At 42.7% G+C, this 53,980-nt stretch overlaps 1 long non-coding RNA gene and 20 other non-coding genes across 21 annotated transcripts; 20 read left to right on the top strand and 1 right to left on the bottom strand.

The window, feature by feature from the left end:
- Positions 1 to 15,463: 15,463 nt before the first annotated feature.
- trnae-uuc lies at positions 15,464 to 15,535 on the top strand. The gene has a single exon. It is a non-coding gene; the product is annotated as a tRNA-Glu (tRNA).
- Positions 15,536 to 16,287: 752 nt separating this feature from the next.
- trnal-aag lies at positions 16,288 to 16,369 on the top strand. The gene has a single exon. It is a non-coding gene; the product is annotated as a tRNA-Leu (tRNA).
- A 527-nt stretch (positions 16,370 to 16,896) lies between these two features.
- On the top strand, positions 16,897 to 16,978 carry trnal-aag. Its single transcript has one exon. It is a non-coding gene; the product is annotated as a tRNA-Leu (tRNA).
- Positions 16,979 to 17,965: 987 nt separating this feature from the next.
- Positions 17,966 to 18,047, top strand: trnal-aag. Its single transcript has one exon. It is a non-coding gene; the product is annotated as a tRNA-Leu (tRNA).
- Positions 18,048 to 18,605: 558 nt separating this feature from the next.
- On the top strand, positions 18,606 to 18,677 carry trnae-uuc. Its single transcript has one exon. It is a non-coding gene; the product is annotated as a tRNA-Glu (tRNA).
- A 4,111-nt stretch (positions 18,678 to 22,788) lies between these two features.
- On the top strand, positions 22,789 to 22,870 carry trnal-aag. Its single transcript has one exon. It is a non-coding gene; the product is annotated as a tRNA-Leu (tRNA).
- A 558-nt stretch (positions 22,871 to 23,428) lies between these two features.
- Positions 23,429 to 23,500, top strand: trnae-uuc. Its single transcript has one exon. It is a non-coding gene; the product is annotated as a tRNA-Glu (tRNA).
- Positions 23,501 to 24,230: 730 nt separating this feature from the next.
- On the top strand, positions 24,231 to 24,312 carry trnal-uag. Its single transcript has one exon. It is a non-coding gene; the product is annotated as a tRNA-Leu (tRNA).
- Positions 24,313 to 28,076: 3,764 nt separating this feature from the next.
- On the top strand, positions 28,077 to 28,148 carry trnae-uuc. Its single transcript has one exon. It is a non-coding gene; the product is annotated as a tRNA-Glu (tRNA).
- Positions 28,149 to 30,637: 2,489 nt separating this feature from the next.
- On the top strand, positions 30,638 to 31,265 carry LOC120439258. The gene is made up of 4 exons (XR_005612500.1): positions 30,638 to 30,674; positions 30,940 to 31,001; positions 31,077 to 31,139; positions 31,224 to 31,265. It is a non-coding gene; the product is annotated as an uncharacterized LOC120439258 (long non-coding RNA).
- Positions 31,266 to 33,790: 2,525 nt separating this feature from the next.
- trnal-uag lies at positions 33,791 to 33,872 on the top strand. The gene has a single exon. It is a non-coding gene; the product is annotated as a tRNA-Leu (tRNA).
- A 975-nt stretch (positions 33,873 to 34,847) lies between these two features.
- On the top strand, positions 34,848 to 34,929 carry trnal-aag. Its single transcript has one exon. It is a non-coding gene; the product is annotated as a tRNA-Leu (tRNA).
- A 480-nt stretch (positions 34,930 to 35,409) lies between these two features.
- trnae-uuc lies at positions 35,410 to 35,481 on the top strand. The gene has a single exon. It is a non-coding gene; the product is annotated as a tRNA-Glu (tRNA).
- A 2,288-nt stretch (positions 35,482 to 37,769) lies between these two features.
- Positions 37,770 to 37,851, top strand: trnal-uag. Its single transcript has one exon. It is a non-coding gene; the product is annotated as a tRNA-Leu (tRNA).
- A 991-nt stretch (positions 37,852 to 38,842) lies between these two features.
- Positions 38,843 to 38,924, top strand: trnal-aag. Its single transcript has one exon. It is a non-coding gene; the product is annotated as a tRNA-Leu (tRNA).
- A 986-nt stretch (positions 38,925 to 39,910) lies between these two features.
- trnal-aag lies at positions 39,911 to 39,992 on the top strand. The gene has a single exon. It is a non-coding gene; the product is annotated as a tRNA-Leu (tRNA).
- A 5,582-nt stretch (positions 39,993 to 45,574) lies between these two features.
- Positions 45,575 to 45,646, bottom strand: trnae-uuc. Its single transcript has one exon. It is a non-coding gene; the product is annotated as a tRNA-Glu (tRNA).
- Positions 45,647 to 45,939: 293 nt separating this feature from the next.
- Positions 45,940 to 46,021, top strand: trnal-aag. The gene has a single exon. It is a non-coding gene; the product is annotated as a tRNA-Leu (tRNA).
- A 2,755-nt stretch (positions 46,022 to 48,776) lies between these two features.
- On the top strand, positions 48,777 to 48,848 carry trnae-uuc. Its single transcript has one exon. It is a non-coding gene; the product is annotated as a tRNA-Glu (tRNA).
- A 758-nt stretch (positions 48,849 to 49,606) lies between these two features.
- On the top strand, positions 49,607 to 49,688 carry trnal-aag. The gene has a single exon. It is a non-coding gene; the product is annotated as a tRNA-Leu (tRNA).
- Positions 49,689 to 50,662: 974 nt separating this feature from the next.
- On the top strand, positions 50,663 to 50,744 carry trnal-aag. The gene has a single exon. It is a non-coding gene; the product is annotated as a tRNA-Leu (tRNA).
- Positions 50,745 to 53,980: the final 3,236 nt, after the last annotated feature.

Genomic DNA, 53,980 nt, shown 5'->3' with positions numbered 1-53,980 from the left:
TTACCGTGTCTTCTCTTGCATTAATTGTTCCAGACACACGCTCTAGTGTTCAGTCTTCTCTCTTAATTGGCACTAACACTCTCGACCTTGTCTTTGAAAGCCTCTCCTTGGCTGATACAAACCTCAGTATCCTGCCCTATGGTTATAGAGTAGTGCTGAGCGTGTTACAACAAAGACACAAGCAAAAGGAGGACGACAGCCTTGGTCTTGTCACTCTGTCAGGGAAAGAGCCTGAAGTCATTCCTGCAGGCCAAAGTCGAGTCTTAGAGGGTTTAGTGCACGCAAAAACTGAACACTCAGGCAGGTGGGTAGTGGTCGAGACCCCCTCTACATCCTCCTTGCCAGGTGGTGTCTTGGTCACCAACTGTCTACTTACCCTTGCTGAGAAACCCTCACAAAAGCTTCCAGTGGTCCTGCGAAATGAAAGTAAGCATGACATAGTTATCCCTGCGAAAAGTGTCATTGCTGAAATGCATGCTATTCAAGAGATCATGCCAAACAGTCAGATCACAGAGCAGTCTAAACAGAATCCCAGCTCAAACCCTGCTGAGCTTAATCTTAACTTTGCTGATTCTCCAGTCCCTGCTGAATGGAAAGAACGAATCACACAAAAGTTAAGTGCTATGTCGGAGGTTTTCGCACTACACGATACAGACTTTGGTTGCACTAACAAAGTAAAGCACCAAATCAAACTGAGCGATGAAACCCCCTTTAAACACAGACCTCGCCCCGTACGACCACAAGATCTTGACGCTGTACGGAGGCATTTGCTGGAGCTAAGCGATGCAGGTGTCATTCGCGAATCCGAGTCGCCATTTTCCTCACCGATAGTGGTGGTAAGGAAGAAAAACGGAGACGTAAGACTTTGTGTAGATTACCGCGAGTTGAATCTGAACACCATCAAAGACGCCTACGCGCTTCCTAATTTGGAAGAAGCGTTCTCCGCCTTGACAGGATCGAAGTGGTTCTCGGTCCTTGACCTCAAAAGCGGGTACTACCAGATCGAAGTGGATGAGGCAGATAAGCACAAAACAGCCTTCATTATGTCCGATGGGGTTCTTCGAGTTCAACAGGATGCCCCAAGGCATAACAAACGCTCCCAGCACATTTCAAAGGCTGATGGAGAAATGTATGGGCGACATCAACCTTAAGGAAGTCCTGGTCTATCTAGACGACCTTATAGTTTACTCCGAAACCCTCGAACAACATGAGACCCGCCTTCTCCACGTGCTTAATCGTCTCAAAGAATACGGTCTGAAGCTATCGCCTGAAAAATGTATGTTTTTTCAGACGTCAGTTCGGTACTTGGGGCACATTGTCTCCCAAAACGGTGTCGAAACAGACCCCGAAAAAGTAGCAGCGTTAAAAACATGGCCAAGTCCCAAGAACTTGAAAGAACTCCGCTCCTTCTTAGGGTTTGCGGGGTATTACAGGCGGTTTATTAAGGACTTTTCTAAGATCGTAAAACCCCTTACCAACCTAACTGCCGGATACCCCCCACTGCGGAAAAGCAATGGCTCTAAGTCCAACTACATCCAATACTTTCAGCCAAAAGCTCCTTTCGGGGAGAGATGGACAGAGAGTTGTCAGAAAGCGTTTGAGACGATTATAGACAAACTGACTTCTGCCCCAATTTTAGGCTTTGCCAACCCCAAGTTGCCTTACGTATTACACACAGATGCAAGCACAACTGGGTTGGGGGCAGCTCTTTATCAAGAGCAGGAGGGAGAGTTGCGAGTAATTGCATACGCAAGTAGAGGACTATCGAAAAGCGAAAGCCGTTATCCTGCTCATAAGCTTGAGTTTCTTGCCCTCAAATGGGCTGTAACGGAAAAGTTCTGCGATTACTTATATGGCAGTCCTTTCACAGTAATAACTGACAGTAACCCTCTAACTTACATTTTGACCACCGCTAAGTTAGACGCGACGAGCTATCGCTGGTTGTCCGCCCTGTCCTCTTTCGAGTTCCAGCTTAGGTACAGAGCAGGCAAACAAAACATGGACGCAGATGGCCTATCTCGTCGTCCGCATCTCGAGCCATTGAATGACCTTGTCTCGCTGAAGGAACAGGAGCGGATCCGTCAGTTTGTGCAACACCACTTGCCTGGCACCGATCCTTTCACTCACGTTCCCACTCAAGCTGTCAGTGCAATCTGTGAGAAACATCTAGTCCTCCAGTCTCTTGACACAGACCATGCTCTCGCCTGCCCACTCGTGACATCTCTGTCTATGTCCGTTGATGCTGTTCCCGACAGTTTCGACCAGTGTGATGCTTTTCCTGTCATTCCAAGCTTGTCAGAAGAAGAGTTAAGACAAAGTCAAAGAAACGATCCTGCTATCAGTGAAATCATACACCAGCTTGAAACAGGTGAAACATCTCCTCCTACTACTGCATAGCGAGATCCCACAACTTAGCATCCTTCTGCGTGAGCTAAACAAACTTGAGTTGCAGAATGGGATTTTGTACAGAAAAAGGCAAGTAGATGAAGAGGCCCAGTACCAGCTGGTTCTTCCTGAAAGTCTAAGACCTATGGTGTTCAAAAGCCTTCACGATGACATGGGTCATTTTGGTCTTGACCGGACCCTTGATTTAGCCAGAACCAGATTTTTCTGGCCAAAAATGGCCTCAGACATAGAGCAAAAGATCAAAAGCTGCAGCAGGTGTGTTTGCAGAAAGACCCTGCCAGAGAGGGCGGCGCCCTAGTAAACATTCAAGTCACCAGACCTCTAGAGTTGGTGTGTATTGATTTCTTGACAATTGAACCAGATCGCAGCAACACTAAAGATGTCTTAGTTATTACAGATTTCTTTACGAAGTATGCTGTAGCAATGACAACTCCCAACCAAAAGGCTAAAACTGTAGCCAAGGCCCTGTGGGAAAACTTTATAATCCACTACGGTTTTCCCGAGAAGTTGCATAGCGATCAGGGAGCAGACTTTGAGTCAAAAACTATCAAAGAGTTATGCGACCTAGCCGGGATTCAAAAAGTCAGAACTTCACCCTACCATCCCAGGGGAAACCCTGTGGAGAGGTTTAATAGAACCCTGCTAAACATGCTGGGTACACTCAAAGACGAAGACAAGAAACATTGGCGTGACTTTGTTAAGCCACTTGTTCACGCGTATAACTGCACCAAACATGAAAGTACAGGGTTTACGCCGTACGAGTTAATGTTTGGCAGGCAGCCTAGGTTACCCATTGATCTTGCCTTCAATGTCCCCCTGAACCATCGCCAGCAGCAATCTCACTCACAGTATGTTAAAGCCCTCAAATCTCACCTTCAGGAGAGCTACCAACTGGCTACCAAAAATGTTAGCAAAGTTGCTGAACGTAACAAAGCTAGATATGACAAACATGTAACCGAATCTGTCTTAGGTGTTGGAGATCGCGTGCTTGTAAGGAATGTTCGGATTAGGGGAAAACACAAATTGGCTGATAAGTGGGAGTCCATCGTCCACGTGGTTGTAAGTCAAAAAGACAACCTCCCAGTATACACAGTCAAACCTGAGTATCACCATGGTCCCACTAGAACTCTCCACAGAGACCTTTTGTTACCTTGTGGGTTCTTGCCAACTGCCCCTGAAAATCCTCCAGCAGTCCAAGTAAAGCCTCATCGGCCAAGCACACGTCAACACCCAACAACTGATCCTGATGAACCTGAACTTGAATACCACTCTGAGGATAACTACCCTCTGTATTACCCTCCACCTCCTCCCAAGGAGATCTCAAGGTCGATTGAGGAATACAAAGTAGTCTTTCCTCCCAAGGCTAAGTCAAACCATGCTAATGAGCAACCCAAATCAGACAATTCTCAAGTTTCAGAACATGTGACAGTGCCTGATATTGCTCAAGAGCACATGGACATGACGGAAACTGTAAACTTACCTGATTGTGGAAACCTACCGGATATGGAAAACTTACCTGAAAATGACAAAATACCTGACATGGAGAAACCACCTGAAATGGAAAACTTGCCTGAACCTGCAAAGGAAAGAGCTCAAATAACTCAACAAAATGAAATGGACAATGCATCGGACTCAACGAAAAATAATGATGAGGAAGCAACTCAAACTCAGGTGAATGGAACTGAACCTGTAAACAATGAAACTGAAAGAAATGACCCTGAAGCAGAGCAATCGCTCAGAAGATCATCCCGAGAGAGAACAAAGCCCAAGCACTTAACATACCCTCAATTAGGAAACCCTCTTGTCGGCATAGTTCAATCTTTGTTCCAAAGCTTAAGTGAAGCTGTGACAGGCTCCATTGAAATCCATGATATCCAGGTAGTGTGATCTATGCATTATGCAAAGGGGCTTGCATACATTTAAGAGGGGAGGGTGTAACCCTGGTTAACATAGTTGTCAATAAACAAAAGCCTGTTAGTAAAAACAGTCATAAGAAATATATTACAGGTGATAAATAGTCAATAAATAGAACATAATGGTTAAGGAAATTCATTAAAAACATCAGCAATGATATAATTCATGGTATAAGATTTCATTTGTTTAAAAACATGTTAAAAGGTTAAAAAACTTGCTAATGTATGGTGTTTTTATGTTAATTAAGGTAAAATGGCTAAGATATGTGTTCAGACTCTTATTGTGAAAGTGCGCTGCAGCGTGACTCCTGTGATAGCCACACCCAATCGGGTTGTTCCTTCTTTTGATGCTGGAGAGGAGAAATGCAGACAGTCCTTGCGGAGCTGCTGCCTAAACTTGAGTGAAAAATATTAAAAACAAGCCAGAAGTCTACATAAAGCCATTTTTGTACTCTGGAGAATATATTTTTGTTTTCCGACCTGTCTTTGCCTTGGTGACGTTGTGAACGTACCCGAACGGGACTTGGTGAGTTCAGAAATTGTATTTTATTTCATGCAAGAAATGTTTTGTTGTATTATATTGCTCATTTCATGCAACTGGAAAGTCAAGGTAGCAGATTTATGCTGTTTTATGTTAAAAACGGTGGATTGGTGCTTAACCGACACACAGGCTGCAGTTCAAAGGCCTTTGACGGTGTTTCAGCGCCATATTGGCGTCACCTCATTCTGGCTAAATAAGCTGGAAAAAACGGACTTTACTGTTATTTAAGGGCTACCCGTGTGTTATTTTCAAATGTTTATGTATATTGCTTTGTTGTTATGGTAGGCCATTAAGGTTTGGATCGGGAAATGCCGAGCTAGAATCGGAGTTTGATCCGCTGAGCGAGAAACAAGATGGCGAGCCACCCAGGGACTACGGTGGCCCTGAAGTGCAAACCACAAAAACAAATCACAAAACGCACAACAAATTGAAAAGCGCAAAAACAAATTGAAAAGCGCAAAAACAAATTGAAAAGCGCAAAAACAAATTGAAAAGCGCAAAAACAAATTCACTAACGCAAAAAACAAATTGAAAAGCGCAAAAACAAATTGAAAAGCGCAAAAACAAATTCACTTAACGCAAAAACAAATTGAAAAGCGCAAAAACAAATCACAAAACGCACAACAAATTGAAAAGCGCAACAACAAATCACTTAACGCAAAAACAAATTGAAAAGCGCAAAAACAAATTGAAAAGCGCAACAACAAAAACCAAACCGGAAGAGGTAGGTACCAATGCTGCAACAACAGGCATCACTGATTGGATGATGGATCCGGTAGCCTTTTGAACCGGAAGTTGTTCTGCCGAGCGTGGTTATGAGAAAGAGCAGTCAACGGCTGTATCCCAATTCAGGGTCTGCAGCCTTTAAGTACGCAGCCTCAACGATCCTCAAGGGCGCGTGCTCAAAGACCGCTAAGGCCGGAAGTGCGAGGCTTGTGAAATGGGACGGTCTAGCCTCCGTCGCGCTGCCCAGGTTGCCTAGCAACCATAACACCAACCGCTGGAAACGTTTCATACAGCTTTGACGGAAATGAAGGAGAACATATTTTGTTCGTGTGTTTGTTTCTACGAGCTTTGTGTGATTTAATAAGTATCTGAGGCTGAGACCACAGGACTGTAAAATATGATTGCTGGCCTTCATATCTGTACTGAACAGTCATTTAAGATTAGCTAGTAAATAACAATTAGCTAATGTTGTTCATGAGACTAAAGTCAGTGTAAATATGATATGGCCAATATTATAGTTATTATATTAATCATAAGTTATTACAGCAGTGAGTTTGAACTCTCAAATCAAATCACTTCTATTGTCACATCACATGTGCAGGTACACTGGTACAGCACATGTGAGTGAAATTCATGTGAGTGAACTCTGTGTCTAATACTGAGCTTCAGTAAAGATTCAAGTTGCAGTTATTTATATGTCCTATCACCTTAAATCTTCACTCAAAGACACTCAAGTATCTTTGACAGTGTATATGTAGATGTATTATATATAAGAGACAAATATTGTCCGTGTAATATGTTGGCATTACTAAATTTGGCTCAATGCTTACATATATGTGTAAAAAGAAAATGTACGAGCTGTGATAACTGTGTCTGATAGAATGAAGAGTAGACTGATACATTAAATATCCCTTTATTGGGTGAGAAAATCAGACCATGTCATAACTGCTTTAAGTCATACAGAATAGATATCAGAGCCTTAAACAGGCTGACTTCTGCTAAATGGGTCAAACTGGGCAGAAAGTATACAAACACATAACATCCTTATAGAATATGATGTAACACTATAGATCAACTTACCTCAGAATATATAAAGCATATAAACAATTACAGCAATATGATGCAACAAACACAGCAGTACTACTAATCCAAAATACTCAAAGCTTCATAGAACTGAAACAAACATTTATTTTTAGCTCCATTCTGCTGCTGATACATACTTTATGTTTCTGAATATTAAACTTGTTGCTGCCTTTCATAGTGTGTAACTTGAAGGCCCTGAGTACTTTCTCCCACACTGAAAACACTGGAATGATCAAATTATCTGAACATTACCTAATAATGATTCAGGACAGATAATTAGTTATTTTAAATGTTTCTAGCAGTCCTTCACAAACAGGGAACAGTCTGTCTATTCTCCCCATCTGTCAGCTGCTGCTGGCTCTTCCTCCTCCTCTTCCTCACACACTGCTGAGTTTGTCCTGGTGGATCATCAGGGGTGCAAAGCCTCACAGATGATGTGCAGCAGTGGGTCCCTCAGTCTGTGCTCACTCTGGACACTTGCAGTTGTCACACATGGAAATCAAATGTGTGATAAGCTGCAGGATTCAAACACAAGTGTAACTTATAAATACATGTTCATACTTTTATTCCACAATCAGAGAGAAAGAAACAGAGAGAGAGTGCAGGACAGACAGACAGGTGACAGTCTCAGGTATACACACTGCTACAAAACAGCACAAGAGAAGGAGGATTTAGTGTTTGTGTTATTACAAGTGCTAAACAAGAAGAGTTCCAGATGGTACAGTGGACACGTGTGTGACTCCTGTGATTAAAGCATCTTTCTTTCAGCTTAACGAGTGAACCGTCAGCTCGTTCAAACACACGTTAAAGTCCGTTTGGCTCGACACCACCGAACAGAGGCAGCAATATAACATAGCTAACATTAACAGTGCAGTGAATCCTGCTTGTGCCGTGATATTCAGGACTGCAAACCGAGCAGCATCACTGACTTTCAGCTTGTTGTGTTTGTAGATATATGACTGACTTTAATTATCCATAAAATCATCACATTCTCTGTAAGATTAAGGTCAACTATTGTATTATTATATTTTAAATGCTTTAAACAAAGTAAACGCTGAAAGTACAAACATCGCTAATGGCAAATAACTTTGCCGACATGTGGCCAACAGTAATGTTTTAATGTTCCTCATTATTAAACATTTGCACATAAAAAGTGACATCATATTCAGTACTTACGTTTAACAGTTTACTCTTGACGCTACGCTTCTGCCGTCTGCAGCAAAATTATCCACAGTGACTGCCGCGCTATAAATTGTGGGATATGTTGGGCCACGAAGTCTACACCGCCACAGCCTTAAAATTCAGGGAAATGAAGGCCGAATTTGAGGGCCGCATTTGAGCAGCCTTTGAATTGGGACAGCCTTGGCGCGCCCGCTGTGACGTGTCGGCCTTAAAATGCAGCCTTTAAGGCTGCAGACCCTGAATTGGGATACAGCCAACATGTTTTGTCCAAGTTGTGGAAAAAAGTTGGTAGAGCAGTCACCAAACTTCCGAACAGAACAACTTCCGGTTCAAAAGGCTACCGGATCCATCATCCAATCAGTGATGCCTGTTGTTGCAGCATTGGTACCTACCTCTTCCGGTTTGGTTTTTGTTTTTGCGCTTTTCAATTTGTTTTTGCGCTTTTCAATTTGTTTTTGCGTTAAGTGATTTGTGTTTGCGCTTTTCAATTTGTTTTTGCGCTTTTCAATTTGTTTTTGCGTTAAGTGAATTTGTTTTTGCGCTTTTCAATTTGTTTTTGCGCTTTTCAATTTGTTTTTGCGCTTTTCAATTTGTTGTGCGTTTTGTGATTTGTTTTTGCGCTTTTCAATTTGTTTTGCGTTAAGTGAATTTGTTTTTGCGCTTTTCAATTTGTTTTTAAGCTTTTCAATTTGTTTTTGCGTTTTGTGATTTGTTTTGCGCTTTTCAATTTGTTTTTGCGTTAAGTGAATTTGTTTTTGCGCTTTTCAATTTGTTTTTGCGCTTTTCAATTTGTTTTTGCGTTAAGTGAATTTGTGTTTGCGCTTTTCAATTTGTTTTTGCGTTAAGTGAATTTGTTTTTGCGCTTTTCAATTTGTTTTTGCGTTAAGTGATTTGTGTTTGCGCTTTTCAATTTGTTTTTGCGCTTTTCAATTTGTTTTTGCGTTAAGTGAATTTGTTTTTGCGCTTTTCAATTTGTTTTTGCGCTTTTCAATTTGTTTTTGCGCTTTTCAATTTGTTGTGCGTTTTGTGATTTGTTTTTGCGCTTTTCAATTTGTTTTGCGTTAAGTGAATTTGTTTTTGCGCTTTTCAATTTGTTTTTGCGCTTTTCAATTTGTTTTTGCGTTTTGTGATTTGTTTTTGCGCTTTTCAATTTGTTTTTGCGTTAAGTGAATTTGTTTTTGCGCTTTTCAATTTGTTTTTGCGCTTTTCAATTTGTTGTGCGTTTTGTGATTTGTTTTTGTGGTTTGCACTTCAGGGCCACCGTAAGGGACCCATTGAACTGTACCGAGCAGGAAAAAGGAAAACCGCCCCCTGCTGGACGTTGAATTCTTTCACTAAAAAACTGGTAGGATTAATCCATACACCTCTGCAAAAGAACAGTGGACTTTCAAAGCACTGGATAATCGTTCAGAGCAATTCCAGGATTTATAGTTAAAGGACACAGAGACAATTTTCTTTTGTTTATTTGTTTGTTTAAGGGATTTGTTCAGCCTTTTGCTGAATTGTTTTCAGTTTTTACATGTTTTTTGTAATTTATTTTGGTCAACCTCACATTTTAATGCTGTAATGGTGTTATTGGAAATGTAAATAATTTTGTTGGGTTAAAACAAAATAAGGAATGGTTGAAATTTAAAGGTGAACCTAGACCAAGGTTAAATTAAATCTTGGGCCTAGAAGAACTAAACTTGATTTAAAATAACACAGTGTTAATGCAAATAGATCAAAAGGTAAACTTGAACTTAGAACTTGAAATGAATAAGACAATAACCTAGGTTGAAAATAACATCCTTTTAAAGCCAAATAAAAGGTTTTGAAATAAATAGGATAAATTAACAGAAATTACTGAACAAAAAGGGGAAAGAAAATATCTTGTTTTCCTTGAATGTGTGATGTTTAATGTTTTATGTAATCTGTCTATTCTCTGTCTTCTCAAAATAATAAGCCGGCACTTTAAACTTATTTTCTGGTCTGTGGTCTTTATTACGTCATACATTCATTACTACTCTAGTAGTCGAACCTAACTGGTCCTAGTGTACTGTAACGACTCCAGAAGTGTTACACACACACCATAAAATACCTCATCGGGATTACACCCCATGGAGCTATTTCTTTCATTTCCAGGGGATGGGGCGGTCGTGCATCAGATAAACACATCACAGAGAGATGTGGCATTCTTCAAAAGCTGTTACCAGGGGACGTAGTATTGGCTGACAGAGGCTTTGACATCAGAGATGCTGTAGGAATGATGTGTGCGGAGGTCAAGATCCCAGCTTTCACAAAAAGCTACTGTCAACTTGATGCAAGGGACGTTGAACAAACGAGAGCAATTGCCCACCTGAGAATTCATGTTGAGCGAGTAATAGGTAGTTTGCGCAACAAATTCAAAATGTTACACACTACAATGCCAATCCCATTACTCTTATCATGTGAGGGTGAAGACACAACACTTCTTGATAAGATCGTAAAGGTTTGCTGTGTTTTTGTTAATATGTGCCCCAGTGTTGTTGTCAAACCAGGGCCAAATGACACTTGCTCCTGTTGAGTATTGTTAAAGCTGTTGTTTTGAATGTACAGTACATTGTAAATAGTTGTATTTTGTGTGAAGTTGTTTTAATAAAACAAAATAGAATAGTATATTTCTTTGCTTTTTTATTATTGATCTATTCACAAGTACTTAGCAATAACATAAAAATGAAATGCAAACTATTTACATCACAGCTGTCATCTATCTTGAACCACAACATGAAACATTACAGGCTACTTAGAGCAGCACGTTGTTTCGAGAAGTATTTCCCAACAAGTTCAGGAAGGCACACTTTAAGGAAGAAGTCCTGTGCTTGCTTTAAGCGCGGTTTCCAGAAATCCACAGCAGGGAAGATGCGAATCAAACAAAAGAGCAGCTACATGGGTGCAGGTCTCTGCAACTCCGGCCATACATGTGCAGTGAGCAGCTTCGACCCTCCCATTGGTGCTCACAATGACCCATGGCTGTAATGCAGTTTCATTCATTCGTTGTGAGTGCAGTACCTGAAACACACAAAAAACACTTTTAATAAAAGGTCTGTAATGAACCAAGGCTAATATAGATGGTTGACTGTACGTGCAAATCAAAAACTATAACAAGGAAGTTGTTTAGAAAGTTATCAAGTTCAAACCAACTTACCTTTGTCTTAACGACAACGTACTCGCTGCGTGGAGGCTTATAAACGGACAAATCGTGCACCCAGCCGTTCGTGAATTGGATGTGGGCCTCCAGGGATTTATAATTCTTAAATTGGTTCGCTGTGTATGCGCTGACTCCACAGACAAGGTATGCGAAGATATCCGGATAGGACAAAGGCGGTAGGTCGTCTGGATTTCCACTCCACTTCCTTATTTCATATGGGTCCACATTGCCGATGCACGCAATTTTTTTCTAAGTACCGTCTCTTGGCGTCTGGGCACAATCGGTCGCGATACAGCCCTTTCTCTTTTGCGCTGATTTTGAGCATGTTTCTATCAGTCCCGATTCCAATAATCCAACACTGTGCGCTTGTTTTGCTTTCTAGCCTACTGACATGGCGCCGCGATCCCACAATGCACTGCGGCATGACGTCAACTCCAAAGCCCTATTCTCGCAGTCAAACTCGTCCAGCTTCATCTCTCACTGGTCCTTTTTCATGTGCCTGTCCTCTCCGGGCTTCAAAGCTCCAGCAAACACAGTCTGTTTCTTCTCTGTTTTGATCTTTCAGTATTCTTCTTCCTTCAGTCTTATTTTCATTTGCTCTGTTTTCTTCTCCATTCATCTTTTCAGTCTTCTCTTCCAAGATTGCTCCAAGCATAGCAAATATGAGAGTCAGTGCCTTCCAGCAGACACATCACACTGTTCTTCACCAGCATGCATGTTGCATCTTTCATACTGCTGGACTCATCAGTCATCGTCAGTGTTACTGCTTTCGCTTGCACTGCTTTTAGCTTCAGTTAATTCTTCAAGTCCACGATGTTCTGTCGGTCTTCATCAGGAAATTGACTGTCCTTGACTGTCCTTTGAGTTTCTTCTCAGTTTCAGGGACAAAGTGAGAGATCAAGCCGCACAATTTCGAGCCAAAGACTGGCTTATTTTCTCCCAATTCTATTAATCTATTGTTATGCCGCTGCACTCAAGGTTCCAATGTTGAGAGAAGTCCACCTGTATTGGCACACTAAAGCATAGATTTAGTATTCTTTTCATTTCTTATTCTTAAAACCTCTGTTTTGCTTCATCTCCCTCGAGTTTAACTCATCTGTCTCTCTGTGTTCTCTCTTTACACACTCAGTTACCTTTTATGGGCATGCGTTTCCTGTCCCACACACACACACACACTTCCTGTTTGTGCAGACTTTGCAGGCAACAGGCAGACTCTATCTCCCCTTAAATTTCACAGTCTACAAACAATCAGTAATTCTCCTAAATCTTGATTTAAAAACAATACACCTGATTTAAAAACAATACACCTTCATTTCACTCACGCACTTTTAAATAGAGCTCTTTCCAACATCAGGACAACTAACACTTCTCCACACACATCACCCTTCTTTAGGTCAGTTTGTAGCGTATACACTTATGTGTTTTCAATCAGAAAAATAAACTCAACCTCTCATAACATCACTCATGCATTTCTTGAATTAAAACCACTTTCAAACTTTAAAACATCCTATTTTACATCACAAAAGAAATATATTTCACACTCCTTTATTTCATACACACTTTTTAAATGTTCTAACCTCTTTCAGACGCCATGAATCGTCTCACACATACTGCCTTTTCTCTCAAACAGAGTCACTCAAATCAAATACTGACAGCATTCACACAGTTAAAATCACTCATAACCACTTTCATACGAGTATTTTGGACATGCCTTCCATAATCAGAAAGAGCAAGTCAAAGAGAAAAGAAACTTAAACCTCTCATCATTCTCACAGCTTCTCACCACACACACATAACTGAAAAAATAAAACACACCACCATTTATTACTCAAGAGAGGTTACTACAGGAAAACATATAGCGGTCTTAGGTACTGTACAATACACTCAATCTATATATATGTCAAAACTCAGTCAATGACTATACATCCACAGTAATAAATTCAAACTCTATTTATACTCTCGTAATACGCAAAACCAGCCTCTTAATTACCGGCATTTAGCAACATTTTCAAACAATAGTTACAAAGCTCAATACTCTCGAAACCGAAACCACCCTCTCTGCGTGTCACCGCTGCTCATTTACATTTTCACACACACACCATCAGTGCACATCCGGCTGTGCATTGCTGACACAGAGACTGATCTTACTCATAGATCTCATATTTTATATTACAGACGTCTTTAATTACAACTGCACAGGTTTTTTAGGCCTCTTAGCTCCTACCAATTTCGATAAATATAACATAACGGTCCAACCGATCAGTCCCAGACTTTTTGTGCTCAATTCACCAGGGCAGTCCCAGACTGTCCTGTCCAGATTTCTAAACCTAACTTAATTTGCCAGCATGCCCAATCAAGCGCAAAAATAGGAGACTCTAACTCCTAGCAATTTTGGAGGTTCCCCAGTTCTCCCCGGTTTGTCGTACCGTACTATCCCATTTAGTCGCCGCTAGGTCAATGATAAACGTCTTTATCCAGGAGGGAGCGTTACCTCCGAGAAAATGCGCTTCTTAAGGGTCCCAGACTCCTCGTCCTAAAGTAATTTAGAGTAATTTGAAACAACAATCTACACCCAAAACAGGATTAAGATTGAGGCAGATCTCCCGTTGTGGACATAGGGGACTCTAACCCACAAAAATGACCATCACACGTAGACCAGATGACCAACGGGACTTTAACCCACACAATGACCAAATTCCCTATCATTCTAAGTTCACTTAGCAGTCTAACTGCTTGGCAGTCCAACTGCCTTAACTCTCTTCATTCCTTTATTCTCATTACTCAGTACTGTCACTTATACTTCATTATCATTACTTCAACCGGTAAACCTCATAAAAACTTCAGCAAAATCAAAACAGACATTCACCAGTAATTTTCAGTGAGTAGACTTTAATTTTTTGTCATATCCAATTCTGGCACACTTTGGAAAATTCAACAGCTATGTGCCTTACCTTTGAATAAGCCGGCTTGTCTCTCACTTCAGACCACTGACTCGTATCTGCCCGTCTAATCACCACGGACCCCGGATCTCTTCGTCTACACCAAAACCATCCCTCTCTCTCACCGGACGATGCCCACAAATGTTAAGGTCCAAATATTGAGGAGGAATCCAAAATAACCACAGATCCGGGCGTGTGCAATTTAGACGGCATTTTAATGAATACACATATGTGGAGCCCGAACGCTGTGCAGATTTCAGCGTCGAACTAAACTTACAATAATTAGACAAAGGCTTTATAGAGGTGAGAATTGTACCACCCCTTCTTCTGTTGTTAGGCAGATTTATACAGCATACGTCACTTCAAAACCACAATGACTTTTAACATAGTTTAAAAGAACATCATCTTCGCGTCGAAGGCAGATGCTTCCTCTCTCCATCCTCGCTGTCGCTCATCTCTGGGACATCTGGTGTACTTCCTGGAACAGACTACCACGTACGCACCCAAACTTTGCAGTTATAAACTCTTACCTAAATGAGTCTACCTAATATGTGTGTGTGCACGTGCGGGGGCGCGTGCGTGCTGTGTACTGCGTACGTGTCATGACTTCTCTCACTATATGTGTCTGTATGTGTGTCTTGCCCTTAAATGCCCTCTCTCTCTCATCTCACCCTCTGCACTTCTGACCCTTCACCAGAACAGAGGCTCATCCTTACATGTAATAACCTAACTGGAACTATATATGTAATCTGTTGAGTAAATGTTTTAATCAAGAGCCTCTACTAAAAGCTTAATATAGTTTCATAATCTACTCACAGTACGTGCCCTCAGAGTCTGCTTTCAGTTTCACTTCTGCAAAAGCATGCCTTGCAGACGTGTTTCCTGTCCCTGCTCTTTGAGTGCTTCACCCACTGAAGACTCCAGTATAAGAATATAAAACATTCAAAAGCCTTTAAAATTATAGATTAAATTCAACAATTTAAAGTGGTTCTTCTGGACTTGTAATAAAGACTAATATAATACCAATATATTTGAACATCTGAATGCAATATCACTATTAATGATGAAATGGTAATGATGATCATACTAACAGCAGCAAATAATAGCAGTAAAATATTTCTATTCTTCACAATGTATTTCGTGTGTTTTTTTATTCACGGTGTCATCACTGACTAGTTAGTGGACTTCCCCGCATGCCACTCAAGTGTGCTTCAAGTCCAGTCCACTCCCTTGTAAAGTGCTTTTGACCAGAACCTGCAACCGCTGGAGAATTGATTAAGGTGCTGCTATGTTGGTCTCACCAAGGCTGCAGAGTGACAAGACTGTCCTTGATTTCACGACAGTGGAGCACTCCCATATAGTCTAGCGATTAGAATTCCTGGTTCTCACCCAGGAGCACGGCAGTGACAGTGGCGCACTACTTAACCAGTCCCATATGGTCTAGCGGTTAGGATTCCTGGTTCTCACCCAGGAGCACGGCAGTGACAGTGGCGCACTACTTATCCAGTCCCATATGGTCTAGCGGTTAGGATTCCTGGTTTTCACCCAGGCGGCCCGGGTTCAACTCCCGGTATGGGAACATGTCTTTAATGTGGCCCCAAGCCAATGTGTTCTTTGCGTTAATCCTGGCTGAAGTCAACCATCAGGCAAAGCAACAAACCTCTGGCTAAGCACATGGTATAAAACAGCTAACTGTTCAGATCAGGACTCTACAGTCCAGTAACTTTCAATGATGAAGATGTACACATCCTGGACAAGCAGGGGAGTCAAGGTGGCTGTCTATGTGGAAAGCAAATGACCATCTTTAAACCAAGGGAGGGGGAATTAAGGGTACATCTTACAATGCTGTCATTGCAGCCATTCCTTGACTCTCTGTGAATGGTAATCCTGCCTGTTGATCAGTGGTTATGACAAGTTGCATATCGACAATGATGAAACTGAGCCAAGAGCCCATTGTTAATCAGGGTTGATGAACTGTTTGGGGTATTATGTACATGTACTGTTTATGAATTTGGGGAGACTTGTTCCACTTTGTATTGCACATTTTCAAGCTCTAATATTTCGCTGCTGTATCGGTAGTGTGGTTGTGTGGTCTACGGATCTGGGTTAAGACTCCAGGCTCCTCATACATGTGGGTTGAAACCCTATTGCTGCAATAAGATTTTAACCAGGGCAGGCAGATGCTATTGTATCCAAAAACATTCAGGCAAGTATTAAACATGTTCTTCTACAACAGTAAGAGCATTACTGAATGTTCTGGGCATCGAGTTTGTGTTGCACTTTTTCAATTTTTACTGTCTAGCTTTTTGCGTTGAGGTTCTTACTCACGATGGTAGCATGACCGAGCGGTCTAAGGTGCTGGATTAAGGCTCCAGTCTCTTCGGAGGCGTGGGTTCGAATCCCACTGCTGCCATAGTGTTCTAACGGCAATGTTCTTTTCGTTTTGGCTCCATCCCCTACCAATAAATTGTAAGGGCTGCAGTGGAAATCAAATCTGTTATAGAATGTCTGTCAAGTCCAAACATGCAGGAATCTCATCAAGAGCAATTCTTCCAAACCATATTAGTCAGGATGCTGTAAAGTCGTTTACGACTTGCATGTATTTCGTGTCTTTTAATTCACGGTGTCATCACTGACTAGTTAGTGGACTTCCCCGCATGCCACTCAAGTGTGCTTCAAGTCCACCGCATTGTAAGGTGTTAGGTTGTGTCGTCTACGGATCTGGGTTAAGACTCCAGGCTCCTCATACATGTGGGTTGAAATCCCATTGCTGCAATAAGATTTTAACCAGAATAGGCAGATAATTTTGTATCCAAAAAGTATTAAACATGTTTTTCTACAACAGTAAGAGCATTACTGAATGTTCTGGGGTTCTATTTTGTGTTGCACTTTTTCAGTTTTTACTGTCTAGATTTTTGCAATGAGCTTCTTACTCGCAATGGTAGCATGACCGAGCGGTCTAAGGTGCTGGATTAAGGCTCCAGTCTCTTCGGGGGCGTGGGTTCGAATCCCACTGTTGTCATAGTCTTCAGGTTCTTTTTGTGTTTGTCCCATGCCTTACCAATAAATTCTACGGGCTGCAGTGGAAATCAAATCTGTTACAGAATGTCTGTCAAGTGCAAACATGCAGCAATGTCATCAAGAGCAATTCTTCCAAACCATATTAGTCAGGGTGCTGTTAAGTGTTGTGGAAGTTGTCCATTCAATAAAGCCTGCAGACAAGCGGTGATCGGTAGCTAGCATTCTTTAATAAAAACAAGAACAGACACCAAGCTTGGTGAGGGAATGCATCATTGCGGGGCAAACAATGGGCAGAGTCCCTAACTGAGCCTAGCATGGCCTTCAGTTAAATACCTCTTACAGGAACAAAAGGCAGTACACAGCTGTTTTCACACCTTTGGTCCCCCCCACACCCAAAGAAAGTTTCACACTCCCTTGCTACCTCTTACAGTGGAGAAAGAGACAAAAGACTCCCCCCCCACTCTGGGTCCTTTGTGTGTGAATGCTTCCCTCCAACTTCCTGACATACCATCTGTTACCAGTATGAGTGTGAGAGACATGCTAAACTCCAGCGGCACCAAGGTATTATACAATAAAATAATGTGATTATACATAAATAAAAGAAATTCTTCTGCAAAAGTCATTTATAACGTGCAGATGTTTCATGTCTTTTTATTAACAGTCTCATCACTGACTGGTTAGTGGACTTCCCCGCATGCCACTCAAGTGTGCTTCAAGTCCACCGCATTGTAAGGTGTTAGGTTGTGTGGTCTACGGATCTGGGTTAAGACTCCAGGCTCCTCATACATGTGGGTTGAAACCCTATTGCTGCAATAAGATTTTAACCAGGGCAGGCAGATGCTATTGTATCCAAAAACATTCAGGCAAGTATTAAACATGTTCTTCTACAACAGTAAGAGCATTACTGAATGTTCTGGGCATCGAGTTTGTGTTGCACTTTTTCAATTTTTACTGTCTAGATTTTTGCGTTGAGGTTCTTACTCGCAATGGTAGCATGACCGAGCGGTCTAAGGTGCTGGATTAAGGCTCCAGTCTCTTCGGAGGCGTGGGTTCGAATCCCACTGCTGCCATAGTGTTCTGACGGCAACGTTCTTTTCGTTTTGGCTCCATCCCCTACCAATAAATTGTAAGGGCTGCAGTGGAAATCAAATCTGTTATAGAATGTCTGTCAAGTCCAAACATGCAGGAATCTCATCCAGAGCAATTCTTCCAAACCATATTAGTCAGGGTGCTGTAAAGTCGTTTACGACTTGCATGTATTTCGTGTCTTTTTATTCACGGTGTCATCACTGACTAGTTAGTGGACTTCCCCGCATGCCACTCAAGTGTGCTTCAAGTCCAGTCCACTCCCTTGTAAAGTGCTTTTGACCAGAACCTGCAACCGCTGGAGAATTGATTAAGGTGCTGCTATGTTGGTCTCACCAAGGCTGCAGAGTGACAAGACTGTCCTTGATTTCACGACAGTGGAGCACTCCCATATAGTCTAGCGATTAGAATTCCTGGTTCTCACCCAGGAGCACGGCAGTGACAGTGGCGCACTACTTAACCAGTCCCATATGGTCTCGCGGTTAGGATTCCTGGTTCTCACCCAGGAGCACGGCAGTGACAGTGGCGCACTACTTATCCAGTCCCATATGGTCTAGCGGTTAGGATTCCTGGTTTTCACCCAGGCGGCCTGGGTTCAACTCCCGGTATGGGAACATGTCTTTAATGTGGCCCCAAGCCAATGTGTTCTTTGTGTTAATCCTGGCTGAAGTCAACCATCAGGCAAAGCAACAAACCTCTGGCTAAGCACATGGTATAAAACAGTTAACTGTTCAGATCAGGACTCTACAGTCCAGTAACTTTCAATGATGAAGATGTACACATCCTGGACAAGCAGGGGAGTCAAGGTGGCTGTCTATGTGGAAAGCAAATGACCATCTTTAAACCAAGGGAGGGGGAATTAAGGGTACATCTTTCACCATCTTACAATGCTGTCATTGCAGCCATTCCTTGACTCTCTGTGAATGGTAATCCTGCCTGTTGATCAGTGGTTATGACAAGTTGCATATCGACAATGATGAAACTGAGCCAAGAGCCCATTGTTAATCAGGGTTGATGAACAGTTTGGGGTATTATGTACATGTACTGTTTATAAAGTTGGGGAGACTTGTTCCACTTTGTATTGCACATTTTCAAGCTCTAATATTTCGCTGCTGTATCGGTAGTGTGGTTGTGTGGTCTACGGATCTGGGTTAAGACTCCAGGCTCCTCATACATGTGGGTTGAAACCCTATTGCTGCAATAAGATTTTAACCAGGGCAGGCAGATGCTATTGTATCCAAAAACATTCAGGCAAGTATTAAACATGTTCTTCTACAACAGTAAGAGCATTACTGAATGTTCTGGGCATCTAGTTTGTGTTGCACCATAAGATGGCGCCGAGTATGGCAGCCTCGTCGCGAGCTCCCCCAAGCAACAGCTCTTTTTTGTGTTTAATTTTACTTTTTCTTTATTTTTTCACGAGTAGCACATGTCTCCTTGTGTACGACCGACAAACCTTACTGGACATAAAAGACGGACTTTCTCATCACTTTCCGGAGTTCAAGTTTTGCAACACGGACCCTCCGTTTGCAGACCCCCATTCATCTCACCTGAGGCGCCTTTGTTCTGGGCCCGTGGAGGCCGCAAACGCCGGCGCAGAGGGAGAAGATCTGGCGTTCTGGTTCGACTGAGACGGCGCACTAACAGACCACCGTTACCCAGCTTATTACTGGCTAATGTGCAGTCTCTGGAGAACAAGCTGTGCGAGCTTCGGGCACGGATCTCATTCCAGCGAGAGATGCGGGACTGCTGCGTGATCTTCCTCACAGAAACCTGGCTATCGGACAAGGTACCGGACTCGGTACAACTACCGGGGTTCTCTGTGCACCGCGCGGACAGGTCACAGGAGCTTACTGGGAAAAGCAGAGGCGGTGGTGTGTGTTTCATGATCAACAACAGCTGGTGTGATTATGCGAACGTGCACCGGTCAAATCCTTCTGCTCACCGGACCTGGAGTACCTGATGGTTAAGTGCCGGCCATTCTGGCTACCGAGGAATTTACAGCAGTGATTATTACGGCTGTTTACATTCCCCACAAGCCGACACTGACCGAGCACTCAGGGGAACTGTACAGCGCGATCAGCAGTGAGGAAACCGCACACCCAGAGGCGGCGTTTATCACGACCGGGGACTTTAATAAGGGTAACCTGAAGAAAGTCTCACCAAAACTCCACCAACACATCCATTTCAACACTCGTGGAGACCGGCTTCTTGACCACTGCTACACCTCTTTCCGGGATGCGTACAAAGCCCTCCCCGCGCCCCATTCGGCCAATCAGATCACCGCTCCATCCTGCTTCTACCCGCCTACAGGCAGAAGCTGAAACAGGAAGCTCCAACCCTGAGGGCGGTGCATCGTTGGTCGGACCAATCGAGTCTACGCTGCGGGACTGTTTTGATCACGCGGACTGGGAAATGTTTCACGTGGCTGCTAATGACATCGATGAATACACAGACTCAGTCTGTGGATTTATCAGAAAATGCGTGGAAGATGTCGTCCCATCCAGAACAGTTAAATCCTTCCCAAATCAAAAACCCTGGATTAGCGGAGATGTTCGCGCGGCGCTAGCGGCACGGAGCACCGCTTTTGCCTCCGCGAACACATCGGACTACAAACACGCACATTACCAACTCCGGAAGACGATCAAAGCAGCCAAACGTGAGTACAGGGACAGGGTGGAGCAACAGTTTGACAACCCTCGGAGTATGTGGCAGGGACTAAACACAATCACAGACTTTAGAGGAAAACCAGCACACCGCAGACCACGGCCTCTCTGTGTGAGGATCTAAACGTATTCTCACGCTAGATTCGACACAGCGAACACCATGAGACCGGACAGTGTGCGCACCGCGGATGACGTCAGTGCGCACACTGTGTCTGAGGAGGATGTGCGGAAGTACTTCAGGAGAGTGAACCCACGCAAAGCTACTGGTCCGGACGGGATTCCGGCCGCGTCCTCAAAGTCATCTTGTGCTCAGCTGGCTGGAGTGTTTACACACATCTTCAACCTTTCCCTCTCTCTGTCTGTAGTCCCAGCCTGCTTCAAAATGGCCACCATCGTCCCTGTACCCAAATCCTCCACCATCTCCTCATTGAGCGACTGGCGACCTGTAGCCCTGACCCCTATCGTGAGCAAATGCTTGAGAAGCTGGTCAGGGACTTCATCTGCTCCGCACTACCACCGACTCACTGGACCCTCTACAGTTCGCATACCGCCACAACAGGTCCACTGATGATGCCATAGCCCTGACACTCCATGCTGCCCTGTCACACCTGGAGAAGAGAGACACGTATGTGAGAATGCTGTTTGTAGATTACAGCTCAGCATTCAATACCATCGTTCCCTCAAAGCTGGACAGGAAACTGCAGGATCTAGGACTGAGCAGCTCCTCTGCAGCTGGATCCTTAACTTCCTGTCTGACAGACGCCAAGTGGTCAGACTGGGCAGCATCACCTCATCCCCATCACACTGAACACTGGTGCTCCACAGGGGTGTGTACTGAGCCCTATCCTGTACTCACTCTACACCTATGACTGCACGGCCACTAACAACTCCAACATCATTGTGAAGTTTGCGGACGACACTACAGTGGTGGGTCTTATCACCAACGGTGATGAGACGGCCCTACAGGGAGGAGGTCAGCGCCTGACCCACTGGTGTCAAGACAACCATCTCACCCTCAACGTCGCAAAGACAAAGGAGTTGATAGTGGACTTCCGGAGGTGCAGAGGAGTACATACCCCATCACCATCAACGGCGCCGCTGTGGAGAGAGTGAGCAGCTTCTGCTTCCTTGGTGTACATCTGGCTGAGGATCTTACGTGGTCAGTACACATAAACAAGACAGTGAAGAAGGCGCAGCAGCGCCTCTTCTTTCTCAGGAGACTGAAAAGATTCGGCATGAGCCCCGCATCCTCAGGACCTTCTATCGCTGTGCCATTGAGAGCATCCTCACCGGATGCATCACCACCTGGTATGGCAACAGCACCGCTTACAACCGCAAAGCTCTCCAGAGAGTAGTGCGGTGTGCTGAACGGATAATTGGAGGTGAGCTTCCTCCCTCCAAGACATCTACAGGAAGCGGTGCCTGAGGAAAGCGGGAGGATCATCAAGGACTCCAGTCACCCCAGCCATAAACTCTTCAGACTACTTCCATCAGGAAGGAGGTTCTGCAGCATCCGGTCCCGAACCAGCAGACTGAGAGACAGCTTTTTCCACCAGGCCATCAGACTGCTGAACACGTCATAGACACCTCACCCTCACTACTGGAACTTCAACATTATGCACTCCATACTGAACATTAATGCCACTGTTTTGCACATACCTACCTCTGTATATTTTATATTTTATATATCTTATTTTATTGTTTACTCTATTTCATTTGTAAAACATGTATATACACACTCACACACACACACACACACACACGTAGAAAAACATATTTAGTACACACATTCAGTAATGTATATACCTTCATATATGGTACATATATTTATTACTTTTTAGATTAACCATTTTTATATTTTGCTTCTTGCACGTTATTGTATTTTGCACAATTCTGTTGCTTGTGAAGCTTGCACACAAGAATTTCACTCGCATGTACTGTACCAGTGTACCTGCACATATGACGTGACAATAAAGGTGATTTGATTTGATGTTGAGTTTGATTTGACTTTTTCAATTTTTACTGTCTAGATTTTTGCGATGAGGTTCTTGGTCGCAATGGTAGCATGACCGAGCGGTCTAAGGTGCTGGATTAAGGCTCCAGTCTTTTCGGAGGCGTGGATTCGAATCCCACTGCTGCCATAGTGTTCTAACGGCAATGTTCTTTTCGTTTTGGCTCCATCCCCTGCCAATAAATTGTAAGGGCTGCAGTGGAAATCAAATCTTTTATAGAATGTCTGTCAAGTCCAAACATGCAGGAATCTCATCCAGAGCAATTCTTCCAAACCATATTAGTCATGGTGCTGTAAAGTCGTTTACAACTTGCATGTATTTCGTGTCTTTTTATTCATGGTGTCATCACTGACTAGTTAGTGGACTTCCCCGCATGCCACTCAAGTGTGCTTCAAGTCCAGTCCACTCCCTTGTAAAGTGCTTTTGATCAGAACCTGCAACCGCTGGAGAACTGATTAAGGTGCTGCTATGTTGGTCTCACCAAGGCTGCAGAGTGACAAGACTGTCCTTGACTTCATGACAGTGGAGTACTCCCATATAGTCTAGCGATGAGAATTCCTGGTTCTCACCCAGGAACACGGCAGTGACAGTGGCGCACTACTTATCCAGTCCCATATAGTCTAGCGATGAGAATTCCTGGTTCTCACCCAGGAACACGGCAGTGACAGTGGCGCACTACTTAACCAGTCCCATATGGTCTAGCGGTTAGGATTCCTGGTTTTCACCCAGGCGGTCCGGGTTCGACTCCCGGTATGGGAACATGTCTTTAATGTGGCCCAAAGCCAATGTGTTCTTTGTGCTAATCCTGGCTGAAGTCAACCATCAGGCAAAGCAACAAACCTCTGGCTAAGCACATGGTATAAAACAGCCAACTGTTCAGATCAGGACTCTACAGTCCAGTACCTTTCAATGATGAAGATGTACACATCCTGGACAAGCAGGGGAGTCTAGGTGGCTGTCTATGTGGAAAGCAAACGGTTTAAAAACCAAGGGAGGGGGAATTAAGGGTTCATCTTTCACCATCTTACAATGCTTGACTCTCTGTGAATGGTAATCCTGCCTGTTGATCAGTGGTTATGACAAGTTGCATATCGACAATGATGAAACTGAGCCAAGAGCCCATTGTTAATCAGGGTTGATGAACAGTTTGGGGTATTATGTACATGTACTGTTTATAAAGTTGGGGAGACTTGTTCCACTTTGTATTGCACATTTTCAAGCTCTAATATTTCGCTGCTGTATCGGTAGTGTGGTTGTGTCGTCTACGGATCTGGGTGAAGAGTCCAGTCTCCTCACACATGTGGGTTGAAATCCCATTGCTGCAATAAGATTTTAACCAGAATAGGCAGATATTTTTGTATCCAAAAAGTATTAAACATGTTTTTCTACAACAGTAAGAGCATTACTGAATGTTCTGGGGTTCTATTTTGTGTTGCACTTTTTCAATTTTTACTGTCTAGATTTTTGCAATGAGCTTCTTACTGCAAATGGTAGCATGACCGAGCGGTCTAAGGTGCTGGATTTAGGCTCCAGTCTCTTCGGGGGCGTGGGTCCGAATCCCACTGCTGCCATAGTCTTCAGGTTCTTTTTGTGTTTGTCCCATGCCTTACCAATAAATTCTACGGGCTGCAGTGGAAATCAAATCTGTTACAGAATGTCTGTCAAGTGCAAACATGCAGGAATGTCATCAAGGGCAATTCTTCCAAACCACATTAGTCAGGGTGCTGTTAAGTGTTGTGGAAGTTGTCCATTCAATAAAGCCTGCAGACAAGCGGTGATCGGTAGCTAGCATTCTTTAATAAAAACAAGAACAGACACCAAGCTTGGTGAGGGAATGCATCATTGCGGGGCAAACAATGGGCAGAGTCCCTAACTGAGCCTAGCATGGCCTTCAGTTAAATACCTCTTACAGGAACAAAAGGCAGTACACAGCTGTTTTCACACCTTTGGTCCCCCCCACCCCCAAAGAAAGTTTCACACTCCTTTGCTACCTCTTACAGTGGAGAAAGAGACAAAGACTCCCCCCACTCTGGGTCCTTTGTGTGTGAATGCTTCCTCCAACTTCCTGACATACCATCTGTTACCAGTATGAGTGTGAGAGACATGCTAAACTCCAGCGGCACCAAGGTATTATACAATAAAATAATGTGATTATACATAAATAAAAGAAATTCTTCTGCAAAAGTCATTTATAACGTGCAGATGTTTCATGTCTTTTTATTAACAGTCTCATCACTGACTGGTTAGTGGACTTCCCCGCATGCCACTCAAGTGTGCTTCAAGCCCACTGCATTGTAAGGTGTTAGGTTGTGTGGTCTACGGATCTGGGTTCAGACTCCAGGCTCCTCATACATGTGGGTTGAAACCCTATTGCTGCAATAAGATTTGACTTACAATTGTGGGACGGAAGTGACGGACAAGGTAAGCGACACAAGGTAAGCGACACATGCTGTAACTGACGTCAGACGCCGGAGATTTTGGCGAAAAATTTAAGCGAATGGTAGTTTAGAACTGAACAAAGTTTCTTTAAGCTTTAGCATTACCAAATATAATAATCAATTGTCACATAACTAACAACATCTGTCCTATCATCCCTAACACCCTGGAGGACAACGGGGAGAGTTTAGACGCTCTCCAAGATTACATCGACCGCTGTTTCCAAGATTTAGTCATGAAGAAGGCCCAGAGTGCATCTTCCCCGGCCAAAATTGAGACACCGTCATCGAAGAGATGTCGCCCGGCAGACTCCCCGGCACAACATCGCCTGCCGGCAAAGACATTGCAGACATCCTGGAGTCAATCGACCAACGATTGTCCAGTTTCGATCGCGAGGCTGTCCCTGGTGGAGATTTTACACCGGAATTTAAATCTCTGCGAGAATCCCTGAGTTCAGCCAGCAGCAAGTGGAAACACTTGCCGCTGAAAATGCCACGCTACGGGAGTCGGTCAAATCTCTCACCGATAACGTGACCCAGCTAAACACTGAAAATAAAAAAATAAAAGAGTCAGTTATCGATCTACAAGCCCGTAGCATGCGTGACAACCTTGTATTTTCCGGTATTCCAGAATCTGCCGGAGAGGATGCAGAGGCAACGGTGAAAAGCTTCATTAAAATCCACCTGAAGCTGCCGGAGGACACCGTAAAGAACATTGCCTTCGATAGAGTGCATCGCTTGGGGGCGTGAGGACGCCGGCCGGGAGACCACGTCCTATTGTGGCCAAATTTGGCCACTTCAAACAAAAAGGAACAGGTGAAAAGCGGAGGGAGGGAATTAAAAGGAACGGACTTCAGCGTGAGCGACCAGTTCCCCAAAGAGATCCTGGAACGACGCGGGGTCCTGTTCCCAATCCGACGCAGCTTCATCCAGAAGGGCTCCCGCGCTGTCATCGCTGTGGACCGGCTGTATGTGGACGGACAGCTCCACCGCGACCCCGACATCACTCCGTGGCTGTATTAACTTCACACCAGATAAGAATCCGCTACACCCTTTCCCTATCCACTCACACTAACTTGCATTAACTTAACATTAACATCTGTTTAACTTACCAGTATCAAATCGGCTCATCTTAATTTCATAGCAGAATTAACACCGTCACTCTCCGTCAACGGTATGATTGGAATGTTTCCGGGTTTGTTTGGGGTTTTTTTGTTTGTTTTTTTTTTGCTATTGTTTTTCTCTCCTTCTCGTTTTTTTTTCTCTCTTTTTTCCCCCTCCTGTTTTTATGCTGCTCACCCTTGTACTTGGTTTCTTTCTTTATTTCTTTCACTGCTTCGATCACCTGCTTCCAGACTCATCCACAAACTTTATTTCGACACATATGCACAGCACGATCACGCACAATCATGCGCTCAACGGCAGCACATTTACATCAGACAGACAGCGCACACAGTATAGGATACACACACTTAAGTCAAGCGTACTACTCATATTAGTAAATATGCACACACATAATCAGACTCAGGGAGCATCTCGCCACACATTTTTTCTCTCTCTCCTCTTTATTTATGAACTGGTGATGTATTCTCTCCACCTGTCTAAGCGACACACACAGAATACACCCCTAGTTATACACAGATATCTATGGGTGCACTAAGATTCGTTACATGGAATGTAAATGGAGCTGGCTCCAGAGAAAAGAGGTTAAAAATATCTAACCAACTCAAAAAACTACAGGCAGATGTTGTCCTTTTACAAGAGACCCACAGACCTCTTAAAGGTTTGAATAAACTTAAAACACCTGAGTTTCCTAATGTGTTCTCAGCTTGTTATAATTCTAGACAAAGGGGAGTAGCAATTTTAATACATAAAAATATTAATTTCACAGTACTCGATACAGTTATAGATCCAGAGGGCAGATTCTTAATCATTAAACTATCTATATGTGATAAAAAGCTATGTATTGTAAGTGTATATGGTCCAAATGTTGATGATCCCTCATTTTTCACAGTTTTTCAGTGCACTCTCTGAACACTTAGATGGCACACTTGTTCTTGGGGAGACCTCAACCTTGGACTAAATGAAGAAATGGATAGGCTCAATACAGCAGGAACTCAGCGTAATTGGCAGTCCACAAATATAATCAAACAGTATATGAGCGACTTTGGTCTTTGCGATGCATGGCGCTCCCTTCACCCCACCAGTAAGGAATATTCTTTCTTTTCACATGTTCATCACTCCTACTCTCGTCTGGATTATTTTTTGGTCAGCAGCTCACTGCTGAGTGACATTTCAGACACTGAGATTCATCCTATAGCTGTCAGTGATCATGCTCCTGTATCTTTAACACTAATGCACAAGAATAATACTACGCCAAGTAAAAACTGGAGATTTAATACTTCACTGCTTAAAGATGAAGACTTTATTAAATATTTTAAAAAAGAGTGGACTTCATATTTAGACTTTAATGACACTCCCGGAACATCAGCTTCTGTTTTATGGGAAGCAGGGAAAGCTGCTAGCGGTTAGGATTCCCGGTTCTCACCCAGGAGCACGGCAGTGACAGTGGCGCACTACTTATCCAGTCCCATATGGTCTAGCGGTTAGGATTCCTGGTTCTCACCCAGGAGCACGGCAGTGACAGTGGCGCACTACTTATCCAGTCCCATATGGTCTAGCGGTTAGGATTCCTGGTTCTCACCCAGGAGCACGGCAGTGACAGTGGCGCACTACTTATCCAGTCCCATATGGTCTAGCGGTTAGGATTCCTGGTTCTCACCCAGGAGCACGGCAGTGACAGTGGCGCACTACTTATCCAGTCCCATATGGTCTAGCGGTTAGGATTCCCGGTTCTCACCCAGGAGCACGGCAGTGACAGTGGCGCACTACTTATCCAGTCCCATATGGTCTAGCGGTTAGGATTCCTGGTTTTCACCCAGGCGGCCCGGGTTCAACTCCCGGTATGGGAACATGTCTTTAATGTGGCCCCAAGCCAATGTGTTCTTTGTGTTAATCCTGGCTGAAGTCAACCATCAGGCAAAGCAACAAACCTCTGGCTAAGCACATGGTATAAAACAGCTAACTGTTCAGATCTGGGCCCTGTTTCAGAAAGCCGGTTTAGTGCAAACTCTGAGTAAGTATACCCTGAGTTAACGAAAACTCTGGGTTTTCGGTTTCACAAAGCGAGTTTAGATTAATTCTGAGAGAGTTACTATGACGACACACTCCGTGAAGCTAACCTGCCCCCTAGCAGGTTTACTTCAACTAACCCTGAACTTCTCTGCCTCTTTGTCGGAAACCTGACTGTAGGAAGTGTCAGACATGGTGCCCCTTACTTGAAGAGCCAGTAGATGTTGAAGCCCAAATTCTCCGCAGAGCTCTCCACCGGGAGAGAGTGATTAGAGCGCGTTTGGACATTTTATCATTTCCTGATGATTTCCTGTGTGAACGTTACCGTTTTTCAGCACAATCGATAATTTATTTGAATAACATCCTCAGGCCTTATATTGTGCATGTGACACATCGCGGACATTCTCTCAGTTCTGTACATATTATTTGTATTGCACTTCGTTTTTTTTTGCAACGGGAGCTTTCTGTATAATATTGGTGACGCTGAGCACGCTTCCAAGGCTACCGTCTGTCGGGCAGTCAGGAATGTTACAGTTGCACTGAAACGTCTCCTGTACTCGTTTGTGGTGTTCCCGGTCATAGACCCACAAGATTTATCAAAGAGGATTCCACAAAATTGCAGGTATCAGGATGAACAAAACTTAATTCATGATGTGGTGATACTTGAACTACTACTTAGATTTTACATTTATTTTCAGGGTTCCCAGGCGTGATTGGCTGTATAGATGGCACTCACATTCCATTCTGCTGCTTGAAGTGTTCCATTTCAAAAAGCATTTTTTATTTTCTTGATCAATCAGGTCTTGTACAGCTGCTTTACAGGGAGCTATTGAAACACAGAAAATAGCATTGACATTCATAGTACATGCCTACTTAGGTTGGTTGTAAATCAGTGCTGAACATCTTACTGAGGAAAGGTTTGTTGGAGAAGTGGCTGGACCCTCTTCCTCTACATTTTTATATTTCATTTTACTTGCTGCCAGGAACGTTTGGGGCCTGTTGGGTTGCACATGCGCTCACATCACATCACAAAATAAAATGTATAAAATAAAATGAAATATAATAAAATAACGTGTTAAATGGGTGGAAATCCTAGATCAATTTTTAAATTAACACTCACGCATTGACTCTGTCGGCTATGTATTGCCATGCATGCTCCCTTTCTTTTGCAGCTGAGGCTGTGTTACTTTTTTCATAAAATTTGCATGTTATCGGCATATGCTGCCATCAAATTTCGGCCTCAAGCGCTGTAAAATACATTGACCGCGCCTTCTTTCCCTCCGTCTCCATGGTGACTCGCTTAATCTGTGCTCCACTAATCAGGGCTTTATCGCGCGTGCTTAACTTGGGGTTAAAGCAACTCCGCGTTGATTGAACTAATTGTTATCAGCCTTTCTGAAACCGAATATTCCGAGTTGGCCAGTTCGGGGTTACTCAACCCTGAGTATCATTTTTAACTCTGAGTTTTCTAAACCGGCTTTCTGAAACAGGGCCCTGGGCCCTGTTTCAGCTGTCCAACTCGGAATATTCGGTTTCAGAAAGGCTGATAACAATTAGTTCAATCAACACGGAGTTGCTTTTTAACCCCAAGTTAAGCGCCACAAGACGAGGATACATAAAGCCCTGATTAGTGGAGCACAGATTAAGCGAGGCACCATGGAGACGGAGGGAAAGAAGGTGCGGTCAATGTATTTTACAGCGCTTTGAGGCCGAAATTCTGATGGCAGCATATGCCGACAACATGCAAATTTTATGAAAAAAGTAACACAGCCTCAGCTGCAAAAGAAAGGGAGCATGCATGGCAAAACATAGCCGACAGAGTCAATACGTGAGTGTTAATTTAAACATTGATCTAGGGATTTCCACCCATTTAACATGTTATTTTATTATATTTAATTTTAGTGTTTATTTCATACATTTTATTTTGTGATGTGATGTGAGCGCAGGTGCAACCCAACAGGCCCCAAACGTTCCTGGCAGCAAGTAAAAATGAAATATAAAAATATAGTCCAAACAGGTAAGGTGTAATTGTATTATGAGCCATAGTGCTTGGTCTGTTTGTCCTATGTAAATCAATTGCAGTTAGAGGCTACATTAATTTTCTTTCTGTAAGCACTTATTGAAATTATCTGAGCACATTACAAGTACATATTTGCTTACTCTGTATGCTCAAATGTGACCCGTTATAGCCAACAGAAAAAAAGCGGAGGCCCGAAAAACAGGTGGGGGTCCTCCACCACCACCACTCACAGAGGCTGAGCAGTTGGCCCTCAGCCAAAACAGTGGGCGCCCTGTGGCTGAAGGCATCTCTGCGGGGACATCCTCTGACTCAATAACCCCGCAAGACACAAGTGCCTACATAAGAGGTAAATTCAAAATAATACATGATGTGCATACATCCTTTCTTCACAGTCACCTTTGCAGTGCTACTCATTAATTTGATAAACTCTTTACCATAATGAATTATTTTGTAGTGAAGTTATTTTCATACTGATTTTGCCTTCCCTCAGTCTTGGTTGTCTTTGAGAGCATAATGACAATGAAGTGTAAGGTGATTGGTATATGTTTGTTAATTGCCATTTGGTCCCTTGTAAGTTATAAGTGACCTGTATAAACCTCATATTCTATCAGTTGATGGTGATGGTGTACTGCATCTGGTGCAGCCTCCTGTTGAGCCAGACCAACATGCAGTTGTGAGTACTCTTAATACTCCACAGATCATATGAGTTTACAGTAGAACAGCAATGTTGTTAATTTCATTACTACAGGAAAATAATGAAGAAACATTGACAGCTGTTACAGAGGAGGAAGCAACAGAGACACTTTATGAGGTTTACATCTTACAATGGTAAATATAACAATTGAATAAAATGTGGTACTATAATAAAACCATGGACTTTCTATTTCTCTAACAGAGTGATGATGGAAATGCAGAGGAAGAGGGTCCAGCCACTTCTGCAACAAACCTTTCCTCAGTAAGATGTTCAGCACTGATTTACAACCAACCTAAGTAGGCATGTACTATGAATGTCAATGCTATTATCTGTGTTTCAATAGCTCCCTGTAAAGCAGCTGTATAAGAAATATTTGATCAAGAAAATAGAAAAATGCAACTTGGAAATGGAACACTTCAAGCAGCAGATCCAAAAGACCAAGATTGAGATTTTACTGCTGGAACATCAGTTAAGGGTGGGTGAAATGGTCAGAGATGGACGAATTATTTCAGTGTTTGAACAACATAATAATATACTTATTAATACTTTGTGTACAGGAAATACAGGCGACCAATAAAGCCAGTTGAACAAAAAATCTGTTTATTCTTCTTTCAACATGTTGAGGTGATGGGTCAAAGGAAATGATTGTGACATATGGTGTCTCTGACTGCTCTTCCATCTTGTATGTCCGTGGGAGGGTCAGGATGTTCATGGTTTGGATCACTGCTGATGTTTGGTTCAGAAGGACAGTGTTCTCCTCTAATTGTGGCAATGTTGTGAAGAATCACACATGCCACAATAATGTCACATGCCCTTTCTGGGGTGACCCTGAGTCTTTGAAGGCACTGGAACCGGGCCTTAAGCATTCCGATAGTCATTTCAACTCTGGCTCTTGTCCTGCAATGAGCCAGATTATATCGCTGCTGTGGGCCCGGTTCAGGGTCAGGGTAAGGGGTAAGGAAATAGGGTAAACATGGATACCCCCTATCACCAAGCAAGTAGCCAGTGAACTCTCCTAAGACAGAAGGATACACTTCAGTTCAAATGTCCCTGTAGCAATTGGTCTTTATATATTTTAAAGTATTTTCAATTCACCATGTCCAAATTTTGTGCTCAGTGTATATTCACGAAAAATTCGTGAGTCATGAACAGAGCCTGGCCACTTGGCTTCCACATTTGTGATAATGTTGGCAGCATCACATATGATCTTCACAGTGCAGAGAACACAAATTAGCATCCATTACTATAATGAAATAATTTGTTAGTTTGAAATGCTACAGGGAACTATGTACCTGTACATTAATGCTGTGGAAAGACTTCCTGTTCACATAGTCTCCTTCATTTACTGAAGGAGCAATGATTGGAATGTGAGTGCCATCTATACAGCCAATCACGCCTGGGAACCCTGAAAATAAATGTAAAATCTAAGTAGTAGTTCAAGTATCACCACATCATGAATTAGGTTTTGTTCATCCTGATACCTGCAATTTTGTGGAATCCCTCTTTGATAAATCTTGTGGATCTATGACCGGGGAACACCACAAACGAGTACAGGAGACGTTTCAGTGCAACTGTAACATTCCTGACTGCCCGACAGACGGTAGCCTTGGAAACGTGCTCAGCGTCACCAATATTATACAGAAAGCTCCCGTTTGCAAAAAAACGAAGTGCAATACAAATAATATGTAGAGAACTGAGAGAATGTCCGCGATGTGTCACATGAGCAATATAAGGCCTGAGGATGTTATTCAAATAAATTATAGATTGTGCTGAAAACGGTAACATTCACACGGAAAATCATCAGGACATGATAAAATGTCCAAACGCCGCTCTAATCACTCTCTCCCGGCGGAGAGCTCTGCGGAGAATTTGGGCTTCAACATCTACTGGCTCTTCAAGGAAGGGGCACGCCTTGTCTGACACTTCCTACAGTCAGGTTTCCGACAAAGAGGCGGAGACAGTCAGGGTTAGTTGAAGTAAACCTGCTAGGGGGCAGGTTAGCTTCACGGAGTGTGTCGTCATAGTAACTCACTCAGAATTAATCTAAACTCGCTTTGTGAAACCGAAAACCCAGAGTTTTCGTTAACTCAGGGTATACTTACTCAGAGTTTGCACTAAACCGGCTTTCTGAAACAGGGCCCAGGACTCTACAGTCCAGTAACTTTCAATGATGAAGATGTACACATCCTGGACAAGCGGGGTAGTCAAGGTGGCTGTCTATGTGGAAAGCAAATGACCATCTTTAAACCAAGGGAGGGGGAATTAAGGGTACATCTTTCACCATCTTACAATGCTGTCATTGCAGCCATTCCTTGACTCTCTGTGAATGGTAATCCTGCCTGTTGATCAGTGGTTATGACAAGTTGCATATTGACAATGATGAAACTGAGCCAAGAGCCCATTGTTAATCAGGGTTGATGAACAGTTTGGGTTATTATGTACATGTACTGTTTACAAAGTTGGGGAGACTTGTTCCACTTTGTATTGCACATTTTCAAGCTCTAATATTTCGCTGCTGTATCGGTAGTGTGGTTGTGTCGTCTACGGATCTGGGTGAAGAGTCCAGTCTCCTCACACATGTGGGTTGAAATCCCATTGCTGCAATAAGATTTTAACCAGAATAGGCAGATGTCGTTGTATCCAAAAAGTATTAAACATGTTTTTCTACAACAGTAAGAGCATTACTGAATGTTCTGGGCATCGAGTTTGTGTTGCACTTTTTCAATTTTTACTGTCTAGATTTTTGCAATGAGCTTCTTACTCGCAATGGTAGCATGACCGAGCGGTCTAAGGTGCTGGATTTAGGCTCCAGTCTCTTCGGGGGCGTGGGTCCGAATCCCACTGCTGCCATAGTCTTCAGGTTCTTTTTGTGTTTGTCCCATGCCTTACCAATAAATTCTACGGGCTGCAGTGGAAATCAAATCTGTTACAGAATGTCTGTCAAGTGCAAACATGCAGGAATGTCATCAAGAGCAATTCTTCCAAACCACGTTAGTCAGGGTGCTGTTAAGTGTTGTGGAAGTTGTCCATTCAATAAAGCCTGCAGACAAGCGGTGATCGGTAGCTAGCATTCTTTAATAAAAACAAGAACAGACACCAAGCTTGGTGAGGGAATGCATCATTATGGGCAAACAATGGGCAGAGTCCCTAACTGAGCCTAGCATGGCCTTCAGTTAAATACCTCTTACAGGAACAAAAGGCAGTACACAGCTGTTTTCACACCTTTGGTCCCCCACCCCAAAGAAAGTTTCACACTCCTTGCTACCTCTTACAGTGGAGAAAGAGACAAAGACTCCCCCACTCTGGGTCCTTTGTGTGTGAATGCTTCCTCCAACTTCCTGACATACCATCTGTTACCAGTATGAGTGTGAGAGACATGCTAAACTCCAGCGGCACCAAGGTATTATACAATAAAATAATGTGATTATACATAAATAAAAGAAATTCTTCTGCAAAAGTCATTTATAACGTGCAGATGTTTCATGTCTTTTATTAACAGTCTCATCACTGACTGGTTAGTGGACTTCCCGCATGCCACTCAAGTGTGCTTCAAGTCCACCGCATTGTAAGGTGTTAGGTTGTGTGGTCTACGGATCTGGGTTCAGACTCCAGGCTCCTCATACATGTGGGTTGAAACCCTATTGCTGCAATAAGATTTTAACCAGGGCAGGCAGATGCTATTGTATCCAAAAACATTCAGGCAAGTATTAAACATGTTCTTCTACAACAGTAAGAGCATTACTGAATATTCTGGGCATCGAGTTTGTGTTGCACTTTTTCAATTTTTACTGTCTAGATTTTTGCGTTGAGTTTCTTACTCGCAATGGTAGCATGACTGAGCGGTCTAAGGTGCTGGATTAAGGTTCCAGTCTCTTCGGAGGCGTGGGTTCGAATCCCACTGCTGCCATAGTGTTCTAACGGTAACGTTCTTTTCGTTTTGGCTCCATCCCCTACCAATAAATTGTAAGGGCTGCAGTGAAAATCAAATCTGTTATAGAATGTCTCTCAAGTCCAAACATGCAGGAATCTCATCCAGAGCAATTCTTCCAAACCATATTAGTCAGGGTGCTGTAAAGTCGTTTACGACTTGCATGTATTTCGTGTCTTTTTATTCACGGTGTCATCACTGACTAGTTAGTGGACTTCACCGCATGCCACTCAAGTGTGCTTCAAGTCCAGTCCACTCCCTTGTAAAGTGCTTTTGACCAGAACCTGCAACCGCTGGAGAACTGATTAAGGTGCTGCTATGTTGGTCTCACCAAGGCTGCAGAGTGACAAGACTGTCCTTGATTTCATGACAGTGGAGCACTCCCATATAGTCTAGCGATTAGAATTCCTGGTTCTCACCCAGGAGCACGGCAGTGACAGTGGCGCACTACTTATCCAGTCCCATATGGTCTAGCGATTAGGATTCCTGGTTTTCACCCAGGCGGCCTGGGTTCAACTCCCGGTATGGGAACATGTCTTTAATGTGGCCCCAAGCCAATGTGTTCTTTGTGTTTATCCTGGCTGAAGTCAACCATCAGGCAAAGCAACAAACCTCTGGCTAAGCACATGGTATAAAACAGCCAACTGTTCAGATCAGGGCCCTGTTTCAGAAAGCCGGTTTAGTGCAAACTCTGAGTAAGTATACCCTGAGTTAACGAAAACTCTGGGTTTTTGGTTTCACAAAGCGAGTTTAGATTAATTCTGAGTGAGTTACTATGACGACACACTCCGTGAAGCTAACCTGCCCCCTAGCAGGTTTACTTCAACTAACCCTGACTGTCTCCGCCTCTTTGTCGGAAACCTGACTGTAGGAAGTGTCAGACATGGTGCCCCTTCCTTGAAGAGCCAGTAGATGTTGAAGCCCAAATTCTCCGCAGAGCTCTCCGCCGGGAGAGAGTGATTAGAGCGCGTTTGGACATTTTATCATGTCCTGATGATTTTCTGTGTGAACGTTACCGTTTTTCAGCACAATCTATAATTTATTTGAATAACATCCTCAGGCCTTATATTGCTCATGTGACACATCGCGGACATTCCCTCAGTTCTCTACATATTATTTGTATTGCACTTCGTTTTTTTTTGCAAACGGGAGCTTTCTGTATAATATTGGTGACGCTGAGCACGTTTCCAAGGCTACCGTCTGTCGGGCAGTCAGGAATGTTACAGTTGCACTGAAACGTCTCCTGTACTCGTTTGTGGTGTTCCCCGGTCATAGACCCACAAGATTTATCAAAGAGGGATTCCACAAAATTGCAGGTATCAGGATGAACAAAACTTAATTCATGATGTGGTGATACTTGAACTACTACTTAGATTTTACATTTATTTTCAGGGTTCCCAGGCGTGATTGGCTGTATAGATGGCACTCACATTCCATTCTGCTGCTTGAAGAGTTCCATTTCCACAAAGCATTTTTTTATTTTCTTGATCAAATAGGTCTTGTACAGCTGCTTTACAGGGAGCTATTGAAACACAGAAAATAGCATTGACATTCATAGTACATGCCTACTTAGGTTGGTTGTAAATCAGTGCTGAACATCTTACTGAGGAAAGGTTTGTTGGAGAAGTGGCTGGACCCTCTTCCTCTACATTTTTTATATTTCATTTTTACTTGCTGCCAGGAACGTTTGGGGCCTGTTGGGTTGCACATGCGCTCACATCACATCACAAAATAAAATGTATAAAATAAAAAATAAAATGAAATATAATAAAATAACATGTTAAATGGGTGGAAATCCCTAGATCAATTTTTAAATTAACACTCACGCATTGACTCTGTCGGCTATGTTTTGCCATGCATGCTCCCTTTCTTTTGCAGCTGAGGCTGTGTTACTTTTTTTCGCAAAATTTGCATGTTATCGGCATATGCTGCCATCAGAATTTCGGCCTCAAGCGCTGTAAAATACATTGACCGCACCTTCTTTCCCTCCGTCTCCATGGTGCCTCGCTTAATCTGTGCTCCACTAATCAGGGCTTTATGCGCGTGCTTAACTTGGGGTTAAAGCAACTCCGCGTTGATTGAACTAATTGTTATCAGCCTTTCTGAAACCGAATATTCCGAGTTGGACAGTTCGGGGTTACTCAACCCTGAGTATCATTTTTAACTCTGAGTTTTCTAAACCGGCTTTCTGAAACAGGGCCCAGGACTCTACAGTCCAGTAACTTTCAATGATGAAGATGTACACATCCTGGACAAGCAGGGGAGTCAAGGTGGCTGTCTATGTGGAAAGCAAATGACCATCTTTAAACCAAGGGAGGGGGAATTAAGGGTACATCTTACAATGCTGTCATTGCAGCCATTCCTTGACTCTCTGTGAATGGTAATCCTGCCTGTTGATCAGTGGTTATGACAAGTTGCATATCGACAATGATGAAACTGAGCCAAGAGCCCATTGTTAATCAGGGTTGATGAACAGTTTGGGGTATTATGTACATGTACTGTTTATAAAGTTGGGGAGACTTGTTCCACTTTGTATTGCACATTTTCAAGCTCTAATATTTCGCTGCTGTATCGGTAGTGTGGTTGTGTCGCTCACGGATCTGGGTGAAGAGTCCAGTCTCCTCACACGTGTGGGTTGAAATCCCATTGCTGCAATAAGATTTTAACCAGAATAGGCAGATAATTTTGTATCCAAAAAGTATTAAACATGTTTTTCTACAACAGTAAGAGCATTACTGAATGTTCTGGGGTTCTATTTTGTGTTGCACTTTTTCAATTTTTACTGTCTAGATTTTTGCAATGAGCTTCTTACTCGCAATGGTAGCATGACCGAGCGGTCTAAGGTGCTGGATTTAGGCTCCAGTGTCTTCGGGGGCGTGGGTCCGAATCCCACTGCTGCCATAGTCTTCAGGTTCGTTTTGTGTTTGTCCCATGCCTTACCAATAAATTCTACGGGCTGCAGTGGAAATCAAATCTATTACAGAATGTCTGTCAAGTGCAAACATGCAGGAATGTCATCAAGGGCAATTCTTCCAAACCACATTAGTCAGGGTGCTGTTAAGTGTTGTGGAAGTTGTCCATTCAATAAAGCCTGCAGACAAGCGGTGATCGGTAGCTAGCATTCTTTAATAAAAACAAGAACAGACACCAAGCTTGGTGAGGGAATGCATCATTGCGGGGCAAACAATGGGCAGAGTCCCTAACTGAGCCTAGCATGGCCTTCAGTTAAATACCTCTTACAGGAACAAAAGGCAGTACACAGCTGTTTTCACACCTTTGGTCCCCCCACCCCAAAGAAAGTTTCACACTCCTTGCTACCTCTTACAGTGGAGAAAGAGACAAAAGACTCCCCCCCCCCACTCTGGGTCCTTTGTGTGTGAATGCTTCCCTCCAACTTCCTGACATACCATCTGTTACCAGTATGAGTGTGAGAGACATGCTAAACTCCAATGGACAAACTCCAAGGTATTATACAATAAAATAATGTGATTATACATAAATAAAAGAAATTCTTCTGCAAAAGTCATTTATAACGTGCAGATGTTTCATGTCTTTTTATTAACAGTCTCATCACTGACTGGTTAGTGGACTTCCCCGCATGCCACTCAAGTGTGCTTCAAGTCCACCGCATTGTAAGGTGTTAGGTTGTGTGGTCTACGGATCTGGGTTAAGACTCCAGGCTCCTCATACATGTGGGTTGAAACCCTATTGCTGCAATAAGATTTTAACCAGGGCAGGCAGATGCTATTGTATCCAAAAACATTCAGGCAAGTATTAAACATGTTCTTCTACAACAGTAAGAGCATTACTGAATGTTCTGGGGTTCTATTTTGTGTTGCACTTTTTCAATTTTTACTGTCTAGATTTTTGTGTTGAGGTTCTTACTCGCAATGGTAGCATGACTGAGCGGTCTAAGGTGCTGGATTAAGGCTCCAGTCTCTTCGGGGGCGTGGGTTCGAATCCCACTGCTGCCATAGTCTTCAGGTTCTTTTTGTGTTTGTCCCATGCCTTACCAATAAATTCCACGGGCTGCAGTGGAAATCAAATCTGTTACAGAATGTCTGTCAAGTGCAAACATGCAGGAATGTCATCAAGAGCAATTCTTCCAAACCACATTAGTCAGGGTGCTGTTAAGTGTTGTGGAAGTTGTCCATTCAATAAAGCCTGCAGACAAGCGGTGATCGGTAGCTAGCATTCTTTAATAAAAACAAGAACAGACACCAAGCTTGGTGAGGGAATGCATCATTGCGGGGCAAACAATGGGCAGAGTCCCTAACTGAGCCTAGCATGGCCTTCAGTTAAATACCTCTTACAGGAACAAAAGGCAGTACACAGCTGTTTTCACACCTTTGGTCCCCCCCACACCCAAAGAAAGTTTCACACTCCCTTGCTACCTCTTACAGTGGAGAAAGAGACAAAAGACTCCCCCCCCACTCTGGGTCCTTTGTGTGTGAATGCTTCCTCCAACTTCCTGACATACCATCTGTTACCAGTATGAGTGTGAGAGACATGCTAAACTCCAGCGGCACCAAGGTATTATACAATAAAATAATGTGATTATACATAAATAAAAGAAATTCTTCTGCAAAAGTCATTTATAACGTGCAGATGTTTCATGTCTTTTTATTAACAGTCTCATCACTGACTGGTTAGTGGACTTCCCCGCATGCCACTCAAGTGTGCTTCAAGTCCACCGCATTGTAAGGTGTTAGGTTGTGTGGTCTACGGATCTGGGTTAAGACTCCAGGCTCCTCATACATGTGGGTTGAAACCCTATTGCTGCAATAAGATTTTAACCAGGGCAGGCAGATGCTATTGTATCCAAAAACATTCAGGCAAGTATTAAACATGTTCTTCTACAACAGTAAGAGCATTACTGAATGTTCAGGGCATTGAGTTTGTGTTGCACTCTTTCAATTTTTACTGTCTAGATTTTTGCGTTGAGGTTCTTACTCGCAATGGTAGCATGACCGAGCGGTCTAAGGTGCTGGATTAAGGCTCCAGTCTCTTCGGAGGCGTGGGTTCGAATCCCACTGCTGCCATAGTGTTCTAACGGCAACGTTCTTTTCGTTTTGGCTCCATCCCCTACCAATAAATTGTAAGGGCTGCAGTGGAAATCAAATCTGTTATAGAATGTCTGTCAAGTCCAAACATGCAGGAATCTCATCCAGAGCAATTCTTCCAAACCATATTAGTCAGGGTGCTGTAAAGTCGTTTACGACTTGCATGTATTTCGTGTCTTTTTATTCACGGTGTCATCACTGACTAGTTAGTGGACTTCCCCGCATGCCACTCAAGTGTGTTTCAAGTCCAGTCCACTCCCTTGTAAAGTGCTTTTGACCAGAACCTGCAACCGCTGGAGAATTGATTAAGGTGCTGCTATGTTGGTCTCACCATGGCTGCAGAGTGACAAGACCCAGTAAACACCAGTATGTGGGCCCCACATGGGCTATGGGGGTTCCAAGTGGGGATGGGCTTACAATGGGCATCCAATCTGGGACCCACCTAGCCATGTAGGACCCACCTGAGCCAGCCCAGATGGGGTATGTTCTATGGGCACCATATGGGTAATATATGGGAAGTTGCATGAACAAGCAACTGAGTTTAACGACCTTAGTTAAGTATAATTATTAGTCATGTGTAAGTATAAACATGAATTAAGATGAAATAACTGATAACAAATTATGCCAGAGGCAGCATATGTATATTTAATTAATAACAAAATATACATGTAAAATATATTAATATAAGTGAAACACAAAGAACAGATGTGACTTCAAATTGTAAGACGCTTAATAAAATAAAATAAATGGTTTTACATTTGAGTGGGAAAAAAATTTCACTCCATGTAGGAGTGATTTTCGAAATCTCGCGTTATTTCATGAAATATCACGAGGTTTTCTCAAACCCGTCCCCACCCCCTCCATTCGGGAACATTCTTCATTTCGCGCCTTTGGACAAAGCTGACCGTTAAGCTGGCAATTTTTGGATTAAGTGCATCTTTGAGCTACGGACTTATTTTCTGCAATAAAGGTAAGAACTTTTGGACATAATTTGAATCCCTAAGTATAAATGAAATGTTTACAAAGTTATGATGCTGCAAAGTAAAGTATGGCACAACTGCTGGCGAACTTTTTGCTAGCACTCAAGCAAGGCAGTTGAAATTTTTACGTAATGTTGGATTTAGCCAATTTTCACAGTTTGAAAGCATCGTCTGGTGTCCTGTATACTGCTTAACTAGCACCAAAATTAATTACTGCGTATACTTAACATCAAGTTGTACTTAAACATTATCTTGGTTTCTCTCTATGATTAGTATTAATAAAGGACTGTATTAGACCAATTTAACGAAGTTCTAATTTTTTAAGAGGAATATGGGAGGGTATTTTCACTATCAGAGCAACCAAAATTGCTTTGGTGTTGTCTTTATTAGCTTCATTCCTCACGGCTAAGTGAGGAGGGTAGGCCATGGCCATGAGCAACTAGTCCCCAGCTTTTGCCCCTGTGTCAGTAGCATGCACAGCAGTCAGAGAGGCAGATCAGTGAGCACTCTATTTCTGTAGAAGATATCATCATTTTTCTTGCCATTGTTCTCATTTTTCCAGAAAAAGCAAATAAAACATAGGTGATCTTGATTTGTTTGGGTTTTTTTTTTAATACACACTTTAGTATGCAACTTTATATGTGTAGTTGTTTTAGTGAGAACTTAATCAGAAATAGTGTACTGACTCTAGAATCTGCCTCTTACTGTTGTGCAAGCTCTGTACATGAGGGAAACTGATTATCCGGTTGTTCATTGATGACGCCGACGAATCCTACTTCCGGGCCTAAAGTAGTCTGCGTTTAATATGGCTTTTGTGTTGTTAACATGTTTAATGCTTTGTATTTTCTTCTATTTAATCTCAAAAGCTCCTAAAACATTCAGTGATCACCGTTGACCTCCTCGGCTTTTATTACCGCTAATCATTTATTTAAGCTCAGTTTTTAAAACCTTACGATGTAACTACAGCACAGCCCATGCAGCAGTATATGAATAACTAACCTCGTATTGTGGATGGATTATCTCAGTTGTTCTCCTGGTTGAAGTTTGGTCCGTTTACAGCATCCTGCCATGCGATTACATTTTTCCTGACCACTGAGAACACTCACGTTAACTTTTATCGAGTGGAAAAAAGTTAGCTTGTTTATATTATGCTAACATAGCTGTGTCGCTAGCGGTCACGTAGCACATCGTTATATACCAGCTAGCCAAACTTCAGTAACCCTACAAACGTCACTGCTGTTTAGTTTTCTGTCTTCATTTATGTTGGAAGTGACAGCAGAGCTGTACGTTTGAATTTGTTTCTAAACCCCTGCAGTCAGGACATGATATTGTATTTAGATGGAAGCTAGCGAGCTAACTTCCTGCTAACTTCTAACTCTGTTAAATGTCATAAATTCCGTTTTCATGGATGCCTGGATGTTAAACTCAATTGTTACACCTGGTAGAGAAGAACGCTGATCATTTTATTAAAGATGAAAGACTTTAGACAGTGTTTTAACTCTCAGTAATGCCACAGTGATCATTTGATATATGGACCTCCAGCAGAGTTTAGGCCCAGACACGGCCAGTGACGTCAGACTGAACAACCGGATTTAAGCAGAACTGATCGGTCTTGTTAGGGCCACAGTGCCAACTCCTTTTACTATGATCATAAACCTGTGGAACAAATTGTCAAGCGCGTCTATGAGATGCAAAGTATTCAGAAGAAAAGAAAAGAGAGGATGTCTGTTCCCTCTCCTCTTAAACAGCCTCATAACTCTGGACCAATAACAAGTGATCTTGGAACTTTTAAGCAGTACAGAAAATACACTGATGGACAGACATATGTTTCTTGCTCCATGGGAGATAACTGTTTCAATGTAGGGGGGAAAATTCTTATTGTGGCAAACATTTTACAGGATTGCCAAGTTGTCAAAGCACTGTGTCAGGTCTTTGAAAACTGTAATGCCTTTTTCAGCTATCCATTGGACTCAACATGCCTTGGAATTTACTTTGTTTCAAATCTGTCTAAACAAATGCATCTTGTATTACTTGATGAATTAAAACAGAAAATTGTGCTTTTGCCACTGAAGTCTGGATATGTGGCATTGCCACTGCTGTACTAGTTGGCTTCTTTTTGCTTTCTCCCCAGCATGCTACCATTTGCAGTTGTTGATTTTCTGGATGGTGGAGGTGTATCCATAATTCCTTGCAAGTGGTTTACAGGACCAGCGGAAGATTCTTGTTTCTGGCCACCAGGGAGAGTCAATATCAATAAGGCTGTAAAGGATGGAGTTACTCCAGATGCAAACTGGTCACAGTACAGAGTTCGCATCTTGGGGAAAGCTGGTAAGAAGCATTTTGTTTATTGCTACCAAATATTCTGTCATTAAAGACAGAACAAAAGATTTCCCTGTAATTTCACTAACAACATTTTGTTGATGTATGTCAAAAATTTACAGAAAAATACGAAAATGCCAGGGTGAAACTGCGGAGGTCTGAAGCAACCTCTGATCTGCAGACTGAGTCGGATTCTGGAAGCAGATTGGGAAAAGGGAAGCGGAAAAGGAGGTAATTATGTTTCTTAAAAACGCCTTAAAAGCAACAATTTATTGTGGTGATTATAAGAAAAACAAAAACAAACAGACAGCATCATTAGTAGCCCATTGCTGCTCACCAGATTTAGATATGATCTTAAAATAGCACTTTGTAACTTTTTGACTTTTAAAAATCAGTTTTAGACTCCTTTTGATGCCGGACTATACATTAATTATTTTTTTTTAGTTTGTAGGACTAACCAACTAAATTGTTTGTGGCGTTTTTTAATATTTTTTTAAAATTCATTTTAAGGCCAGTGATCCAGTCAAGCTCAGATGAGGATTGGGACAACGCTGCGGAACAGCCAGAGAACTCATCACCATCAGCAATGGAGAATAGACATTCAAGTGAAACTCCCCACCAGAACATCACTCATCCATTTGTTCGGCTACCACCACCCTCAACTCCTTCACAAGCAGTTCCAAGACAACTTGTACAAGCCACCAATACCAGCATGTTTGTACATGTTCTCTCTGGTTTGCAGCATACTTGAAGACGTAGGAGGTCAAACAACCTGATCAGCCCCACCTTCAAAACAACTCCAGTAGTATTTCAAATCTGATGTTATTTGTGAAAAAATGCACTTTTTTTCCAAGACCAATGGATCAGTAAATGAGTGAGAAGCTGTGTTTCAGTGCATTTTGTTTTCTTTTAAACTGTATAACATTGATTTGCTATTGTTTTGTGTATACTAGGGACCTTTTTTGTCAACTTGTTCTCTAAACAAAAAAATTATTTGTATAGTATATTAATCAGTATTGTAAAATAAAAAAGAATAACTGACTTTGTTGTACAGGTGATTTAAATTTTAGCTTACTGTATTATCCAAAATCCCATCTGGGCAAGCACACTTGGGGCCACCATGGAAACTGCGGACAAAAGTAGCTGGGTCCCAGGTGGGTAACCCAAATGGGCCCCAACTATCAGACCCACTCCTACCCATCTGGGTCCCACACTTGTTTTTTGGCTGGGCCTGATTTGGGGCCCATCCAGGGCCCGTCATTAACCCATCTGGGCAAACACACTTGGGGCCACCCTATTAGAGCACTTCGCTCTTGCACTGCAGGCCTACTTGTTGTTCCTAGAGTATTTAAAAGTAGAATGGGAGGGAGAGCCTTCAGTTTTCAGGCCCCTCTTCTGTGGAACCAACTTCCAGTTTGGATTCGGGAGACAGACACTATCTCTACTTTCAAGATTAGGCTTAAAACTTTCCTTTTGCTAAAGCATATAGTTAGGGCTGGACCAGGTGACCCTGAATCCTCCCTAGTTATGCTGCAATAGACGTGAGGCTGCCGGGGATTCCCATGATGCATTGAGTTTTTCCTTCCAGTCACCTTTCTCACTCACTATGTGCTAATAGACCTCTCTGCATCGAATCATATCTGTTATTAATCTCTGTCTCTCTTCCACAGCATGTCTTTCATCCTGTTTTCCTTCTTTCACCCCAACCGGTCGCAGCAGATGGCCGCCTCCCTGAGCCTGGTTCTGCCGGAGGTTTCTTCCTGTTAAAGGGAGTTTTTCCTTCCCACTGTCGCCAAAGTGCTTGCTCATAGGGGTCATATGATTGTTGGGTTTTTCTCTGTATTTATTATTGTGCTATCTACTGTACAATATAAAGCGCCTTGAGGCGACTTTTGTTGTGATTTGGCGCTATATAAATAAAATTGAATTGAATTGAATTGAATGAAAACTGCGGACAAAAGTAGCTGGGTCCCAGGTGGGTAACCCAAATGGGCCCCAACTATCAGACCCACTCCTACCCATCTGGGTCCCACACTTGTTTTTTGGCTGGGCCTGATTTGGGGCCCATCCAGGGCCCGTCATTAACCTATGTGGGCAAACACATTTGGGGCCACCATGGAAACTGAGGACAAAATTAGCTGGGCCCCAGTTGGGTTTCCCAAGTGGGCCCCAAATATTAGCCCTGCTGCTCCCTATTTGGGCCCCACATATGTGTGTTGACTGGGAAAGAACACATTGGCTTGGGGCCACATTAAAGACATGTTCTCATACCGGGAGTTGAACCCGGGCCGCCTGGGTGAAAACCAGGAATCCTAACCGCTAGACCATATGGGACTGGATAAGTAGTGCGCCACTGTCACTGCCGTGCTCCTGGGTGAGAACCAGGAATCCTAACCGCTAGACCATATGGGACTGGTTAAGTAGTGCGCCACTGTCACTGCCGTGCTCCTGGGTGAGAACCAGGAATTCTAATCGCTAGACTATATGGGAGTGCTCCACTGTCGTGAAATCAAGGACAGTCTTCTACAACAGTAAGAGTATTACTGAATGTTCTGGGGTTCTATTCTGTGTTGCACTTTTTCAATTTTTACTGTCTAGATTTTTGCAATGAGCTTCTTAATCGCAATGGTAGCATGACCGAGCGGTCTAAGGTGCTGGATTAAGGCTCCAGTCTCTTCGGAGGCGTGGGTTCGAATCCCACTGCTGCCATAGTGTTCTAACGGCAACGTTCTTTTCGTTTTGGCTCCATCCCCTACCAATAAATTGTAAGGGCTGCAGTGGAAATCAAATCTGTTATAGAATGTCTGTCAAGTCCAAACATGCAGGAATCTCATCCAGAGCAATTCTTCCAATCCATATTAGTCAGGGTGCTGTAAAGTCGTTTACGACTTGCATGTTGTTAACCCTCTGGGGTCGCCGGACGCGCCGGCGCGTCAAAATCACATGACCAATTTAAGACGACACAGCTACAAGATGCAGCGACTCAGAGTCTCCATTTCAACTTGGGTCGAAAGTGCGGACTTCAAACTATATACCAGTTTTTGAATTGTGTCGATAGGCCACGCAAAACCAGAGTTATGATAAAAAATACACGCGATGTTTTTTTCTGAACAAAACAGTGGTGTTTACAGCGGGAAGAACGGTAAAAACAGCGTTTTCTGCAGACAGCGCTAGCAAACACTCTCTGCTTGCGAGTGAAAAAAGAAAAAGAAAAAACACCCCTTCCCTATTGGTGTTAAAGTTTACCATGTCAGCCAATCAAAAAGATGATATGGCAACATGTGACATTTGGTTGTTTAGGGAGAAGGGGAAGTTTTTAGGAGTGACACCCGCGACGGAAAGTGGGCGAGCGAAAGAAAGAGAGAGAGCAAGTTTTCATATGTGAGACATTAGTGACGTTTAGCGTGTTTGGAGACTATAGTTAGTTTGTTGTGTAGTTATTGTTTTGTATTGTGTGTCAGTTAGACTGCTGAATTTCATATTTGCTCTAAAAAAGCTCACAGGCAGATTCCAGTGTAAACGCTGTTCCCACATGGAAAACTGGACTGATGCACCTCCTGCAGTCAGACCTGCAGGGTTTAGGCCTGTGGTGTTCTCCTCTGTCTTATACTGAACACAAACTACATTTTTTGGACTGGCACAAATAATTTGTGTGCCTTCTTATTTGATGCAGCACACCTGATTGTTCTGTAAATAGATTTAAATGGTTATATAAAAAACGCCTGAGGCCTTGGCTGCATTTTTAGGTAAATAGTACCATATAACTTTGTTGTTTGCAAAACTTGTGCATAATTTTTAGAAATGTACAATTTCTATTTGCATTTCAAGTTATGAAAATGATTCGTTAAACATATTTGTGGGTTTTACAGTAAAAAATATAACTTTTTTCTACTCGGATTTTGAATTTTTTGTCTGAATTTAGATCAACTGTGCTAATATAGTATACCAAAATGAAAAAATAACTCAAATTTCAGATATTTGAGGTTGTGCTGAAAATAATGATACCAAACAAGGCAAGAAAAACATATTTTAAAGGTGAAATATAGAGGTAAAATCAAAAGTAGTCAAAAACGGCCAATTATACCCTGGACCCCAGAGGGTTAAGGTCCAAATATTGAGGAGGAATCCAAAATAACCACAGATCCGGGCGTGTGCAATTTAGACGGCATTTTAATGAATACACATATGCGGAGCCCGAACGCTGTGCAGATTTCAGCGTCGAACTAAACTTACAATAATTAGACAAAGGCTTTATAGAGGTGAGAATTGTACCACCCCTTCTTCTGTTGTTAGGCAGATTTATACAGCATACGTCACTTCAAAACCACAATGACTTTTAACATAGTTTAAAAGAACATCATCTTCGCGTCGAAGGCAGATGCTTCCTGTCTCCATCCTCGCTGTCGCTCATCTCTGGGACATCTGGTGTACTTCCTGGAACAGACTACCACGTACGCACCCAAACTTTGCAGTTATAAACTCTTACCTAAATGAGTCTACCTAATATGTGTGTGCGTGCACGTGCGGGGGCGCGTGCGTGCTGTGTACTGCGTACGTGTCATGACCTCTCTCACTACATGTGTCTGTATGTGTGTCTTGCCCTTAAATGCCCTCTCTCTCTCATCTCACCCTCTGCACTTCTGACCCTTCACCAGAACAGAGGCTCATCCTTACATGTAATAACCTAACTGGAACTATATATGTAATCTGTTGAGTAAATGTTTTAATCAAGAGCCTCTACTAAAAGCTTAATATAGTTTCATAATCTACTCACAGTACGTGCCCTCAGAGTCTGCTTTCAGTTTCACTTCTGCAAAAGCATGCCTTGCAGACGTGTTTCCTGTCCCTGCTCTTTGAGTGCTTCACCCACTGAAGACTCCAGTATAAGAATATAAAAACATTCAAAAGCCTTTAAAATTATAGATTCAATTCAACAATTTAAAGTGGTTCTTCTGGACTTGTAATAAAGACTAATATAATACCAATATATTTGAACATCTGAATGCAATATCACTATTAATGATGAAATGGTAATGATGATCATACTAACAGCAGCAAATAATAGCAGTAAAATATTTCTATTCTTCACAATGTATTTCGTGCCTTTTTATTCACGGTGTCATCACTGACTAGTTAGTGGACTTCCCCGCATGCCACTCAAGTGTGCTTCAAGTCCAGTCCACTCCCTTGTAAAGTGCTTTTGACCAGAACCTGCAACTGCTGGAGAATTGATTAAGGTGCTGCTATGTTGGTCTCACCATGGCTGCAGAGTGACAAGACTGTCCTTGATTTCACGACAGTGGAGCACTCCCATATAGTCTAGCGATTAGAATTCCTGGTTCTCACCCAGGAGCACAGCAGTGACAGTGGCGCACTACTTAACCAGTCCCATATGGTCTAGCGGTTTGGATTCCTGGTTCTCACCCAGGAGCACGGCAGTGACAGTGGCGCACTGCTTATCCAGTTCCATATGGTCTAGCGGTTAGGATTCCTGGTTTTCACCCAGGCGGCCCGGGTTCAACTCCCAGTATGGGAACATGTCTTTAATGTGGCCCCAAGCCAATGTGTTCTTTGTGTTAATCCTGGCTGAAGTCAACCATCAGGCAAAGCAACAAACCTCTGGCTAAGCACATGATATAAAACAGCTAACTGTTCAGATCAGGACTCTACAGTCCAGTAACTTTCAATGATGAAGATGTACACATCCTGGACAAGCAGGGGAGTCAAGGTGGCTGTCTATGTGGAAAGCAAATGACCATCTTTAAACCAAGGGAGGGGGAATTAAGGGTACATCTTTCACCATCTTACAATGCTTGACTCTCATTCCTTGACTCTCTGTGAATGGTAATCCTGCCTGTTGATCAGTGGTTATGACAAGTTGCATATCGACAATGATGAAACTGAGCCAAGAGCCCATTGTTAATCAGGGTTGATGAACAGTTTGGGGTATTATGTACATGTACTGTTTATAAAGTTGGGGAGACTTGTTCCACTTTGTATTGCACATTTTCAAGCTCTAATATTTCGCTGCTGTATCGGTAGTGTGGTTGTGTGGTCTACGGATCTGGGTTAAGACTCCAGGCTCCTCATACATGTGGGTTGAAACCCTATTGCTGCAATAAGATTTTAACCAGGGCAGGCAGATGCTATTGTATCCAAAAACATTCAGGCAAGTATTAAACATGTTCTTCTACAACAGTAAGAGCATTACTGAATATTCTGGGCATCGAGTTTGTGTTGCACTTTTTCAATTTTTACTGTCTAGATTTTTGCGTTGAGGTTCTTACTCGCAATGGTAGCATGACCGAGCGGTCTAAGGTGCTGGATTAAGGCTCCAGTCTCTTCGGGGGCGTGGGTTCGAATCCCACCGCTGCCATAGTCTTCTAACGGTAACGTTCTTTTCGTTTTGGCTCCATGCCTTACCAATAAATTGTAAGGGCTGCAGTGAAAATCAAATCTGTTATAGAATGTCTGTCAAGTCCAAACATGCAGGAATGTCATCAAGGGCAATTCTTCCAAACCACATTAGTCAGGGTGCTGTTAAGTGTTGTGGAAGTTGTCCATTCAATAAAGCCTGCAGACAAGCGGTGATCGGTAGCTAGCATTCTTTAATAAAAACAAGAACAGACACCAAGCTTGGTGAGGGAATGCATCATTGCGGGGCAAACAATGGGCAGAATCCCTAACTGAGCCTAGCATGGCCTTCAGTTAAATACCTCTTACAGGAACAAAAGGCAGTACAGCTGTTTTCACACCTTTGGTCCCCCACCCCAAAGAAAGTTTCACACTCCTTGCTACCTCTTACAGTGGAGAAAGAGACAAAGACTCCCCCCACTCTGGGTCCTTTGTGTGTGAATGCTTCCTCCAACTTCCTGACATACCATCTGTTACCAGTATGAGTGTGAGAGACATGCTAAACTCCAGCGGCACCAAGGTATTATACAATAAAATAATGTAATTATACATAAATAAAAGAAATTCTTCTGCAAAAGTCATTTATAACGTGCAGATGTTTCATGCCTTTTTATTAACAGTCTCATCACTGACTGGTTAGTGGACTTCCCCGCATGCCACTCAAGTGTGCTTCAAGTCCACCGCATTGTAAGGTGTTAGGTTGTGTGGTCTACGGATCTGGGTTAAGACTCCAGGCTCCTCATACATGTGGGTTGAAATCCCATTGCTGCAATAAGATTTTAACCAGAATAGGCAGATAATTTTGTATCCAAAAAGTATTAAACATGTTTTTCTACAACAGTAAGAGCATTACTGAATGTTCTGGGGTTCTAGTTTGTGTTGCACTTTTTCAACTTTTACTGTCTAGATTTTTGCAATGAGCCTCTTACTCGCAATGGTAGCATGACCGAGCGGTCTAAGGTGCTGGATTAAGGCTCCAGTCTCTTCGGGGGCGTGGGTTCCAATCCCACTGCTGCCATAGTCTTCAGGTTCTTTTTGTGTTTGTCCCATGCCTTACCAATAAATTCTACGGGCTGCAGTGGAAATCAAATCTGTTATAGAATGTCTGTCAAGTCCAAACATGCAGGAATCTCATCCAGAGCAATTCTTCCAAACCATATTAGTCAGGATGCTGTAAAGTCGTTTACGACTTGCATGTATTTCGTGTCTTTTTATTCACGGTGTCATCACTGACTAGTTAGTGGACTTCCCCGCATGCCACTCAAGTGTGCTTCAAGTCCAGTCCACTCCCTTGTAAAGTGCTTTTGACCAGAACCTGCAACCGCTGGAGAACTGATTAAGGTGCTGCTATGTTGGTCTCACCAAGGCTGCAGAGTGAGAAGACTGTCCTTGATTTCACGACAGTGGAGCACTCCCATATAGTGGAGCGATTAGAATTCCTCGTTCTCACCCAGGAACATGGCAGTGACAGTGGCGCACTACTTAACCAGTCCCATATGGTCTAGCGGTTAGGATTCCTGGTTCTCACCCAGGAGCACGGCAGTGACAGTGGCGCACTACTTAGCCAGTCCCATATGGTCTAGCGGTTAGGGTTCCTTGTTTTCACCCAGGTGGTCCGGGGTCAACTCCCGGTATGGGAACATGTCTTTAATGTGGCCCAAAGCCAATGTGTTCTTTGTGTTAATCCTGGCTGAAGTCAACCATCAGGCAAAGCAACAAACCTCTGGCTAAGCACATGGTATAAAACAGCCAACTGTTCAGATCAGGACTCTACAGTCCAGTAACTTTCAATGATGAAGATGTACACATCCTGGACAAGCAGGGGAGTCTAGGTGGCTGTCTCTGTGGAAAGCAAACGACCATCTTTAAACCAAGGGAGGGGGAATTAAGGGTACATCTTTCACCATCTTACAATGCTTGACTCTCATTCCTTGACTCTCTGTGAATGGTAATCCTGCCTGTTGATCAGTGGTTATGACAAGTTGCATATCGACAATGATCAGTGATGGGAATAACGGCGTTGCTTTTTTCAGTAACGAGTAATCTAACTAATTACTATTCCTATCGTTACAACGCCATTACAGTTACTTACAAGGAAACGCGGTCCGTTACTATTTTTCAACAAACAGACGGTCGAAGCTGTGTTCAGCTTACCGCATCTTATATCAACCGCACGGAAGCAGCTGTTAGTAATCTGGACGCTACAGCTTTAAGCAGCTGCGCGCTCCCGCGGACGGTAAGTAAGTAAGTAAAATTTTATTTATATAGCACCTTTCAAGATAAAAATCACAAAGTGCTTTACAGAGGCAGAAAACAGACATTAAAATCCAAAACAAAACAAAATTAACCAAAAGCGAGTTTAAACAGATGGGTTTTTAACTGCTTTTTAAAAGACATGACTGAGTCCACAGATCTCAAACTCAAAGGGAGCGAGTTCCAGAGTCTGGGAGCCACTGATACAAACGCTCTGTCACCTTTTGTTTTAACCTTGTATGGGGACAACCAGCAACCCCTGGTCACAAGACCTCAGGGACCTGCTGGGGTGATAAGAAAGAAGAAGATCACTTAAGTATGTTGGAGCTACACTGTGCAGGGCCCTATAAGTCATGATTAGGATCTTAAATTGGACCCTGAACTTGACAGGGAGCCAATGCAGTTGAATCAGCAGGGGAGTGGCATGGGAGTGTTTGTGATGCTTTGTCAGAAGCCTAGCAGCAGCGTTCTGAACAACCTGCAGCCGTTCCAGGGAGGCATTACTTAAGCAAGTAAACAAGGAATTACAATAGTCTAAGCGGGATGAAACAAAAGCATGAATAATCATTTCCAATTCGGAACGTGACACAATAGGACTCAGCTTAGCGATATTTCTTAAATGGTAAAAACAAGAGCGAACCAAAGATTTAACATGTGTGTCCAGCGTCAGAGCTGTATCAAATGTAACACCAAGGTTCCTAATGGATGATTTAATATAAGAAGCAAGAGGGCCTAGATTTTTAACCACATGGGGAACAAATTTCTCTCTACCATGCCTCTAATTTATGTCCTCTGCGTGTACTATGGGAATTACTGTATCTAATAATCACGATCACTGTCTAGCACAACACCTGGAGCTCAGGGGGCAAAACAATCGAGTGCTGCTGTTTGACTGAGGAAGAATAAAGTAGTCGTGGTAAGTCAATCACGTGACCACTTAAAGACAAAGCAACAAGGTGCCAGTTTTTAAATTGTGTCGATAGGCCACATCAAACCAGTGTCGTGATAAACAATATATACGCGGCGTTTTTTCCTCAATAGTTTCGCCACGTTAGCGCTAGCAAGCACTCTCTGCTTATGAGCAAAAAAACAAAACAAAACAGGGGAAGTTTTAGGAGTGATGGCGAGAGAGAGAGAGAGAGAGAGAGAGAGAGAGAACAGGAAAAGAGAGAGAGCGAGTTTTAAGATGAGAGATTTGTGACGTTTAGCGTGTTTGGAGTGTGTAGTTAATGTGTTGTCTTGTGTAGTTAGTGTGTAGTGTTGTGGATAGTTTTGTGTTGTGTGTCAGAACAATGAGGCGACTGCTGTCTCCAGGTAGAAACAGCAGTGATACACCTGCTGCTGTCAGACCTGCAGGTATCAGGCTGTGATGTTCTCCTTTGTAGTGGACACAAAATATTTTTTTGGAGTGGCACAAATAATTTGTGTGGCATCTTATTGAAGAACAGCTGATTGTTCTTTAAATAGTTTGAAATGGTTATTTAAAAAATCAAGGTAAATGGATGCAAATAAATTTGTTGTTTGCAAAACTTGTGCATAGGATTTTAAAATTGACAATTAATATTTGCATTTGAAGTTATGAAATATGATTCATTAAAGATGTTTGTGGTTGTTACAGTAAAAATATAACTTTTTCTACTCTGATTTTATGGTTTTTGTCTGATTTTAGATCAATTCTGGTTATACAGTATGACAAAATGAGAACATAACTGTAAATTCAGGCACGCGAGGTTGTGCTAAAAAGAATGATACCAAACAAGGCAAAGCAAATAATTTTTAAAGGTAAAATGTGGAGAGAAAATCAAGAATAGTAAAAAAATGGCCAATTATACCCTGGACGCCAGAGGGTTAAACGTTTTTTTTTTGTTGTTTTTTTTTAAAGTAACGCAATAGTTACTTTTCCAAGTAATTAATTACTTTTAGAATATTGTAACTCAGTTACTAACTCAGTTACTTTTTTGAAGAAGTAACTAGTAACTATAATTGAATTACTTCTTCAAA

The sequence above is a fragment of the Oreochromis aureus genome, linkage group 3, assembly GCF_013358895.1.
Source record: "Oreochromis aureus strain Israel breed Guangdong linkage group 3, ZZ_aureus, whole genome shotgun sequence".
In the NCBI taxonomy this organism is placed as follows: Eukaryota; Metazoa; Chordata; class Actinopteri; order Cichliformes; family Cichlidae; genus Oreochromis; species Oreochromis aureus.
Note: the sequence above shows the minus strand (reverse complement) of the source record. Positions and strands in the feature narration are given on the sequence as shown.